Below are 60948 nucleotides of genomic sequence, written 5' to 3'. Positions count from 1 at the left end.
ATTAAATGGTTTGATGTTGAAATGACGCAGCCAATGGAACTGATTAGACTTGTTGAGAGCACAAATAACGAAGAGGTCCCTTCATATCATATTTAGCCATCATATCTTCACCACAAACAAAGTATTTTTCTTGATCCTTATTTCCCCGGTGTGCAATAAAGCAGCAACGACAAAAATGAAGAGAAAAAAAAAAAAGAAAGAGAGAAGTCGATGCCATGTAACCTCTTGACTCAAACGTAAAAATCTTGATCTTATGCAAAAAACACAAACTGTGAAGGCCATGAGCCTGCAGTCGGGGCCATCATCAGAGAACAGTTTGGCAGTCTGTGAAAAAATAATAATAATAAAAAAAAAAGTTCCACCAGAGTTTTGATGTCATAGTTCTCACTGCTGTAAACGTTCAGGCACTTCATTCCTGTCCCCGGCAGCTGCTACATCCCTCATCTGTCAGAGAGTTATCTATGTCTCCCATACAATCCATGTCATACCAAACTTGGCACGCTTTGCATCCGTTTCACGGGGCGGTGGGGGGGGGGGGGTGATGTGTTAAATGTTGCGGATATGACTATTCTCTTGAGCGACATGTCGTCCGTTGTGATTTGGTCCTCTTTACGCTGCCTATAAACAGGGGTCGGATAGTCTACGTGCCGGAAATTTCTGACGCCTGTCCCATCTTTTCGTGGTCCCTCTTCCGTGTTGAGCCGGCATCTCCGCTGCCTCTCTGGAAGGTTGTAGTGTAGCAGGAATGGAAGTTACAGGAGCGAAGGTGGAAGTAGAAGTCACTACATGAAGGCATGATCGGCTGGGGGTCCGTAAGAGAAGCCCGGGAAGGCACCAGCGGCCTCTCGGATGCTGCTGGTTACATGCAGGTTGTCGGTATTGCACACGGACGAAGACACAGGGAGGTGGGTGAACTCGGGGTCAAAGTGCCGGAGATCAGTGGGTCCCGTCTGGGGGGGAAAAAAAAGAAAGCATATTACAGATATGTTCTTCCCATTCATGATGTATGTAGACATTCTTTTGGATGAGAGGTAGAAGTAAACATATAAAGGAGAGCGAACAGAACTTACCACTGCAGGGACAAAGGGTGGGGTGATCTTCCTGGCCATCAAGTCATCCCAGTTAATGGGTGAGAAGAAGCTGTGGTACTTCAGCTCCAGCTAAAAAAAAAAATAACAGCACCACATTCCATCAATGACCATGTTTTAGGGACAGTCGTTTTGAAAAGTTACAAAAATGAACCTTGCGTTAGGGCCAGCTGTGTGGATATGTACTTACAAAGTCATCCCGTGCTCCAAGCCTTTTGGTACGGTCCTTTTGCAGCAGACCCTCTAAGAGTTCTCGGCCAGCGTTGGACACATTGGGCTTCAGCACAAGAGATTTGTGAAGGATGTTGTTGTACATCTCTGCTGTGTTGCGACTATAGAATGGGGGCTAAAGAGGGGCGAGGAGAGAATGATACGTGAATAAAGGCTGTCAGCATTACTTGTATGACTTACAATGCATAGAAATGGAGTTGCATGATATCTTGGATGATTTGCTAGAATGTTCTTCACTCACCAGTCCATACAACATCTCATAGAGCACAGATCCCAAGCACCACCAGTCCACAGTGCGGTCATAGGCCTGTTTCTGCAGCACCTCAGGTGCCAAGTACTGTGGGAAAGAGAACAGAGAAATCAGATAATTGTTTAGAAAAAAAAAAGTAAAAAGAAGTCGTACTTTACAGAATGGTACTTAGGTGTAGGGAGAGGTTTACCTCAGGAGTTCCACAGAAAGTGGTGGTCGTTCCATTGGGTTCCAGACCCTCTTTGCAGAGGCCAAAGTCAGTCAGGACAATGTGACCCTGAGAGTCAAGTAGAATGTTCTCTGGCTTGAGATCTCTGTGATAAAAGAGCAGACCATGAGTCAGGCCACAGCCATCTAGCATACATGTAATAACAGCTTAATGTCCACTAGGGGGCACTGTGAGTACTATACATACCTGTAAACGATGTGCAGAGAATGGAGGTAGCCAAGTGCACTAGCAATCTCAGCAGCGTAGAACCTGGCCCGGGGCTCCAAAAACACCCTCTCACGTTGGAGGTGGTAGAACAACTAGAAAAAAAAAGAACGCGACTCCAGCGTCAGTTTGTGCACAGGGGTAATGAGTAATATCTATTCTTGCTTAGGATTGTGGTTGCGGATTCAGCCAACCCCTAGTACGGGGTATGGATTTCTCTGGCTTACCTCTCCTCCATTAACGTAGTCCAACACAAAGTACAGCTTGTCTGTGGTCTGGAATGAGTAGTGGAGTCCCACCAGGAAAGGATGTTTGATGTTTTTCATTAGTACACTACGTTCAGCCATGATATGTTTTTGCTGGAAAGAGAAGACATGAAAAGAATCTTAATTCAAATGTTCTAGAACACTCGAATTACCTTTTGATTGAACAGGCACCTCTTACTGTGTTTACAAACAAAACAAACATTAGCAACTGTAATTGCTACAGATCTTTACCGGGACATTTATTGACTTAAGAACCAGAATGAACTATTTTTCTCTTACCTCTTTCTTCTTCAGAATGATTTTCTTTTGCAGGACCTTCACAGCGTAATACTGAGCACTCTCCTTGTGTCTAGCCAACAGAACCTACAACATAAATCATACAAGGTTAAGCTCAAGTGCTTCAAGCGCTCCTGAAAGGGGTTGAATGGTCAAAATACGTGGGTCAAATACATACTACTGAACTCACCTTTCCAAAGCTCCCCTTTCCAATGATTTTCAAGTAATCGAAATCAGACGGCTTGATCCTGTGACAAAGAGAGATCAGCACATCAGTCAGACAGAACGCGTAATTCACTGGACAACATCCAGTGGAAAAAAACCCCCAAAAAACCCAACAGAACAGCAGGTGTGACATATGGTTACTTACTGAGTCTCCTCAGCCAGGGAGCTCCTCTGTGAACTCAGGCAAAACTGCAAGTAATAGAGAAAATTGTGTTATTTTTGTTTGGAAATAGAGAAACACACAAGAACCAAGACACTACCGTGAAGTATCGCTCATCAGTCATATGCTTACCTGTGGTGACCTAAGTCCATCTTCCTCCGTCGCCTCATTCTGGTTCTCATCAATCTTCAGGAAGGCGCCAACCTCTGAGCTAGGGTAGACAAAACAGAGCATATGTTGTTACAGACTGTTCTAGTAATCTTCACCTCAGACTTTTGTGATTCCAAATTTTTATACTAATTGTACCCTGTAATTTCACTTTTAAAACTAACCACATTCTGTTGAGAGCCGTTGTATCATTTCATTCACTGAGTGGTCCTCTGACCACAAGGGGGCACTCTTGTTGAAGTTTGTCGTGCGTTTTTCAAACGGAGATGATTCAAAAGTTGCGGTGACAATGCCAGACCAGACAGATTAACGGTCTGTGGCACACATGGTGCAATTTTATTTTTTTGTTTGAAAAAGTCTGAACACTGAAACTCTTTATTTTATTTTTGTTTAAATTTTCACCATTGTGAAGGGTATTCAAATCTGAACAGAATATTTGAAGACAAAAACTATGGCGTGATATAATCATACTCGGGTTAACATGAAAATTATATTTCAGCAGCTGTTCAACAGTGTGAGTCTGAATTACTGAACAGCTGAATTCTGGGACCTTAAAAAGCTTGAGACATGTCTGGGACGTTCTGACACAATTGTCCTAAAAAGTCTCTCTGACATCTGGAGGTTACAGATGAGCTGGGGTAGAATTTTCCATTGCTGCTGACTGCGACCTAGATGACTGGAAGTCTAGGCCAGTGTAGAGACCAAACCTCTCGGTGCAGTGCAAACTTAATTGTATTAGACCCTTATCCTCGTCTAGGGGACATGAGGGATTTACACAAAGGTGCTTACAGCGCCCAAGAGGCGGCAGCGACTGGACCTTGCCTTGCATGAGAACTATTCTGGTGATGGCTTTGCGTTGCTGTACAGAGATTACTCTATTAGCGGAATGTACATCCAAATTCAGGAACTGTTGCGTGGCCCTGATTGGATTAGTAAACTGCAAGTATACTGACCTCGGTTCAGATGTAAAAATATACTCTTCAGAGCCATTCATCCCGTATTCCTATTTCCGCTGCATATTCCCATGTAAAACGTACGATGTTTCTTACTAATGTGACCCAGACTTTACTTACTTTAAATTCACAACGCCCAAGTAGCCTAAACCTCTGATTTTCGTTACAGTACAATGCTTGCTCAATTTCAGTTTATCTTCCGAGCTCAGAATGACAATAGGTACTTACTGCTGACAAATATGAGGGGTGGACACCAGCTTCTGGATGAAATCGTTCAAGCCCATCTTCCTCTCTTTAATGAAAGCTGCAATAGGAAAAAGAGAAGCATTTACGTCAAGGGAACCCAGATAATACGTCACTGACTGCAACGGTGCTACGCTCCACCGACCAGCGAGCCATATTAAAAAAAAATGAAAAAGAGAAACCCGCACCATGCCAACATAGAACTAACGGTTTGTAAACGAGATATTGAAAACAAAGATGGTTAAAATAAAAGAGCGACGCGGTGAGTATCATCAACTGCGCGTGTTAGCCTATCGCAGACTCTCGCTCCTACTCTGCGCTTTAACGTTCCATTGATGAAACTGGTTACGAAACAAAACACTGTATCCTGTCAACTCATCGCTAAACACACACAGCACCAAGGATTCGTGATATAGTCATCAACTGACAGTGTGTGTATATGTATCATTGTAAGCGGTGCTCAGCAGAACCGTTAGTTCATGTTATATATAAAAAAGAACAGCATCAAAACAAAATAAGGATGTATCACAAGCAATTCAAGCAAAGAATGTTCAGGCACAGTTTGATAAAAACAACAACAACAACAACACAACAACAAAAAGACTGTCGATCGTGAACTCGACAGTTTGCAGGCTATTGGTTTGATCTTGCCTTTAAAAGTAACAATTATTATTAAAAACAACAATGAGCGATGCAGCAGTTGTACTATGAATAACACATTGCTTAAATTATCAAAACGTTGCTCTGTAACTCCTACAAATTTTAAATGGTTTTGAGATATACTACATACCAGCGAGAAGAGAAACAATTCCCCTCATTTTGCAGTAAGTTAAATCGCATCCAGCCTCGGTCACAGCCATAGTTATCAAGTGAGTAAATCCAAAAGCGAAAGGAATGTTTTCCGTAATAATACTGAACCGCGCTAATATTCCTCAGCAAACTGCGTCTCTGTTCGCGCTCTGTACCTTCTTACTCGGTCGGCGGCTCAGTTCCTCTTTAGCGCAATTTGAACCCAGCAGTTATTTTATACGTGGCACGTGGTTTTCGGAGGCGAGGCACTGACATCACTTGTGTAACCAGGGCAACTGACGAACTCTGATGTCAGGGGATTCCGCAGCTCCTCTTTCTGCCTGCAGGAGGCGGGGAACGACGGGCGCGCTTCAGTGTCATTTGGGCAGATAAATGGCTTAAAAAAAAATTCACACTGCCTCACTATCGATGGAAAACTACGGCACAGCTGGCAACAATTGCTCTCGCGCTAGAGAGTTACCCTGTTAATGAATTGTGGTTCAAAATCGCCATATGCCAAATGCATCTCACAGACCACGGGGGGAACAATTAGATAAAAGTAAATGTAAATGTATGTCAGTTCGCAAATCGAACTGGGTGAAAAAGTTTGCTTCATACACATTTAATTCAACCAAACGTTGTGTCTTTCATATAGGCTACTGAACAGATTTTCATGACCAAGGTGAAATATTTATCAATGGATAATATACCATAATACACCAACTGCTTTTAAAGGAGTTGCAAGTCTTCCTCAACAGTCTGAATTATTTTTCAGTGTAGTATTATATGCCATTTATCTTCATGATAGAATTTTGAAAACACAAATGGATATATTGCATGCAAATTATGCATATAGAGCAATTGCCCTATCTCTCTGCAAAATAAAACTACACGTTCCACATCCAACTGTAAATCGGATTTTTTTTTTTTTGGATTATTTTTCGTTCTGATCTCAAAAACTTGGTGTCTCTCCAGGTCAAGGTTGTTTTACGGTTGCACTGTGAACATTTACGTAAGCTGATATCAAGGACCACATCATCATTTTCTCTAAGCTCAGTCAGAAATGATGCAGTCACAGATGTGATCCACTAACCTTGTTGGTTACATAAGTCTGTCATAACGTAAAGCCTCTCCCCCATTGGATTCTCATCTGAGGCTCTGCTAAAGAGGCCATGAAGGACATAGGGGAGCAACCACTGAGATGACATTTGTCCCTTTACTGTTGCTTAGCTGATGGCTACAAGCTTTACACCAATCAACATATCGTCTTAAAATACATGTTTTAAGCTTTGCAATTGAGGTTGTATGTGCTTCAAAGTTGTGATATGATGTATAATACCTGGACATTTATGTTATTGCCAGTGATGAATGACAAAAACAAATAAACGCCTGGCTTTGTGATTCTGTTCCTTTGCCAAAAAAAAAAAAAATATATATATATATATTTCGGGGAGTTTCAACAAACGGGATTTCCTGCTCTTATGCTAGTAACCAAGTCATCTTAATATGCACCATTCGCTCTGATCTATTTAGACAAGAACAGGCCCAGTTTGTTTGGCTTTGACAGCTCCTGAGGGTTATTCATACTTCAGATGCATGCCTAGTCAAACATTTCACCAAGAAACCTGTCACTGAAGACAACCTGCTAGTTTCACATATAAGGGGAATTCTCAGTAACTGACATCCACTTCATTTAGGCTTTGCATAGTACTGAACCAGCTCACAACAGTTCCTGTTGTGGTCATAAGCTAAACATATCTCACATAAGGTTCTCTGTGTGGTGTTTTTTCCCCCGCGTCCCTTGAGTAATGACTTGTTATTCAAAACAACACTCTGAAATTACCCTGAAATTCTGAAAGCTGTTGGAGTGTTGTAAATTCACATGAGTGAAAACAGAGAAATTCTGAGTAAAAACTCCTACCCACAAACATGAGACAACAGGCTGGTGTATATCTCTCAGCCAGCATGCTACTTTCGGTCGGCTGCTTTAAGCAGATCCACCAGCTTGGAACAGTGCCCTTTATGGGCGACCAAATGATTTCGCATGGCCAAGTCTTTGGCTAACTCTGAAATCACCGTAACACATACATCTCATCACGACACCTCTTCTGTCAGATGGCTAGTGTTACACGCCAATGCTGCTACGTAACTGTCATAATGGGTATTTTTAGTGTCCTCAAAAAAACAAAACAAAACCAAAAAAAAACAACAAAAAAAAAAGTCATTTGACTGATGCCAAACAAGCAGGTGGTGTGAGTGGAACTTCCGCTGGTGAAAAGTCTGTGTGAATCTCAAGGGGGGTTTGCGATCGCAGCCACTGTGAGATCTATTATTACTTGTTCGCCGTCCTGTTACTACACATTGTTGCCTTGGTGACGACTGTCTCCACTGCGCTGATGGAGGTGTTGGAGAGAATGCATTAACATAAGAGGCAGAGTGTGTTGCTAGGTCAAGTCCCAATCTACCATGCTCTGATGGCCAAGCAGGGGAGGGTGAGTCATCCAATCCCCCCCCGCCCATACCTCCATGCTGCCGGTGGGCTTCGGCACCGTGCAAATAGAGCTTTTTCGTGCAAAACTCCTCCTCGCCCCCCTCCCCCCCCCCCCCCCCCCCCCCCCCCCCCCCCTCCTCCTCCTCCTCCTACTCCTCCTCCATCTCTGTGAGCCTTCAGCAGGTTGGACTCTGGGGACGAGACCTTTTATCTGGCCTGACTCACCAAAAGAGTGAGAAAGCAAATCTTCTGCCCACACATTTATGCACATCTGATTGATTTCACCCCTCATCCCATGTCTGGGTGGGTTCTGAGTCTTCATAAGAATCAGCGTTGCCTAAATGGTACGTTTCCGCGTGGCCTTTGCCCTTTTCTGCCTCCCTCCTCTGTCCCTCTCTGGTTTCCTCATTCTCTGTGAGCTAGGTCCATAGTTACATCCTGCATTGTCTTTTTTTTGCCATATTAAAATGGCTCAGAGCCCTACTGGGACATGAGATCTGCTGTTGAAGCTCGAGGCCCCTGTGTGTGGGAGTAAGGTGGGTCCACTCAACACAGTCAAATGCTCTCATACTCTGACAAACTGCTGCTATAATTAGCACTTAAGTGATCTGAACGTCGATTTCGGGAGCGGAGAGAGTGTATGTGATTGCTTATGGATTGCGTGATAATTGTCACTCAGAGCTTAAAAAACAAACTCCATGAAAATGCAGTCTGCGTCACACCGGAGGTCAGATTACGTGCTCAAAGCCCCATTGGACCAATGCTGTGCTCACCTAGGGGAAAGTCTGTCCTGTCTGGACCTCTTTTTGACTGCAAGAATCACATAAAAGGGGAAAAACACAGTGGAAAAGATTGTGATATCAACAATAAGTCTACCTGTGTGTGAGGTAGTAAATGTTAATCTTATATTAGTTTGTTTTTCAGTCAAACGGGCAGAGCTCAGCTGCAGCAGGCAGCTCTGTAAACAGATGTCACGCACTTCTCCGAAGAGCTTTGTTTTTCTCAGTTTGTCTCAGAGAATAGAGTGAGTGAAAAAGTAAGGCTGGGCGCTGAGCCACACATTAGTCTCAACGATGAAAGTGAAAGCATTTTAAGATACAGTCAAACCTGTAACAGAAAACAGCATTGTTCTATGCGTATTGTGGTGTGATGACAAAACCAAATAGATTAATGCATAATGACACGAGAGATGAAGAGCATGTTATGAATGTAACATTGCCGGAGCGAGGTTTTGTTTGTGTGTGTTTTTAAGCTAAGGTGTCACTTGGTATGTGCTGTCTGTGAGTGAGTCAACGCAGGAACATTCATCATAAGCTATTTCACTGAATAAAAAAGAAAATGAAACAGAGAGGAGACAGATCAAGGCTCTAACAGGGGGATGAATCCAGCCAAAGTGGATTATGTGCCTAATGATGGATAGAAGAGATAGACAGGACCACAAGGACTAGGCTAAATTACTGATGGTGTTATGGCCTGAGTTATTGGTCTGATCCTGAGAGTTAAATTACATTGGTTACAAAATCAAAGACCGCAGACACCAAGAGGAGAGGCAACCCCCCCCATAAAAACCCCCCAAAAACCCAGAGAGAGTAAATGGTTTTGATCAAGACGAGAAGCGTGTTCTAAAATCAAAGTCGAAACGAGACGTCGATCTTAGATTGAGCTTTTGTCACTTGTAAAGAAAATGGAAGGACATGCAAATGGTATGAAAAGCTGCAAAAGCTCCAAATGAATTAGAAAATAAAGCAAAAGGAGACATCTCCACAAACGCATCCATATTTTAAAAAGGACCAGCACCGTCATGACCCGGAGAGAGGAAATGTTATGCAAGACTAGTCTATCGGAATTAAAATTTAAAAACGAGCCTTTTCCCCGCTCAGAGTCAAACACATCTCCAAACTTAGACGTGTGGAAAAAGTTCTTACCTATGAATGATTTCTTGCCGCTCTTCATGTCCTTTGAAGTGTGTGCGCGTCTGCGTGCGGGTACAAAGCCAAGGATCCTTAAACGGACGCAGGACGGGGTGTAAATCCTCAGAGATGGAGACGGTGTTTTGCGTCCGTATCTTCAGGACTGTGTCATTCTGTGTGTCTGTGACAGTGTGTGTATGTGTGTGTCTCTGTGCTTCTGTGTGTGTGTGTGTATGTATGTGTGCACGTCTAGTGTGAGCCCCTCTGTCTCTTTTGCTGCAGCACCAATTGAGCCAGACTCATCCTTTTACGGAGCAAAACACCAGCAAATTATTTCCTTCAGTGCACCTCTTTCTGTGATCTTATGCTTGCCCACTCTCTCTCTCTCTCTCTCTCTCTCTTTTCCCCTCCCTCTCTCTCTCTGTTTCTTTCTCTTCTGCGATAACTGATACAGGGCAATTGTGACGCACCCCCACCCCACCCCTCCCCTTACCTGTTCCTAAAACTAAGAGCCACAAGCGAAACAAAGGTAAGGTGTCAGGTAACAGGTTGTCTCCTGAGTGTCACAGCCACGCCCAGGGGAAACCGGTCTCTAGGATACGGCGACCGCAGGAACACTACCTGCGCAGCCCTTAAACGTCTCTTTAATTAGACGACCGGCTTTTAACGATTTCCCAGCGGCGTGTTTCGCTCCCTGCGTGGCGTCTCCTGTACAGCATTTGATGAAAAACAATAACAACGTGGGGGATTGTTTATTTATAGTACACCCCTGCTGTTGTGGGCCAGAGACAAAGAGAGAATGTCAGTCATGCAAATAAGGACACACCTGTAGTGAGGAATGGGAACGCACTGGGTCAGGAATGATGTCACTCAGACAAGGACTGTGGAGATCCTTCTCTCCCTCTTGGCAGCCACATATTTACATGTGGACGCACTTGTCACATTTTATATTCGCTGACGCGTGAAATATTTTTGTCGTCTAATTTCTGTGGACATCAAGTTTTGCTGGTTTTTGTAGCTTCCAGCCATGGTATCTTTGATTGGTTTGGAAGTAGGCCTGCTGACACCTGTTGCTCTGGTTAGAAGAGGATTTAAAAAAAACAAACAAAACAGTATGATTCTTTGCTATGAGGACAAGATCAAAACACTCCTACTCTAGATTATGTCTCCACAAAAGATTAATTCCTACAAGATGTATTCCTTAATGTAACGTTTCCGTATCTGAATCCTGTTCCTGGAGGTCTACAGTGCTGAACATCACAGATCTCTCCCTGTTCTAAAACACTTGATTCAACACATCAGCTAATAGTCAAGCTCTTCATTACCTGATGCAAGTTTGTTAGAGAACTGAGAGTCTCCATTAGCAGGAGTGGAAAACACTGCCTTCATGCAAGAGGCTTAAAATGGTTTTCATAAGTGCTAAAATTAGTTTAAACCTGTGTTTCCATGAAATACACAGGGGTTAAACGCTTATTCTTCAATCAGCAGAAAGATTCACCTTGTTCAAAATCAAACCAATCTCCACTCACCGTTCATCTGAATGATGAACCCATCAACCGCATGGATTTCTCATTCACTTTGATGGGAGACTATGAAAATTTCTTATTGCCATTACCTCCGGCAAGTGAGCATGCATGAGCCTGTGGAACTGTTTTATTTTAATGGTTTTCCTGTAATGAAGATTCTGCTTGCTTGGCAGGATTGGAAAATGACATCTGCTGGGTCTGAACACACACACACACACACACACACAAATAAAAGACCTCCACACAGAGGTGATAAAAGGGCTGTGGTTTAATGAGAGGGAACGTAATGAGGCAGCCATTTCATTATATCCATATTATCAGAGCCATTATTATTGCTCTGCCCAAGGATGCCCCAGTATTTATGCTCCACGCAGGCAGTTCTGTTTGACTACATAAAACCACTGCAGCTTCCTAAAACTGATTACAGTAATACAGGAGCAATGCCTTGGCTATGGATGTGACCCTGAGTCAATAAGCATCAAAATCCAATTCATACGCCAAAAATGTATCTGCACCAGCACGGAACCCACAAAAAATCTGTGCCTTTAAGGTTTATGTCGGTCATCAAGATGTAGTCCTCAGTGTGTTTTCCTTGTGTCAGACGTTCTTTGCGGGAAAGACAGGACGTTTTATTACCTTCCTTAACCTGAACATCTGAGAAGGAAAGTTTACAGAGCAATCGTATACTGGCTGCCGTCCAAAGGTCATACGTTCACGCTGAGTTGCGTCATCCCTTGACCATTCGCTATGAAAGTATGTTTGTTCCTCATTTACAAAACAGCGCACAATAAACAGAGAGGTCAGTGGACCGTCCATGGGCACGAGGAAAAGTGAGTGATTGTACTTTTCCACAAATCGTTGTCCTGTTGTCATTTCAGTCAGTTTCCATTTGAGCTTGTGTTATCAATCAGACAAGAACACAATGTTTTCAACTTCCTCTTTCAATTTCAAACTTTCAATGAAACTTTCAACGCCTTTCATGGATAGAATATCACTCATGATTTCTTTGAAGTCTGGATTTTTGTCTCTTTTTTTCATGACATTACAGTTTTGTTAAATGTGTCTAGTGACTTCATAACCCTGATCATCATCCTAAGGTGTAATAAACAGGATTATAGTTTCGCCTTATGTACTGCTTGCAGCTCACTTCATGAGATACTATGTGCCACATCAGAAGGGAACAGAATGTTCAGAATGATCATAATGTTGTGAACTCCAAATGAAATCATTGTAACCTGGCTCAATTTGCATGCTGCTTTGAGTGTGACAGAATATCAATGTGTTGAGGTGGCATAGCAAAATAATGCCTCACTCTCCTTCAAATCGAAACAAATGCAGCCGAGTTCTCTGGGTTTGAGAGGTCATGACCTGGCCTTCACATGACAGTGATGCAATAGTGCTCCTCCCAGGAGTTCTCAATTTAACCAATTTCAAAGCACAAAAAAAAGGCTTAGGCAAACAGTTGGCGGGAAGTGTGTTTTGGACATTTGGCAATGTGGATGAACTGTTGGTGAAAGGAAAACCTGCCAATGCCTTTCATCTTCACGTCACCGTTTCTTACTGGAAACGGATCACATCTCCAGGAACATACTAGAACAATCATTTTTTTTTACCTACTTCCAAAACAGAGTAGACAAATGGACTTTCCCTGAGAGAAATTTATGACATCACATGCTCGTTGTCCACTCCATTCATTTTGTGTGGGAGATCTTAAACAGCACGCTACCATCTCTTTCTGCATGTCTTACGCATACTGTGAGAGACGTGAAAAGCTCTAGCGTGTCCACAATGCAGCAATCAAAAACGAACTCAACATTCGCAGTCAAAGCCTTGACAACTTTAAAAACATGCAGCATTAGCCATTTCAAATATTGCAAAGCCAAAGTGAAACCATTCAGAGGCCAGATGACAAAGACACATTGGTATGTCGCCCCACATAATACTCTAATGGTTCTCAGAGACAGGATTACAACAGTGAGAACTGCTCAGTCATCTGCTCCTCCTGGGCCTGGGCATGAAAGGGGAGCCGCTTTAAGAAGGTTCAGTAAAGGTCATAGATTGAACACACTCTGTCTAGGACAATCTCTAAATAGCCCGGTGGCCGACGCTGTCTTTAGACTGATTAGCCGGTGGTGTCGAGGAGGTTCTTAAGTCAAGGCCTCGCTGCCTAGCAGCACAATTCCCTTGGCCTACTCGTTGTCGGCTAATTCCTTGCCTTCCCATGATCCTCTCGCTTCTAGGTCTCCTCTGTGAACTGGCGATGGAGATCACGCCCAACTTACAAAACCGCGTTCAGCTAATTATAGCCTGACACGCTTAAACATAGCGCTCTTATATGACATTCTCAGAGAGCTTATGTCCAGCACAGGGAAGAATAATGTTTCCAAGTCGTGGTCTTGGACCTGACCTCTGCACGTTTCTGATCTTTCCCTGTTCCAACCCACCCGACGCAAATGATCAGTCCCTTTACTGCCCCACTGTCTTTAGTCACAAGTCATGGTCTAATCATTGTGTACAGGAAAAAAAAAGAAAGAAAATTGTGTTAAAGGAGCTGTATTAAAAGAGATCCCTGAGCCGTACAGTATCAAAGTGTGTCGGGAACATAAACAACTTACAGTCTAAACACACTCCACATGTTACTGATCAGCTGATGGAAGCATTTGAAACTATGAGACATTTCGGATTTTTTTTTTCCCATTTGGCAGGACAGCTCCCAGTAACACAAACACATGTGAGACCAGGGAGAGACCTGAAAGATGCAGAACTGCAGGGCCACAAGGAGCAGGAAAGGCAAAATGCCGAGGTCGCTGATACTTGCAGAGGTATGGAGATTTCGTGTGAGAATTAAAGCTGAAATGAGGACGCTTGAGAATTTGAGGGCTAGGTAAGGACATCATCATGATTAAGACACTCGCAGTGGTTAGAATATATTCAGTGGTGAAGTTGTTATTCATTCATTCGTTCGTTCGTTCGATCGTTCGTTCACTCATTCATTTGTTCACTCATTCATTTGTTCATTCATTCACCTGTTCATTCATTCATTCATTCACTCATCCGTTCATTCATTCATACATTAACTAAAGTTTGGTCCTCTGTGAGTTAACTACTGTGGTAACTATTGTGAGGCATAGCTGTGGGTGGGTATTACTATAGATGTAATGAGATGTTTCAGATGGTGCTGTGTGAGAACACATTCCCCTGCATGCATTCCAGACTATAAATCAAACCGTAGAGTACATGTGAGTGGCTTGTGCGACTCCTACAGTTGTGCGATTCATATATCATCACATGGTGAGATGCCAAGTGTTCAGAAAAAGAAGAAAGACAATCACTGATTGTCTGTTTCTCAGCAGATTCACACACACACAAACGCACACACGTGTACACATATACATGTGCGTATGCGTGCGCACACACACACACATACACACACACACACACACACACACACACACACACACAGAGAGGCCATCACATGTGCACATGAATACTCACACAGCAACACATAGACACAGACAGAGGGACAGACACAGACACAGGCACAGACGCAGACACACACTTGCAGAAATAAAGAATTTTGAATCCATAGGGGCCAGACTCAGAAACCAGCTTTCCACACTTTTCACCTTGAACATCCACTACTGCCTTTGTTCTATTAGCACTCTCTTTTTTTCTGAGCCGAGCCTGTTTGAAAAGACAACAAAGCCAGGGGATTATCAGACCTGGGAATGATTTTGACCATCGAAAAGCTTGAAATTTAGGAAACTGTAAATACACACACACACACACACACAAAATATAAATGCATATATATATACACACATACATACACACACAATATAGATCTTTCTATCTATACATGGATAGATAGCCAGACTGACATACATATACATATACATATACATATACATATACATATACATTTACATATACAAATACATATACATATACATATACATATACATATACATATACATACACATATACATACGTGTGCCTGTGTGTGTGATTTAATATCAGAAACCCCTGTGTTTGATGTGAACACTTCGGAGTGTTTTTAGGGCCTTCAGACTCAAGGCTTACTTTCTCGTTTTCAAGGTGATTTGCTGCTCAATGTGAACGAGGGCACCGGGCTTAGCGCTTCGCACGGGGTAACTCGTCAGAGGAAAAGGACAGACAGAGGCATGGAAAATATCGAATTATAAATAGCACCCTCACATTTTATTACCACGTCAGCCGTCCGAAGTCCAATAAGTTCTCCGAGCAGATTGGTGGATGCGTGCAATAACCCGTTTAGATTACATCACTCCCCATGTACCTAAACGGGCCGGGTCTGCAGGTACCGCTCTACAGACACGGCCCGGATCTCTGACGATACGGCCAGTATAAATCGAACATAATCTGGGCTGTGTGTGATTCCTAGAAGTCACAGATGTACACTGGGCTAGATGAGGTAATGATGAACGAGAGAGAGAGAGAGAGAGAGAGAGAGAGAGAGAGAGAAAATGAATACGCAATGCCTATGGCACAGGGTCTGTGACACAGAGAGAGAGGTTACACAACAGGTCTGAGGCTGACACCCAACCCCTCTGTGGATGGGATTAGTGCTCTGTGCAGAGCCATAGATGCAACAGAAGGAAGGGGGGGGGGGGGGTGGGGGGCGGGGGTGTCACCAGGGAATTTGCATTGCAGTTATTTGTATGGAGTGGGTTTGACACCGATGATTTTTGGTCATAGCTAGGTGTTGTGTGATATGAAACATGCAAAACATGAAACTGATTTTTTTTCTCTTTGGACATTTTTGCTTACAAAATGTAGCATCCGTGTCAACTAACCAAAAAAAAAAAAAACCCCCCAAAAACGCCCAATATGTCATAAAAACCCCATTTTGTTGTATATAAAAAAAAGGGTTCTGTCCTATATCCTTGTTGCGAAATATAACCAGAGTGGCTTATTTATGTTCACGCATTGGTATAACTTTATTAGTAAGATTTCATACAATAAATTCAATGGTGTTGTGTTGTGTCCTGTGACTATGGAAAATCATGTGACAGGTATGTCTGGGTCTATTCAACACATGGAACGTTCTGGATTTTGGCTCTGTGGGGAGCCATCATTTGCCATCACGGTCATATGCTAAATCACACAGTTTGTGTGTGTGTGTGTGTGTTGTGTCTCTGTGTGTGTGTGTGTGAATGTGTATCTATTTGTGTGTGTGTTTGTATAAGAGAGAGAGAGAGAGAGACAGAGGACGCTGTGTACCCTCATTCATCTAGACTTTAATTGCTTTAAGATGTTGATGAAGACCAACAGTCTTTTCCTTTCCATGGTGGATGCCTTTCTTGGAGCTGTCAACTCAGAGAGAGAGTACTGTATATTTTATTCTGCTCCAGAAAGCATTTAGTTCTTGTAATGTATGTTTATGTCACCGGGAGCTGTTTTTGCTGTTGGGAAAAAATCCTAAATGCCTTATAATTTCTAATGCATGCATCAGCTGATCAGTATCTCGTGGCATGTGTTTAGACTGTAAGTTGTTTATGTCCTAGACACAGTTTGACATTGCACAGCTCAGGAATCTCTTTTAACACTGCTCTGTTAACACAGTTTTCAACCCCCCCCCCCCTCCCTGATGGTTTGTCCAACCATCGTGATTAGAGAAATTGGGGTCAGTGGTTAACAGAGTGACAGTTATCCAATTTTGATGACTCATATGCGAGTGCGACAGATTTGGGGGATTTTGGAAGGCCTGTGTGTGTGTGTGTCTGTGTGTGAGTGTGTGTGTGATCTGTGAAAATGGCAGGTGCTGGGCTAAACCTCCCCATGTGCGCTGTCTATGAAGCTCCAGTGAGTCAGACTAAAGTGGCGACTGGCCATGATGTACCCTGCTGGAGAAATTTGGAGACTAGATATACTCTCTGCAATCTGTCTCTTTGGAAGACTTTCCTCAAAGAGTTCAGGCACAAGTTTATTAGATTCACGGGGGCGAACACATGAACCTCTGGAGGACCAGGAAGAGGCTCTTAGATTTTTCAGGACTATCAAGTGCAAATGAAATCCCTATTTGATTCAGCGACAGTGGATGAAAGGGGCAACATTTACTGTAGTAAGCAAGGACACTGAAACTCTTTTCCTGTATCTGCAGGCACCAATAGAGAGGCAATTGCACTGGTTATTAGTCTGCAGGATGACATTAATCTTTGGCAATTGAAATGTCATGGGTCTTGCTCAGGTACAGGCCAAATGTACCAGGGCCTGGTCATATTTCAAATTATGGCTGAAATGCTTATGTAATACAAGCTCAGTGAAGTCTGAAAAGGGAGAGAGAGAGAGAGAGAGACAGGGAGCGTGAGAGAGAGAGAGAGAGAGAGAGAGAGAGTGAGGAGGAGTAGAAAAAGAGAAAGAGATAAGGGAAGACAACTCCAGATCCCTGTCAAAATCAGCTCACTGGCTTCAAACGCCTTGGCTTCTGAGGGACATATTCCTCATCTTTTTGACACACAACCTCCTCGCTCTTAATCTTGATCAAGCCAATAAAAAGCTGAGAGGAAACACTGACTTCCTTTTAATGCGTTCCTCACAACTTTGCCAGAGTTTCATCCCCTGAAAAAAGCAAGTCCTTGATCAAAGTTGTCACTGAAAAGATAGAAATTTATCAAAAGCTTCCACTCTCGTTGAAGCGGGGATCTCTAAAGCAAGGCTCTTACATAACACAGCTCTGCAGCATTGGACATACGTAAGAACTTGTACCAATGGAGCAGCACAGACTGAGCACAAGTGGCTAAAAAGCTTTTTTAAATCTTGAACCACTCACGGAAGGGCCAAAAGTTAGTCATTATTATGTCTTGCTCAGGCTTTTTTGAAGCATCATGTCAAAAAGAAACATCACTGTCACCCATTCCAACTCTTTCATGTAAACTAAACCCAGAGCGTGAGCAGAGTGCATGATCCGTCCATTAGAAAACGTTTTAAACGTGTCATAAAAGGATGTGAGGGTGGGGGTGTGGAGGGTGAAGCAGCTCCAACTGCCTCGGTCCACTCCAGGCAAGCGTGTTGTCGCTGAGACGTTTGGCAGGTCAGTGAATCACGCTAAGTCCATGGGATATTTTAAGCCTTTATGTTTGAATTATGTTTATCCTCTCTACTCCTTACGCAAGTTTTCTCACACAGAGATGTTCCAAAGTAAGAACGTTTATGGAAAGAGGGTCTTGACCCTCCCAGGTGCTGTGCCCCCCCGTAGTGCGTGCTCTGTTTTGAACATCGCTGTTGATCTTTCTCACGCTCCACCCCTCAGAACGTAGGAACAACAACACACCAGACAGAAGGAACCGACTAAAACCGACCCGATCCGGTCTACTCAACCCCCCGACGTCCGAGGAAACAACACCGCCACGACCCTAAGGAAACAACACCGCCACGACCCTAAGAGGCAGATCCAGTCAAGCTCCGTCCACCCAAAGCCAGTCTGATGAGTCCCCAGGATCACATGCTTTTGTCTCCTCCAACCCTTCGGCAAACAAGAATTGGACAGAGCAGTATTAGATACCTTAGAATGATTTCTATTACTTATTTTACCTGGTAGTCTACATATATCACCATAAAGCAGCCAGTGAAGTTTAAATTTGAACCTATGAATAGATATCCCATGTACCTAAAAACATCAAATGAAGTGAAGTAATTCTGTGTTCAATTGAAGCTCTGTACAAGGTGAGTAGTACAGTATCACCATGCACATTTAAATGAGTACTATCATTTCTTTAGTCCTTACAGAGAGATAGGTAGAGAGAGAGAGAGAGAGAGAGAGAGATGGAGAGAAAACAAGAGGAGTTAGATTGCACTAGAACTCTCTGATGATGACCTCAGCCAAAGTAGAACATCTCTTTATTATTTATCAGGGGAAGCCATGCACTGACATAGGAGCCAATGTAGAACGATTTCCAAAGGTATCACTGTTTCATCTGCCCCTCCTCCATCTCTCTCTGCCCCTCTTCACAAACAAAAACTCCTGTTGTCCATCTAGTTCTTCTGTAAGCCACGAGAGGCCTCCAGGAATCCTGTCCTATGCAAAAAATGGGTCTGCCTGATGCCGCCACAGATGTGTAGAGCATGCAGTCATAACCTGAAGCAAAGGAAAAGATATATATAAAATACACGTGAAGTAAGTCACGAACGTCCTGCACCCAAGAAATGCATCTTCCTTTACATGTGGGCACTGAATGGGCCCTTTGTAAGCTACAGAAAACTAACAGAGTGTGAAGTCACCTTGCCCAAGGCCCCACGAGAGATGAATAGTTGGTTTTATAAACAGGCAGTAACCTTTCAGCCAAGCAACACATCAGAGTCTCTGACCTGACAACCTCTCAAACCATACGTCTTAAAACAATGGCAAGAAACAACTACACGTAACTTCACGAACTGGTTAAGTTGGATAAAGAACACAAATGTCCATGAACCTTTCTCAGAGAGACTGTGCTTCACTGCTTCACGAGCAACCTCAGGTGAACGTTTGTTCGCTGATAGATTGAGACATTGATTCACTCAAAATATTCCTTAAAATGCTCACCTGAATCTTCGGTGTAAATTGTTTTACAGCATCCTCTGAGGCCTGTATTTCATTAAAAAAAAGCACTCTGGGACCATAGAACCAATATAATAATTAATTAAATAGCCGGAATGAAATAGCTATTTCAAGACATTCAAGAAAAAAAGCTACCGTCTCCCTTTTTGACATTGACATCTCAGAGAATCATCAGAAAGACCAATAAACCGTAATTTGGCCCAGATTCCCTGATACCTCCTCAGTTATCCCTGGTTTCAGGTAGTTGTGTAACCTGCTAATATGGTGACAGCTCAGCAGAAGCTCAGCACCGGCCAGCTGTGTCGATTTATAAGAGATCAGCAGGACAATTCATTTAATGGTGCTGTAATACAGGAAGTACTGGACGACAACATCTGGTTAACTGGATCCAATCATACACACACACACACACACAATGATGTAATGTTTAGCGGTGTTGGTCTTTTTCCTAGAAGAACGCAAAGCAAGTGTGACCATACTCCCTTGCATTCGGTCACCTCTGTCTAATCTCCCCTAACCTTTTTCATCCCCCTCACACCCCACGTCTCTCGTTACATGTATAGGCACTGCTGTGAAACCCGAAGGAGTGTGATATATTCAGCAAGCGTATCTGCCCCACTGTATACAGTTACCGCTAATCGTAGCCCAGCTGACACGGAAAAAGCTTACGTCAATTCCTGGACCTGATTATCTTTTCCATTTTAAAGGAAAATGCATGCGAGGAGCGACGGTCCCCACTAACGGAGAAAGTGTCATTGTTTTGTTCACATGACCCACTATATCCGTGTCACTGTATGACATAATATGGCACAATGTCCTTTTAGCATGACTTTACATGCATGCAGCCAATTGAACCAAAATGAGTTGAACCGAACTGGATTGAATTGAATCGGACTGAATGAAACCAGACTGAATTTTTATAGCACTTTACACAGTAGACATTGTCACAGAGCTGCTTTATAGATTACTAGGCCAGAGTGCCACGGTGAGAAACCCTAACTAGACAATATTTGCAAGGAAAACCTCCCTTTGGTGAGAGAAGGGATAAGCACCAGAACTTCTCAGCCCATCCCCCTCTGACAAACTCTGAGCTAGCTATGATATAATGATAGAGCAGTTCCGTGATCAAAAGGGGGGTAGCAGGAGCTGGGAGAAAGGAGATCCGTCGCAGGACGATCATTATGTAAGAGCAGAGATAATGAGGGTGAGGAGACATTGTGGAGGCGTTTAAGACAGGCAGAAGTGCAAGCTGGCATAGATGGACAAAGACACATTTTCAAGAGCTTAACAAGGGAAGATTATGGTGGATGGTTGGACGTGTCGAGTCCGAGAGGCCAGTCGTCCTCCGCGACTGTCTGTGGCTTTGATTCAGATGGATCTAGTTTAGATGCCATGGGGCAGACAAATGAGTGAAGAATAGACAAGGTCTATTGCAGCCTCGTTTGAATGACAGAAGCACTGCTGCTGCTGCTGCAGACAGGTATAGACGCGTAGACATACATACACATGAGTGCAAGTTAGCAATTTCTGGTCAGGAGAACAAGAGGTCATACAAGGCAGTAAGGAATCAGGAGCTCAGATGAGATTAACTGTAAATGTCAGGAGGTCTGACAGGAAGTTGTTATCTGGACTATGACCAGGAAGGAGCTGGATCACATGCATCTTGGCCTTTGGGCAGTCCACCTGAAAAACGGATGAGAAAAGGAGAAAGAAGACCATCAAGCAGCAATTGTGAAGAGAAGGAAAAGTGTATTTATTACATGATGGGCTATGATAAGTACAGTTAAGAAACTCTGACAATCCTGGCTGTGGCAGTATAACTAAGAGGAAAATTAGGAGGGAAATATAGGCACGAGATCTCAGTGAGATGTCAGCACACCACCAACACACTGGCAGCTAACGGGAATGATTGCATGCAAATGTAGGGAACCACCACTTCCAGATCAGTTTGGCAGAAGATTGCATGTCAGTGGCTGCCATCCAGCTTCCCTACTTTAACTGTAGGATTAAGTGTGGAAGAACGCTTGTCTTACGTATACTGAATTAATCTCTATGCCTTTAGTTTAGAATTGGAGATTGAAAGGGCATCTTGATCTAGAACACTGGAGGGCTATTCCAAAGCTATAGTGTGCTTTAAGAAAGTGTGGTACTGCCTGGCATTTCACAGGAACCTAGTATGGAGAAGACACAGGGCTAATGTGTTCATTGTGTTTTCAGTTTCTAGTGAGAAATCTGGCTGCTGGATATTGAAGCAGCCAAAGCCTGTTTAGGAACACTGAAGAGCATCCACAGAGCAAACACTGTAATAATCAAGTCCTTAACTAAAAAAGGCATTGGCTAGCTCTTCATTGTTGATTCTGATATATCAAATCTAAGCAGGGGTTGAAAGCCAAATCAGTCCAATTTCTGATGTCCTTTTAATAGCCTCAGAAAATCAAAAAACTTTATCTGACTTAATTTATAGGTATAACAGTTACTCATTGTCAGTGTAACAGAAGCAGAAACTGGCACAGTATTTGTAAAAAAAAAATCACTATAGGGTATCACATACAAAGAGCAGTGTCCCAAGGACGGAACTTTGAGGCACACCATACTTTACTCAGGCGTATTTTGAAGTCTGGTCATTAGTGGCTACAAACTTTTAATTGTTGGTTAAACTGTGAACTTTTATGTACAGACTTTCATAGCCTCACACAAAAAAGAAACTCATTCTTTTCACAGCTTAAATGTACAAAGCTCAAACAACAATTGTTGCACAGAAATGAAAATTAGAATGGAATCTTTTGATACCATATTAAAGGTTAAGAGCACTGACGTCACTGAGTCCCTCTGGGAGGACAACCTCATTTCCAGTGGTCATTGCAGTTTTATATGGTTATGTCTTCCAGCTGCTCCATCTGGCAGAGTGGAGTTTAAGCCCCTCTAACCTGGCTGTAATTCTGGCTTTTCTCGGGATCCTGCTGATTAATAGTCACTCCTTAATTTGCCTGTCTTAATTCACTGTTAATCCCCCTACACCACTGACGTCACTTTGCTTGACTCTGACTCTCACTCTTATATAAACCTTGGCCCAGAACAAAGTACAGCGCACGTAAAAAGTGAAAAAAAACAAAACCTTTTGAAGTCTCTTTCAACTGTACTCGTGTACGGACGCTTGAACAATCCAGAGGCATTTGCGGACCCTTAACGTAACAACCACTGGTTTTTCTCTTGTCCGCTTGGAGCAATGTCCTTCACTGCTCTGTGACATAGCCTCGCTCTCTCCCTATCCCTTTATTGCGTGTTTGACTTTTTTTGTTTTCTGGCCCCTGGTGCCCACAGCCCTTCAGGCTGTCTGAGGCTGATGCTGTCCTTGTCGGAGAGGGTTGCGTAAGGGCCGTTCAACTCCGATATTTCCGCCAAATTTCCCTCAGCCTGTATCTGGGTTAATGCAGCAGCTTGGTGGATGCATTAAAACAGGAGAGTGGAAGCAGCTGAGCCGTGAGAGAGGAGGAGCTCAGCCTTAAGTCTGCACTCTGTTTTACTCCAAACTGAATCTCTCCTCTTTATATAATATGTATATTCACACACACACACATGTACATATGTACACACACACACACACACACAAAATAGAACATAGTGTTACTGTATATATAATATATGTGCGCGCACACACACACACACACATACATTATTGTGTTACATATTATTCAATGTGCAATATGAATCTTGACATCAGATGATACTGTTTTACGTCAATACGTTTGAGTTTTTGCAAGTAGGATATCTGAATTCTGTCATTTAATTTGTGACCTGAACCAAACTTGACGCATGACCAAATAAGAGAATAAGAGATACTGAACTGATTTTATTTAATTAAATGTGAGTAACATTTTGTTTTATTTTCCAGAAAAAATATTGCATTAGTGAGGTCAGGACATTAAGGACATTCAAGTACAACGCTCGAAGACAACAGGATCGTTGGAATCTTAGTTGTGAAATCTTTTATAACAAGTTCATCTTGTCCATCTCTGTCTCCTTAGCACATATTATCTAACGACTACGTCAGTGCTCCACGTCACGTGTTTGCTTGAGAGAGGCGGCACACGGCATGCATTTTGTCATACAGAGAAAGATGGGACCATCCTGCAGGCATTGAAACACTCAGGATTTGAAAGCTGAAAGTTTGAGCACACAATGAGGCGTGAAGAATAACGTGAATGGATGAAGTCCAGCATTAAGAGTCTAATTTCAACCAGGAGAGAACTTTGGCCCCAAGCAAAAAAAGAGAGAAGAAAAAAAAAGAATTTTTTACTGTACGACGATATGAACGAAGGCATTGATGTTATTAGCGAGGGCACAGTTCTGACGCACCTGAATGTATTTTCCATCCTGGAAAAACCCCATAGACATATGTATTGATTGGTTTTCGTCTCATTCAAATGTGCATGGGAGGTGATTGTCACATGACTACCACTGGTGAGAACTGTGTTCAATGGTGAACACAGCCTGTGCCAAATCAATCCTCACCCCCATTTAGCCAAGCCGGAGTGAGTGGTTATTTATAGAAAACCACACAAGGCATTGATATCTGTGGGCATGGAGGCGCCATGGCTTTGCCACAGCTGCACTGGCACACAGCTCATGAGTGATGCAAAGGTGAGGATCTCAACTCCTGCTAGCGTGAAAAGAAGCCATCTTTTAACACCTTGATAAAGTTTGTCACAGAAAATCAGTTTATGAGCTTACACTTACTTGTAAATACGACTTGTATACCACACTATAAACAGAATTCGGTTGGCCTTTGATTGCTAAAGAACTAGGACCGCCTCCTGCGGAGTCAAGTGGGCTCCAGGCTTCATTCATTGCAGGGAGTTTGTTCTTGTCCTTTATGCTGTTCTGAGAACACCCACCACTTCAGGCACTAACCTGTCTGTCAAGCTGCCTCTGTGACAGTCAGCATTGTAACTGGAGATATAATGAATCAGAACAGATTAGGACACGGTTTAGGATTGTGTAAATGCATGTGCACGTGGGTGTGAGAGTGAGTGAGTGATAGAGAGTGTCTGATTGATTGTGAGTGAGTAAGTGAGTGAGTGAGTGAGTGAATGAATAAATGAGTGAGTGAGTGAGTGAGTTAGTGAGTAAATGAGTGAGTGAGTGAGTGAGTGAGTGTGTGAGTGAGTGGGTGAGTGAGTGAGTGAGTGAGTGAGTGAGTGTGAGAGTGAGTGAGTGAGTGAGTGTATGAGTGAGTGAGTGAGTGAGTGAGTGAGTGAATGAGTAAATGAGTGAGTGAGTGAGTGAGTGAGTAAATGAGTGAGTGAGTGAGTGAGTGAGTGGGTGAGTGAGTGGGTGAGTGAGTGTATGAGTGAGTGGGTGAGTGAGTGTATGAGTGAGTGAGTGAGTAAATGAGTGAGTGAATAAATGAGTGAGTGTGAGAGTGAGTGAGTGAGTGAGTGAGTGTGTGAGTGAGTGTGTGAGTGAGTGAGTGAGTGAGTGAGTGTGAGAGGGAGAAAGAGGAGCTGGTGAGAGTTTCAATGACAGATGTGCTCTTGGGAAGGGATTGTGAAGAAACCCCACTGGTTTACTCCTGGCTAATCAGAAAGATGGGAACTACATAAATATCACAGAACAGCCCTGCAGACTGTTCGTAATATGGAGCATTATAGTGAATGAGGATTAGTGTTTTTGATATGCGGTATATGCTGAACACTGAAATAAAGCAACAACACAAGCTTACAGTTTAAGGATAACATTTAATCAGTTCCTATAAAATGACATAGAAACATATCTTATTTGGTAGCCTGAAGTAATGACTGAATACTCTTGCCCACATAGCAGTGATAACACCTCCACTTGCTGCCTGAGCTCCCCAACCAGAGCCGGATTGTGAGTGTGAGTAATTGCACTTACTGTCTATTACAAATGTCTTTAACAGCAAAAATGCCTTTTAATATACTAAACGAATACAGTGCTAGCATATTTAACACACCTCTTTGAGATGATGCCCTGAGATAACCATTTCCTTAAAGGTATAATAATGTGTCTGTATGTGTGTGTGTGTCTGTGTGTTTGTGCGTGTGTTATTTTGCAAATCCTCGGAAAAAAAGCATTCACAACCTTTCCACTGAAAGGCCAAAACTCAGAAGAGACAGATATTCATGCATTTTATCGTGTCATAAGACAGAGGTTTATCTTTGGTCTGTAAGGCCATACGTTTATAAGAATCTTTGTCTTGTGAGCGTTGCCCTTTTTTTTTTTTTTTTTTTGGAAAAATGCATCCATTTCTTAGGATGCATGCGTCAGCTGGTTATCATGTATGCATGTGCAATGTATTTTCTCTCGCCTCCCAAGGCGGGATCTAATTATTTAACCAAACAGTTAAAGTTAAGCAATCTTTAATAACTGTGTATTTGTGTTAGAAATCTACTTGTGGCTAGTGGGTAGTTTTAACTGCTACAACGTGGCTAGTTTGGGCTGAAACGGGCTACCGTCCCAGAACTGAGGACAAAGCAGCAGGCCTGTCTTGGTGGGTACAGAGCGGTGGGCCTGCCTTGGTGGGGACCGAGCGGCGGGCCTGCCTTGGTGGGGACAGAGCGGCGGGCCTGCCTTGGTGAGGACAGAGCGGCGGGCCTGTCTTGGTGGGGACAGAGCGGCGGGCCTGCCTTGGTGGGGACAGAGCGGCGGGCCTGCCTTGGTGTGGACAGAGCGGCGGGCCTGCCTTGGTGGGGACAGAGCGGCGGGCCTGCCTTGGTGAGGACAGAGTGGCGGGCCTGTCTTGGTGGGGACAGAGCGGCGGGCCTGCCTTGGTGGGGACAGAGCGGCGGGCCTGCCTTGGTGGGGACAGAGCGGCGGGCCTGCCTTGGTGGGGACAGAGCGGCGGGCCTGCCTTGGTGGGGACAGAGCGGCGGGCCTGCCTTGGTGTGGACAGAGCGGCGGGCCTGCCTTGGTGGGGACAGAGCGGCGGGCCTGCCTTGGTGAGGACAGAGCGGCGGGCCTGCCTTGGTGGGGACAGAGCGGCGGGCCTGCCTTGGTGGGGACAGAGCGGCGGGCCTGCCTTGGTGGGGACAGAGTGGTGGGCCTGCCTTATCGAGGTGCTGCTTCAGTGAGGTGCTCCTTCAATGACATTTGTAACAAGCTTAACACCCAGTGCTCCCTGACCATTAAAACTTAAATATAAAGTAAGTCCCTCCCCTCAGAGGCTTAAAAGTCACTAACTGCTCCTCTGCTGAGTCACATCCGATCCTGATCCCTGCGCGTATTCTTTTAAATTCCCATTTCAACCTTTCATTTTATTTATTTATTTATTTATTTATTTATTTTCCGCTAATGTATTTAGTATTTTAATATACTTTGACCAGGGCTTTGCTACTCAAATCCAGTTATGAGTGATGAAAGCATGGGAGTAATGTTTTTTTTTTTTTCTGAAAACCAGACTTTTGCTTTATTTTTTCCGGTTTTGCATGCATTTTTCATATTGCACTACCAGCACAAGCCAGGATTACAGTAAGCCCTCAAACAGAACTGATGTCATTGTTTTTCTGCTCATGTGAATTATGAGTTTTAAAAACCAAGGGGGGGGTTAGGGGGCAGAATATGACATCACTCTGTCACATAACCAAGCTTTCATTATTCATCAACTGTGACTTTTTCAGTTGATCTAGAAACAAAAATAAAAAATGACACCAGTCATCAGTCACTGATTCAAATCGCAGAAAAAAAAGAAATATGCAAACAAAATACCTCACTTATTGCAAAAAAAAAAAAAAAAAAGTTTTCCATCATTCTACTCAATGCAGCTTTCTTTTTTTTTTTTTTTAGGGAAAAAAAAATCATCAGAACAGTTTGCAGACTTTGTGTTAGTTTGCATGTCCCGAGTTTGTTTGTTCGACAGGACTTGACTGCCCATAGGCAGGCAGTGAGTCACAGCAGAGTAGTGGAAGACTGCTTGACAGATATATGGCCTAGAACACTTTGTCCCCTGTGCGAGAGAGCTCCTGGGCCAGCCAGTCTACCAGCAAGGTGCCAAACGTACCTCTTTGGTCGCTGACATACATACTGATGTGGGTGTCAGTTTACTGAGATGCATCCTATTGGGCAAAGTTACAGCACAGGCTGTCTACTGACCTCGTCTTCCCTGACTCTTGTTTCTGCCCCGGGATAACTCATTCTCACGGGAATGGAGAGATGGGTTTGTGGCTCCAGAATGGTTTGAGCGAGGGGAAAACTCATATTCTCGCTCTAAATGCCCTCTCTTTGTAAATACAGCTGAGAGCAAATAAACAGAGTGCTTTAATTCTAACATCAGAAGCATCTTCACCGACTGACTGTTTAACTCTGTTTGGTGTGTGTGTGCGTGTGTGTGTGTGTGTGTGTGTGTTCCAGAATGGAAGTTGATACTTTGTAATGTGTTGTGCTGTGATGTTGCGGTCTTACTTGACGTGAATTGTAGATTTTACTGATGGGAACACGTTTTTCTCTCATGCATTACATCACATCGTGTAGGCTGTGTAACATGGGCTGGGCAGACTATCAAAGATTTTGCTGGCTTCTGTCAGAAAGACACAGAGAGAGAGAGAGAGAGAGAGTGAGTGAGATAAAGTCATGTGAGATGTCAGGATTACGTGAGGACATTGTGTAACAACAGAGATGGACAGTGAAGACATATGTCCTGTCAGAAGACCAGGGTACTGCTGGCACACGCTTATGGCACTGGTTCCCCCTCTGCTCACTCTCTTTGACCTGCTCTACTCTGTCATGTCGTCTGGATCAGATTACCCCACACAAACCCCCTTGGTCAAGAATAGGACACTTACTGACTTGATATTTACTATGTAAAACGAAACACGTTTGAGGAAAGTGGACATTTCTCTGTGTGAAGGTGGTCTTAGCTCCTTGGTTAATCTCAAGCTTAACTGTGCTTTGAAAAGTCAGGGAATGTCGACTTATCACATTTACTGCCTATGTCTCCCTCAGTCTCAAACTGCCCGCAAGACAAGTGCTTCCCCAGAGAGGCAAATAGAGCACACTGCCAGAACGAGCTGTCTGAGATTTTTCCGGAATCCTTCCAGGCCACATTATATAAGATCGGAACTTCACTCAGCGATTAAATTATTATCTTGTAATGGGCAGCAGGAGCATCATGGCCTTTCATGTGATAGCTCTTTGGAGTCACGTCTACCCACGGCTTCCGACGCAGGCTTCATTCAGCTGCCGTGTTTGAGTCATTGTCATGGAAACACAACGTCTGGAGATTCCGGGATCCTCTTGTTGTTCGTGCATTGTTTGAGCAGGTGGGGGGTGAGGGGAGGGGGTGTGGGGTTGAGCTGGTTTTGTTCTGAGCCAAAACAGAACCTGTCACGTTCACAAAAGCACCACTGACCAAACACCATGTGGCTTGTGTTTGTTTCTCTTGGTCTCTAGGATATGGACGATAAGATATGGACCTGTCTTCATTGATTGTATTGTCTGTGGCTTTGCACTTCAACATAACTTTTAATACTCGCAAACCATGGTCAAGACCATAGTCACTCTGTGCCAAGTGCAACACATCTGACAAGGCATTCAATATGCTCTTTACTCTCTCTCTCTCTCTCTCTCTCTCTCTCTCTCCCTCTCCCTCTCTCTCTCCCCCTCTCTCTCTCTCTCTCTCTCTCCCTCTCTCTCTCCCTGCTTCTCTGTCTCGCTGTCTCTCTGTGGAATGCCAATGTTTTTATGCAGAGGTGGGCATTTTCTGAACTCCTCCAGTTTAGTCATAATGCTGAGATTCCACAGATAAGAGTACAATGTGGAGTTTGTCCAGGTTGTTTGTTGAGGAGGTTCAGGAATTTTCCCCTGTCGTGGTCGGCATGCCTCTTATCTGTGTTTATTGATTTCAAAAGTACTACAGGAAATGGGTCACGTATGTGACTTTCTCATTGTTGTAAAAGGTAAAAACACTTGAGAAATACCATATATTTCCTTAACACGGTCAGTGGATTTCTAACCTGTTCTGAATAAGTCATTAGCCATTATCTGCTAATATTGTATGTATAGTTAAAGGTCTGTTTGTGCGTAATACTCGCGCAGTGAATTCATGCTCTTTAAAGAGACAAGACAGACTGGTTCCCAAACAATAGCAGATGACTTTCTGCATCATCAGCACGAAAAAGAAACGAGGGGTAAGTTTAAAATACCAGTCTTCATTCTGACAGTTCAGATACCCCTCAGTTGTAATTCACAGTCAAAATCACTCAGCGTGGTTCAAAAATAGCACTGTGTCGACCGTCTGACGTAACACACAACTTTCACTCTATTCGCCCAGCTGTTTGACAGGTCAAGACTGAACATGAGAGCGAGTAATTGCTGAAAGATGGTTTTGTTATACACAGACACCATGGCCATGTTACATAAATGGTGCAGTGGTGAGAAGCATACCTCCTCTTAATGTGATCAGCATCTAATACCCCTTCCTCTAATGCCAAGGTACTACAGTGTTGTGTGTGTGTGTGTGTGTGTGTATGTGTGTGTGTGTGTGTGTGTGTGTGTGTGTCTGTCAGCATACTTACGTGTATTGGTATGAGTGTATGGGTATTTTGTCAGCATGAGTGTGTACGTTTGAGTTTGTCAGCATGTGTGTGTGTGTGTGTGTGTGTGTGTGTGTGTGTGTGTGTGCATGTGCGCGTGTATGTGAGTTTGTCTTCGTGCTATGGGAGTTCAACACTGGAGGGACTACAGTGTTGTGGCTTTATAGTTGAAAGTCAAGTTGTACTTATTGCTAGTTGAATTCCTTCCCATTGCACAGCAGAACAACGCATGTTTCCCTCTGAAAACCTGACCACATTAAGACTGTATAAATACTGTACTTGGATAAATCCAAACTCAACCACAAGTCAGTCACACTCTCTGTCCCGTTCACATCAAAAGGCCACAACCTCTCTCTCTCTCTCTCTCTCTCTCTCTCTCTTTATCCAACAGATTTGCATATCAGAAAAATTTGAGGAGGTGCTGCAATTAGAGCCTGTCCATATCTATGTCAAACCAATTGACAAAGTGTATTCCTACAGGAACGTGATGTTCAGATAACATAGTCCACCAAACTTGTCTGGAGAACATTGACATATAGGCAAATAGTTCATTCGGTTGTTCACTCAGGTTGCCAGGTTGCCAGAAGAAGCAGTCTCTCTGGGTGGTAAAATGCCACGTTCAGCAAAATATTTGCCGCAAGACACACTCTGTGTCTCTGATGTACTGAGATATATATATAGTAACTCAGAGATAACCTCCAAATCATAGCCTGCTTCCGATAAGGGCAGAAAGTCTGTCCTGGCCTAAATGGAAATTACCTTCCTGTGTTGTTACGGGTGATTTAACAGGGTCAAAAGAGTCCACAGAGATCAAGAGATGATACCTTCTTTTTTTTTTTTTTTTTCTTTTATGATTTTACTGTCAGACTGAAAATAGCACACCTGTTTTATGTGTGCCTATTCATAGCCCTTTTTTTTTTTTTTAAGAGCAGTGTTTTCCAGCTCTGCTTCTGAAGGCCAGCAGCACTGGAACATTCTGGGTTTACAGGATCACTCCCAGCACCATTACTGGTAAATCACATACGAGAGATTACAATAAAGTGATGACAATGCTCTACACGTTCACGTCACAGCTAATGCCCTTTAATTTGAATTCTTTCATTATTTCATCTAATCTTTCATGTCAGTGTCCTCTTGTGTGATATACACCTGAGACAGATACAAATAAACCTCACTCTTTTTTTCCCCTCCTATCGCTGATTTACAAATATGTACTTGACATAAGAGAGACTGCATCTCCCCCTTCTTAAAAATAGCGCCTGGTGGGAGACCCTGTTCTCTTGATTTACTCTTGGCTCAAACATGAAACCTTGCGCGACTTGACTCCTCTGGGAGTGAAGAAATGAAAAAGAGGAGGTGTTGATAGATACACTGCCCTATATTCAGAGCTGTACCTCATGCTGACAAGATCAGCTTTCAGTTTACAACATTTTAAGGAGCATCGTATTAAACAACCATCAAACAGTCAACCCTGTATCAGAAGCATTAAGCACTGCAGTCAGCAGAGAGTGGATGCCGAAGCAGCCTGCCGGACACTCGATATTGAAATCAAAGGAGCAGGTTCTGTATCTGAAACTGCATAATGCAACGTGTGTACTTTGATGCGCTGTGTTTTGTTCCCGTTCACATGCAGGCGGGGTGGGGCTGGGTGTTTGGGCTGGTGGACAGGGAGGCGGCTGGGAGCATCTGGTTAAAATCAGCTGCTATCCAGTTGGATACGAAAAACATGTATGTTTATCTGGACATAACTCTATATAGTGACGCTGCAGTTTGTCCCATGACTTGTCTGTCGCAAATAAACATGTACTCAAAAGTTTGTAAAATAATTGATATTGCCATTTTGGTTCTGTAGCAATAAAACTCCACCGTATTACATAATGTTGGTGTTGTTGTCAGGGGAGTCTCTTTAAACCCTCTCTGTCTCTTTCATGTTTGCATAGCTGCCATTTGCAGCATGAAGCTTTGGCATACCTTTACAGCACATTAGGTAATGTTGGTCAGAAGACCAGCAAAAACTCAGCTAGTTCAGCATGGGAATTAGAATTCCTGATCACTGGTGCAGACCAGAGCCCAGACTTTTACATAACACACACACACACACACACACACACACACACATACATACATACACAGACATACATACATACGCACATGCACACACACACGCACACATGCACACACGCGCGCGTGCACACACACACACACACACACACACACACACACACACACACACACACACATACATACATACACATACATACATACATGCACACACACGCACACATGCACACACACACACGAACACACACAATCATGTGAAAGTATGAGTGCACACACACACCCTCTCTCTCTCTCTCTCTCTCTCTCTCTCACACACACACACACGCACACTGCTGTCTTTCAAGTGCATTCATACTTAGCTTACTTTAAAGAATATGAAAGAATCACATGAGTTCTACTATGCTATTATCCACCAAACGAGCTCTTACGTAACTAAACACTACTCAGAGAATGGCCCTTAACCCACAGATGCAGCTTAGGGGGGCCTTTTGAACATGTGACTCCCCTGACCTTGTGCCACGTGGCCTGTGAAAGTTACAAACACAGAAACAGAACTTTATAAACAGACTGTGTGAAGCCTGTGAGCTCACTGACAATCCATAAAGTCAAATTTACATCTAATCCTTGTATGAAACCAATGTTGATGGAGTGTGTGTGTGTGTGTTTTTTTTCAACAGTAACATGATCTTTAGTGAATTATATACTAAGGACCTTTTTGGTATATATTTTACAGGAACACTCTGGTGATTTAATAAACTGATACAGTGTTTAGCGCCCGCTTGCATCATTTTGTGCACAACCTTTTAATGCATAGAGGCATATGGCTGTTACGCACAAGTGCAAAGTTCAGATCGACATAATGGGCTTAAAACATTGTGTCTGTTAAGCAGATGCATGTGAAGTTCCCGTATATTGGTTTACAGAAGGGAACACACTGTACTGTACAATATGTACTGTGTTGTAACAAATAAAAGATAAAGGCCTTGTACTGTTTCTTTTTTTTTGTTTGTTTGTTTGTTTGTTTAGCTTTGTAATTTTTCTCTTGATAATATCCTTTTTCCACTCTGGGATTTGTTGTGGTCTCGGAAAACAACAGGTGGATATTTTTCACTCTTATAGCTGCACAATACATGTGGTTTTGAATTACAGCATGCTGTGAATGGGTTTTGTGTGTGTGTGTGTGTGTGAACACGCAAAGCGTACGGCTGTAGGATCCAGTTCTGATTGCGCTGTGTGTAAGATATGAAAATCTGTGTTTACAGCAAGCAGAGGCTGCATTCCTCTACGGCAGCGGGAGACTTTCCACTGGACCTGGGGAGGAATTGCTCACATGTGCACGCTCAGGCTTGCATGCGCTCGCACACACACATTCACACACACGCACACACACACACACACACACACACACTCACAGAGTACGTCATTAATGCATTAATCCACTCCGAGGTCTTCCGGATACCACACACCACTGCTCGAACCCTTAACAGCTGTAGGGCCGAAAAGGGTTTCGCACAGATTATAAACTCTACGTAAATGAGATTACACAAGTTTATATCCCTTTGTCATGCGAGTCCCAGCAGTTTAATCACAAGACAAAGCTTTCATTGACAAAAAAAACAAAACAAAACCCCACAATCCGAGAAAACACGGCTTTAATTTTTCAAAGTCGGGGGGAGGGGGGGGGGGGGGTGTTGTGGGGTGGGTTGAAGAGGTTGAGGATGAAGATTGAGTTTAAGCTCTGCCTGTGCACATCTGGGACCGCAGCCTGAGAACAAATGAACGCACGTATTAATAGATGAGTGACGCAGATGAGCAGGCGGGTTTTATTCATAACCCGGAGAGTGTGTCATCAGTAAAAGCCTGGGTGTTTCACACGATAAAACGATGAGAAACTTTCAGTTTCCTGTCAACTACATATCCCTCCTTTCAACAGCTGCCTAACAGATGTCCAGCGGTCATTGTCATGAACTGACAGGTACATTTCAAGTTTGATAAAAAAAAAAAACCTCTTGAGACTCAGGGTTTGAACCACGAAACCGTGCGAGCGTTTCACATTCAAATACCGTGGAAAATATTTGAGCGTGTATCATGAGGTTTGTTTCAGAGCTCCGGTCATGTGCATGACAAGATTAACTCCAAAGCTTGTTTTGAACTTGGTTTAGACGCTCACAATGGAAGATACCTGAGCCAATGCGACATATTTTAACAACTGCTCCCAAAGTTTACTCAGCCAAAGCGACAGTGCTGGATGGCGGCTAATTTTTGCAAAACTCCACTGGAGAGCCTAATGTAGAGCTATGCAGCATGTGATCAGAGCCATGACCTTGACCACCTGTAGTTCTGCTTTTATTTCCTCAGCTCAGTCTTGAGAGTTTCCTGCTAAAAATAGCCCCGTTCCCCATGGTGGGGGGACTTTAGACAGCTGGTATTTTGATCGTTCTTTGCTTCCCTGTTTCCGCTGACAGACGTTGTTTGAGAAGTTTGACACGACGGGTCGTTTTTTTCCCCCCGGCGCTCTTGACATGTGTTTGCCCCGTCCAGGCCGTCCGCCGGGTCTGTCATTCACGGACTTAGCTCAATCCTTTTAAATCTGAGTACATCGCCGGCCATTGATATTGAAGACGGCTCTGGGATGGAGATAATGGTCTTAGAGGAGGATCTAACCCCGTTCATTGAGAACTCCTCTTTTCTCAATGAGAGCATTAATCTCTCGAATGATTCATTCCCGTCACCATCAGAGACATTCATAAACCTCAGAGCCAATGAACCGCGACGCAACGGAATAAGCTGTTAATGCACGTGATTGAACAAGTCATACTCGCAAGCTGATCGGGTCTGAAACTCTAGTTAAAAAATCACCTCATCCAGTTGGTATCTGTTTTTGTTTTGTTTTTTTTCTCAAATTTCCTTATTGATAATTGTGAAATTGCAGATTACCATTGTGAATAGTGAATAGATAGTCATTGCTTCAACAAGGAAATGTAATAAAAGTTTTTGTTTTTTTCCGTATGGAAAGTTGCCATATGCACCCGAGGTAGAAACTTTAAGCCAGATTTGGTCATTTTTCCTACCCACCTCCTGCTCAGCGGTTGGTAAATTTCAGTAATCTGCTCAGTCTAGACTGCAACCTTGCTGGAGCCATGTATTTGCGGGATGGGTGGGAGTGGCATGCAGCTGAATGGAAAGTTACTGTAGCTGGTTACCATAGATACCTCCCGATTCACCTGCCTTCCACGGTGGCCGATTCCAGCAAATGGACTTAATCGCACGATCCCCACTTAACCTGAATCCCGTTTGTACCCTGGCAAGTGACTGATAGGTCGAAAGTCAGATCTATCCTGGGATCAAGCCCTCGGTTACCACACATGCAGCGCTAATTGGTGGGAGACATTGGCTCATCTACAAAGGTGATTGGGTCAAGCTGAAAGGAACCTCTGACCAATAGAAAGCATTCAATATTAATAGCATAATTTCATTAATTCTTACATACAGTTTGGACCAGTGTAGGTCTCACATGCAGTCTGGACAGTGAACCCCGTGTAGGTCGCTGGTGGAGCTTTGAATCAAAAGTATACCTGAAAACAGCAGTGCATGGCAAAAAAAATTTTTGTTTGGTGGAAAATATTGTCTATATTTTCTCAGCCCGATGCAAAAGATATGGGAAACTTCAAGTTTTAAGAAAGTCATCAAAATTGTCTGGACATTAACATTCAGCTGCATTTTGGGCCACTTCTTCTCAAAATTGCATAGGATAGAAAGATTTGGCCTAGTTTTGTCGTAATCCGTTTAACCTACATTGTTTTCCTCATCGCCATCTCTGCCATTCATATGACTATAGGTCCAAAAACAAGTCTCTACACAAACCATGTACAACTCTCTGGTGAAGAGTGAGGGTCATTGTGTCCTACACCAGTTTCTTCTCACTCAGATACTCAGGGTGGGAGGGTACTTTTATATTAAGAGAAAATCTGATAACATGGTCCACACTCATCCGAAAATATCTTGACCTTTTTATGAACACCATGACGTTTGGCCCACTTTTCCCTTTCACGAGAGTTGCAATCCAGTTCATGTTGATTAATGAATTTTTTTTTATATGACATACAGTGCTGCAAACTCTCAATAAAAAAGACTGACTAAGGTAAAAAATAAAGGTAAAAGACTTCTATAACACACCACAAAAATTGAAAACAAACAGAAATGCAGCTTGACTCATAAAAAAAAAACCCCTGTAAGTTCTTGTTTTTCAGTTGAACTCATGTTCCCTCCTCCACAGGTAGCTGACGAAGCAGAAATCTTTTACCCAGTCTGCCAGACTCGGCTCGGTACAGTCCGTACTAGACCCCCAGCCCCTGCTTACGCCATCCTGTCTCACCACATCCGCGTCACAATTAGCGTTTGCCTGACGAAGGCCTAATCACCTTGATGATCGGAACTGTTTCCCAGCACTCTGCAGCCTCCCTGTCTGTGGTCTCCCTGCCAGTGAAGGCCCATGAAAGGGACACGTGAGGACCAGAGATGTCTGAGACCCAGACTGGACGTTAGGAGAGGGGCGGGGGGAGGTGGGGGCTGAGTGGGTGGAGGGGTTGCTATGTACCTGGCACCATTCTGGCGAACTGTGTCTCCCACACATCTCTGGCTTCTGGTGTCTGGGTGTGTGCGGTTCAGCCGGCCATCAAAAAGAGGCGGAAAATTTCCAGAGTGATTGCTGTCATAAAACGACAGATGCAAACAGCATTATAAACAATAACGATCTCTCAGCAGCAGGTTGTAATTAATTCGTCTCCGTGAAATAAATTTATAATGTAAGACCTTTGTGACTCCAGAGGGCCGATGGAAAAAAACCCCAAAAGGCTTATTGGCTGTGGTATTTATCTCTGGATTTGTTATTTGTTTGCTCTGTGTTGGTATTTCTCCCCCCCGACCCCTCTCTCTCCCTTTCCCTCTCCTTACGTCCCCCCCCCCCCCCCCCCCCCCCCCCCCCCCCACCTTCTCTCTCCAAAATGTTGGAGATTACTGAGATTAAGTACAGCTGAAGAGATAAAAGCTCTCATCGTCTAGAAAAAAGACATCACATCTGCTCTTCTGTACTAAATTCAAACTTTCATATAAGACTTCTCCAAAAGTGACGTCATCTGCGTGTCTGTGGCCCACACAAAAACATCTCTGTCCACACGTGTTTCTACTGTATGTTTCACGGTGATTTAAAAAAAAAAAAGCTTAGAAATGAAAGGATGTGTTGTTTAACATCCATATGTTAAAGGACAAATTTCCTCAAGCGTTCTCTTCCCTTAAAGCCCTCTTGTTTATGAGGAAGTTCATGAGTAGGTCTAACTCATGGAAACGTGATCATTACATTAACACAGGGTTTACACACTATGTAAACTGTACATGTCATGAGAAATATTAAACAGAAACTTAAATCTTCTGCATTCCTAAGATACCATGGTGTGATGTCTGTTTGAACTACATAATGGACCATAAAATTACCATGCAGCATATCTGTGGTAATAAAACTCTGTTATCTCAGGGAAACACTGGGGTTTTTTTCCATTTCAATGCAATACCACAGTCTTTACAAACAAGCTGACTCAATAAATATGTTCCCACTATATTAACTGTCGCTAAAACCAAAGACAGTCCGTTCCTATGGGAAGTGGAGCAATACATGAACTTCTCAAAATGCACATTGCAGCAACCGGACCTTTCAGAGAACTCCAGAACAGAACATTCTCCCATCGCACAACCTCACATTCTTACACAATACCGATTGTAATGATTAGCTAACGATACAAAAATACAGATGTTATCTTTGTCATCTCTAATAAAAGCTGGCATTGCTGACCCTGAGGTCAAAGGGTCAAGTAGCACATTATACCATCATACAAAGAAATATTACGCGCTTATTTGATAAAACACTAGGAAATTTTTTTTTTTAAAACGAAACTCAAAATGAAGACAGCCTTTTTCAAAGATGAGCCCAACTGCGTCCACTGTGATATGCTGAAGATCGTTCAGAACGGAACAGTTCCTTCTCGCCTCTCTCGGTGGCGTGTCGGAACGAAACCCGGACAGGTCGGGTTCACCTGTGCAGTGGGAAGGCCCAGGCCATGCTGTGTCATGCTTCAGTGTTCTGAATGATAAGACTATTAGACTGCGATCCGCTCTCCATAAATAACCTCCATTTAAGCCTATGATTCATTAGGAAGGAGAAGCGGGGGGGTGGGGGGGGGCAGAGCCTTAGACTGCCGTCGAAGAAAGGGAGGAGGGAGGGAGGGAGGGAGGGAGGGATGGAGGTGGGAGGAGTGGAAATATGCGGGCTGGAAAAAGAGATGTGTGAGAAGAGGGATTAAGAGGTGACATACTGAGACTTTGCATCGGAGGAGACGCGGAGAACATCCAGGATTGCGAGGCGCGACGCGGTGGCCGGGGGGGGGTTGATTCACCCTGATCAGAGCAGCCGTGGAAACAGTACAGATCAGTGTGACTAAGTGTCTGTGGAGATGACACTGCAAATGCTTGACCTCTCATAATGCCACCTCATCTACCTGCATTTAAAGCATGATTGTACTGACATTACATTTCATGTACACGCGTAATAAAACATACAGGCAAGGCCAAAGACACACTTTTTTCCTGTTTAGTATGAGCCTGTATAATCTGTGAGTTATATAAAAAAAAGTTTTCTGTCAAATTATACTTATGTTTTACAATTAGATTCATTTAACAGACATTTTTATCCAAAGCTACTTCCAGGAGAGGCAGGAAGCATGTGTTCGAAAAAGGTCACATTAACGTTATTGAGAGGTGTAAGATTCCTATCAAAATACATTCAAAAATGAGATTTTAAGTGGCTCTGAGATCCATCATATTTTCTTGAGGTGCAGGCCATACCTCTTGTCAATATTATGAGATGAATATTGTTTGCACAGTGAGAAATGTTTGTTTCTTTAAGAACCAACGTGTATTGTGTTTGCATCTCAGTTTGCGAAAAGTGATCCATCCACGTGTTGCAATCGAGGGCTAGAATTAACCAATAACCAGTGGGAGTTCCCTCCTCTGCTTAGGTGCGGTGTCAGTTCGTGGGAATTCAGGAAAGCGAAAGGGGTGACCCTTGGCTGATATCGGTTAAAATCACTAAACAACAAAAACAAGTAGTCTGGCAGTTAAACCAGGCATTTGACTGTAATCCACTAAAGCAGAGAAGAACCAGCAGTACAGGGAGTTACGCAGGCCACAAAGAAATAAAAAATGAAGAGACTGTTGATACCTTTCTCTCTTTTCTGGGTTTTTTTTTTCATGTTGTTTTGATAATTTGGGATGAAATTCAAGACCTGAAACATGAGCTGGGTGCATTTATCGGACAGAGCAGAGGTCAGTTGAAAGAGATTACGTATCCTTTTCAAGCACACAAGCTGACGCTCGAATGCAGTCTTCATTCTTCACTGATTTACGTGATTATAAAGTCCTTCAATCATGGAGAGTTTAGTTTGTAACTTTCGTCCTGTTTTGAATGACGCAGATGTGGGTAGAAAAGCCCTTTCACTAGCTCACCAGTAATGGGTACAAGTCATGCGAACACAGACCCATGCACCCAAACACACACACACACATGCACACACACACAGACACACACACACACACACGTTAACACGCACATACACACACAGGCACATACAGAAACACAGTAAAGCAGGAACGGGTTGTATTTTACAACTTGTTCTATTTCACGTGTTTTGGGGACAAAAATACCTTCATGGCCAAGTTGAAACATTGCTCATTCACTTGGCTCTCTGTCCTTAGTTGACCAGAGCTAACAAAATCACCCACGAGAGACACCGTAGCAAACAGGCATTTATTTCGCCCAATTGGAGTCACACCTATGCCAGGGCTGAATTAAAGGGAGTGTGTGTTTGGCCCTGAATGCAACAGTGTGTGTGTGTGTGTGTGTGTGTGTGCCTACACGGAGATCAGCTGACCGAGTGTGTACCATCTACGCACACAAAAGCCCCATTCAACTCCCCCACCAGCCCTTGTTTATGGAATCCTCAGAAATCAAGCAGCTTCGTTCACTTTGGAGAGAACAAAACACACATGTGTACAGGCCCTCAGGAATGGGATTGCTTTATCTTCCACAGAGGAGTCAGGGATTTGCTTTATCTTGCAGAGAGCAATATTTACCTCTTACTCATGAACCTCTGGCCCCGTTAGTACGAACGCACGTCATTGGACCGGGAAGGGTTGTAACTGTGCGGTTAAACTCGAAGCAGTTATCCCGAGCAGCCTTAGGTAGATTACTGCTCTTAATCACAGAGTAGGGTGGTTAGCATCCTCAGGCAAACACCACTTCTCATGCCAGGATAATGAGTTTGGCAGAACTTTGCTTGTTTATCAAATTTTGTTTGGTACAGAAAACAAGCTCAGGTCTCAGCTCTGAAAAAGGGTCGCGATCACAAACTGGCGTGAGAGCTGTAAATCACACTGGAGACCAGAATCTGTTTTCTTTTCCCCCAAAATTTGTTGAAAGAATGTTTTCCTCCAATTTTCCCAATGCTAAATGATTTGAATCCCATGACATCAGTCCTCCATTACTGCTGATTCAGTTGCGTGAAGATTCATTAAATGACATCATGTCTCCTGGGCACCTCTGCAAGAGGGATTTTCGTTGCACAGCTGTTTGCAGCTGTTCAGAGATTTTTCTCAATACATCTCCCCTGGTAACAAGAACTAAATTTGTTCATGTGTTCTATGTGTCTGAACAAATTCATCTAAACGTTTTTAAGTGAGGCGGCACAGTGGTGCAGTGGGTAGCGCTGTCGCCTCACAGCAAGACGGCCCCGGGTTCGAGTTCCAGCCGGGGCGGCCAGGAGCCTTTCTGCGTGGCGTTTGCGTGTTCTCCCCGCGTCTGCGTGGGTCCCCCTCCTGGAGCTCTGGTTTCTTTCCACAGTCCAAAGACATGTAAGCCAGGCGAACTGGAGATACTAAATTGTCCCTAGGTGTGAATGTGTTTGACTGTGTGTCTGCCTTGCGATAGACTTGTGACCTGTTCAGGGTGTTTCCCTGCCTTTCGCCCAATGAGCGCTGGGATAGGCTCCAGCACCCCCCATGACCCTAGTTAGGATAAGCGGATTTGAAAATGAATGAATGATATTAAGTGAAGTTTATTGATAATAGCCACAATTTTACTACAGAACCTTCTGTTTGCCTGTGGCTCTGTATTGTTTTTAAACTGTGTCATAATAATATGATTCTAGATTGTATTGCATTAAGGTCACTGATAATTTTCATGAGACAAAAACCCCACAAAATATGGTTCTTGGTTTGTGAGGCTTTGGTTGTTCAACTGTGACCTTATAAACATCCTTTATCTCAGACAAACCATGTCACATAAAAATGATTGTGTATATCTTCAGTCTCCCTTACTGATCTGCTCTCCACCTAATGACCAGCATGTCAGCGATTCTTGTTCCAGCTAAAATGAATTAAAGTCAGTAAACCATTCACAGGCTAAATGTGAAATTGTAATGGACATGCATCCAGTTTCATCAGGCCCACAAGGCAGAAAATCACAGCCTGTATTGTGGCACGATGATAGAGCCGATTGTGTTTGCTCTCTCTCTCTCTTTCTCTCTCTCCCTCTCTTTCTCTCTCTCTCTCTCTATTTCTCTCTCTCTCTCTGTCTCTGTCTCTCTCTCTCTCTTTCTCTCTCTCTCTCTCCCTCTCTCTCTCTCTCTCTCTCTCTCTGTCTGTGGGCCTTTTGTTGCTGGATGATGCATTCTGAGTCATCCTCCACATGGTTTGTATACGTAAGTTTTACACCATCTACCACCATGCAAAGGGGCACAGCAGCTTAGTCCTGGGTAACTGCTAATGGACTGCAATTAATCTGTCTCTGATACAGTTTATTTACAGACAAGTTCACTGATACAATGTTACAAACAGTGATGATTTGTTTTTTATTTTTGCTGTACTAATATTCATTTAAAGAGTTATTTACACAAGAGGTACTTTAAACAAGCTATGTAACAATTAAAACCGAATGTAACTAAGAAAACCTTGGGTTGGCATTTAGGTTAAAAATAAACTGTGTTATGTGTAGGTACACTAATTCTGCGGTTATAGCCTGTAATGTATATGTGAAGATGGCTTCAGTTTACAAAGAATTAAATGTGAATTAGGTGAATTGTGAATGTGAAAGGTAAAATAAGAATTAAATCAGGTGTCTTGTTTTTGAGTGGGACATGTAGATCCAATACAAAATCTGATATAAATTAACATCTGACAGTGTATGTATATGAGTTTGCACCCTTGTGTACAATAATTAACTAATACTAATACAGTACTAAATACTAATATTAAACATTTCTCAATACAATACTAATATTGAAAGTTTTAATATTGAAATCACTCATGCAGGAGACAGTTCACTCATACAGCGTAGACCTAGTTCAGTTTGGAACTAGGCTTACACTGAGAGCTTTAGCCTGCAGCTGTGATGATGAATGGGAGGAGAAACAGGTGACTGTGTTGTACTGCCATCCGCTGGTTCCTACATTACCTACATGAGAGGCCTGGGAGGAAAGGAGGACAGTTTTCTGAGACGGGAAAATTCTGAAATTGGACTATAAAGCTTGGACAGAGCAGAGGTTTTTACTTACATCAATGCTACTGCTGTGTTTAGAGTCTATGGCCACCCAAAAATATCTGGCTGACAGTGGGTCTGTGATAGGAAAGTGACCACTAATGAAGAGCTAGGGGACGGCTAACATAGATTGTGCATGGCAAGAGGGTCATAATGTGTAACTGGACACTGACAAGGTGTACCTACAACATAGGTGTTTCTAATAAATAAAGTGACCAGTGAGGTGTTGGGCCATTTGTTCCTAGCAACTGTTTGAACCATAGGAGTGAGCGATACACATCTGATGTTACCTGTGGACAGTCACTGCATATTCTAATGTACCTCTGTCTCCTAATGTTTGTCTACCATTTTCTTGCTATTCCCCATCTCTCCCTCCAGGACTCAAGACATCGTGCTGTCACAGTGGTAGATGTCAGCATATTTGAGTTTAGGGGTAGAACGTATTTAATGAAAGGAAAATGTCAGCACATTGGGGTTTGATATCATTTTAATGGTCTCAGTGCAAGGAGTACAAGGGTGTCAGTTGTACAACAATAGGATAGGTTTTCATAAGGTTTTCAGAAACGTGAGAGAGCAGTATCTCTACTTCAGTCTGGGAGCACAAAAGGCGGCTCCAGGGTCCTCAGATGTGTAAACTCACTATACAGGAATATTTCCATTTCGCTGGTAACTTCATTGTTCTGGATTGAGGGTCTGGTGTGAACTGAGGCCTGAGACAAAAGCCATCAGAATATAGTTATAGTTTCAAAACCTAGCAGAGATAAACAGAGGTAAATGCATATATTTAGATGTAAATTAGTTTTTTTTTTTTTAATGTTTTTTCGCTTTGTTTGTTTAAGCCATGTTTGGTTATTTTGGTGTTGGCTTTATGTAGTTCTTAGTTCAGGAAAAGGCTTTGTCAGGCCTTGTGTCATATAAATATATCATAAACATATCTCTGACGCTGCACGAAGAAGCAGGCTTTTGTAAAAACAAATGAATGATGAAATGATAGTTTAAAATATTCCACCTCTTGTGAAAACTAAAAAGTGATCTGTCTCTGAATATTATGTTGGAGTTGGAAAAATAATGATGAAGTAATGTTTCTTTATTTTGAGTCTAGTTGTTGTCTGTAAAGATTCATGATGAATCATTTCATTTGTCTCAGTGTAACCCTTCAGGTGAGGCCTAAGGCTTCACAAAAAGCCACCTACAGTATTTGTATTTCCTTTTGGACATAGTCATTGTGTCATATCTTACCGCTGAATGTGACTAATTCACCACTTTGGGTGACAGCAGTCAAAGGGCTGACAAAGACTGGCAGGAAAGCTGACGATTACACATCTGCAAAGTTTGCAGATACACTGCCATGCTGATCATTTATAAGTTTGTTGTAGTCAATTTTTCTCATAAAAATCCTGAATAAATACTTACATTCCTGACATGTGCCATATGTCAGGGAAGACAAAAAGACATTTTTTTGTATGTGTGTATGTAGGCCGATACATGTATGTACGTATGTATGTATTTGTTTATTTCTATTTATTTATTCATTTATGTATACCCATGTATGCTTGTGGCTGAATAGATAAACTACAGCTCCAAGTTTAGCGCTTTACCAATAATCTGTTATAATATAGCCTATTTCCATGCGATCTCTATTATCAGCATTTTAAAAGCAGGGTTTGAGAACACGAGGTGGAATTCCCTACCTTTGTGACGACATCAAGCATGATGACGACGTACGTGAGAGACACAATAAATTCAGCGATCGCCGCGAAAAGGGTACCATTCTGGTATAGCACTAAGGACAGAGCTAATCAGCGAATCATTACAGCGACTACTATTCAACAGGACGTTTCTGAAGGTAAGTTTGATTTTCTTGCAATTGTACAGCACCACATTAGGATAAGAAAATGATCTGGACCTGTATGTTACTTAGATGTAATATTATAGTCTACGTTTTAACTGTAAGCCGGCCGTCACCTCGGGGAGACAGTCCGATGGCACGGATCCTAAGACCAATTGACAGCTGACAGTCAGTCATTAGGACGTCTTTCCACGGGGACAAGCCCAACCGTGCCACTGCAAACTTGTGCTTGGATATGCTTTACGTAATCTGACATTATACCGCATAATATTAATAAATCTGATAACAGTCTATAAGAAAGTCGGTCACTTTTGTACCGGGGGATTTGAGAACATGGCGCCCTATTCCATCGCAAATGCTCGGAAAGGATTGCACCGACCAGGCGAATTCCTGTTTGAATATTTGCGATAATGTGAAGTATGTAAGTAAGTCAAAGATCTGTGTGCATGGTGTTTCGGTATGAATGAGTAAACTGACTTTAAACTAATTTAAAATGCAGGATGAAAGGTAGTAACAGTGATAAGCGTTGACTAAGTTCATGAGTTCGATGTCTAATAAGCCTACGTTCAGGGAGAGAAGTCAATACCTGTAAAAACTGACGTTTAGCAAACGTGTACTAAGGTGTACTAAGTAAGTAACGCTACTCAATTCTAAATTCATCTCTGGGTATTTTTAGTTCTTCATCTTTGAATAGGTAGATATGGATAAGGATAAGGAGAATATAGAAGGCAGTGAGATTGCCAGGAAGGAGTTGGACAGAGTGGCTGCTGCAATGCAGAACGGCGACAGACGAATGTTTGAGCTGGAGGAAAAAATCGAAATGATTGTGGCGCTGAAAAAGGCCCTTCAGGTCATGGACAAAGAGAGAACGGAAGCAGAGAAAGGCTACAAGCTTACGATTGAAATGCTTCGTTCGAAGATTGAAGAGCAACAGGCAGCTCTTCTGGCATTTCAGCGCTGGTCCGATGAGTTGAATGAGGAAATCAAGAAAGACCAGGCAAACTTGCGGACCGGTCAAGGAACTCCAGGGTGAAGACTCGGACGAGTCGAGTGAGGAGGACGAGGAGTCGGAGGCGGAGTGGACAGAGGAGGAAGAGACTCTGGAGATGCTGCTGGAGTACAGAGACGGCATCGAAGAAGAGCGTAAGAAAGAGAGGGAGGCAATGGCTAAAGAACTCCTGGACAAAGAGAAGGAGATCCAACAGCTGCAGAAAGCTCAGCTGAAGGACCGAGAGGAGCAGAGCATGATGGAGGCAGGCTCTGCTCGACGAGTTCACCAAAGAGTTTGAGTCTCTGGAGATAAAGGTACAGGAGATCAGTAGAGAGAAGGAGCAGGCTTTGGCCAAGCTGGCAAATGAAAAGGAGGACAAGGTCAGAGTCCAGGAGCTCCTGAGACAGACTGTGGAGGAGTTGGAGAGAGTGAAGATGCAGCGAGCCACAGAGGAAGAACAGTGTGGTGAACTGCTGAGAGAGCTCAAAGAAAGAGAGGTCCGCGCATTGACGGCCATGCCAGTGACAGCCGTCGCCAAACTCAAACTGATGCAGGAGCTGAAAGAAAAGCACCCTGCTGCAGCAGAAGAGACCTTGACCAAGAAGGAGGTTAAAGAAAGACAGAAGTTGGAGAAAAAGAAGGAGAAAGAGCTGAAAAAGCTCAAGAAGGCAGAGGAGAAAAACAAGAAAAGCGCTCAAAAGGCGGAGAAGAAGGAGAAAATGAAAAAGGAGAAGGAGGGAGAGCAAGCTGAAAAAGCAGAAAAGGAAAAGAAAAGAGAGGGAAAAGAGAAAAAGAGAACTCTGCTCCAACGCATCATGAATGCAGTGAGGAGGATTTTTTAAAAAGACAGACATAGAGAAAAACCTCCTAAACGAAAACGGACAGAGAGAGGATGAGTGTTGTAAAACAAATCAAAAAGAAAAAAAATGAAGAAAACAGACAAAGGACAGAGGAATACTTACCAGGCGACAACAAACACATAAAGAATAAAGAATCAAACAAACAAACAAAAGCAAAAAAAGAAAAGCTTGCTCATTACATGAATTCATTTAACAAATGAAAGAAATGAATTTTGACAAATGAATTGGAGCCGACCTCAGTTCCAGTACATGCTCGTGCCGCTTTGAGACTCTTTCAGTAAAGCGTCTGCTCACAGCTTGCTTTTCTTCTTATGGAGCCGTAGAAGAAGGAAAGTGTGCATGGCTGGTGAGAGAAGTTAAGGAAAGAGAAGGCCGCGCATTGACAGCTATGCCAGTGATGGCTGTCATCAAACATAGGCCACTGCAGGAAGTCCAGGAAAAGCACCCCTCTCAAACAAAAGAGAATTTAAAGAAGAAGGAGATTTAAGAAAGACAGAGGCTCCGACACACATCCTCAACAAGGAGGATTTTTTAAAAGGAAAATCCTCCACATGAAACAGACGGAGATTCATGTTGTCAAAATGCCTGGAAAAACTGAAGAGAACGGAGAAAGGACAGAGACATACTGTCCAGATGACAACCAGCACAGAATTCCAAAATCAGAAAATCTTGCTGATGACATTAATGTTAACCATCCTCCAAATATAACAACTGCAGCATACGCCTATGCTATTTCAATAAAACTTTTGCTCATAACTTGCATTTGTCATTTATTGTGTCTCTTAGTGAGAAAATAGTGTGTCAGTTCACCCTGAAGGGGGGGGGGGGGGGAGTTCTGGCTGTGGTGTGTCTTGTTTATTTACAAAATGTATGATATACTGTATGTAACAGGGAGAAGAAGAAGAAAAAGTGAGAGGATGAAAAAAATATATATTTACAGATGTAGATCATCTCATTTTTACCCTCAAAGGGTAGAAATAGGTTACTTAACACTTAGTGTTGAATCAAGTGTCAAGTTTTTGAAGCGTTAATGTGTCAGTACACTGCTATGTAAACTGGTTTAAGTTGTCACGTGAGCGCTGTGCAAATGAAGTTTTATTACGACACACAACCATCAAATATGTTTCTTTTTCTGTACAGAATACTGTACCTGTGTATTCAATGTATTTCAAAAGATTCTTCACGTATTGGTCACTGTAGCTATTTATTAAGCATCGCGTATCTCAGTTTTAAAGAACTATCTACTTCACAGACAATGGGATATATGTATATATATATATATATATATATATATATATATATATATATATATATATCTTTTTTTAAATGTACCAGGTATTGTATGACGTAACAAAGCTTCATTCTCAATCAGTAAAGTTAGAAAAAGTTTTCTTCTTCCTTCTCCGACAACAATGCATATTTATCTGATTTCAGACAAAGACGGGTTTATCTTAGACCTTGTTTAAATAATATCAATGCTAAAAAAAGTGGTACTTCAACATAACGCAATAGTGAGTCTCAATTGTTTTTGTCTTCGCATCAAAATACTTTCTTTGGCCTGTTTTATTTTATAACACCTGTAATGAGATCTTGTTGCTGTGAAAACATGATTGGCAAAGTTAAACTTGATTAAGAATTTGATTTATCTCAGGGGTGGCTTAAACATAAGAGCTGCATTAAGTGACTCTGGTTGTATTGACTACCAAAATGAATTAGTCGCACACACTGAATCATCCACTAGGTGAAGCCCACAGCCAATGTAAGGCAAAGGGAAAAGTAAGCGATGAACACAGACAGACAATGGACTGATAAGAACTACATTTCAACTTTGCAGAATCAGTCACCGAGTGATAAGGATATGAAAGGTATGAAATTACATGAGGCCATTACATTTTGTGTCACAGTGACTCCACACACCTAATCCGTGCCAGATTTAGTCAAATTGACAGAGTTACTTGTAGAGGACATTTTAACTTGTCTCTGTCTCTGTCCCTGTCTGTCTGTGTCTCTCTCTCTCTCTCTCTCTCACACTCTCTCTCGCGCGCACACACACACACACACACACACACACACACACACACACACAGTTAAGTTAAGTTCATCAGTAGTGATGTACCTTTGGGGTGTGTGTGTGTGTGAGTGTGAGTGTGAGCACGTGTGGTGTACGTTTGTTTGTGTGTTGCTGGTTGTAATAGATGAGGTATTTGTGAGTGCGTATGTGATTGTGCATGTTTGTGTAAGTGACTTGTTATTGCATAGACCTGCTGTATCCTGGTCTTTGTTTCAGTGATGAGACTTGGGAACTCTTCCTTTTTCCCTTACGAACAGTTCACCCACTGTCTGACTTCTGACTTCACCCACTGTCTGACTCATTTTCCCTCTGAAAGGAAGTTGCTTCCGGAAATTACAATGACTCTGGGTCATAATGACTTTAAAACAGTGCCTTCAATTTGCTGTTTGACATAAGTACCCCTAGATTGCACATTACTTTACATTTTATCTACCAATCTATCTATCTACCAATCTATCTATCTATCTATCTATCTATCTATCTATCTATCTATCTACTTGTCTAACTTTCTGTCTGTCTGTCTACATATATATTGTTCCGTCCTTGGACGTATTTTTGTTTTCTGTTTGGGAGTCTCTCTCTCTCTCTCTCTCTCTCTCTCTCTCTCTCTCTCACTCCCTGCCCCATTCTTCCTTTCAGATTGCTGGTGGGTCATGATTGGCTGGAGAAGGTGTGAGGGAATTTTAAAAGACGATGGCTGCACAGCGCACATCTGGCTGAACCTTCTGTGAAACTCCTGCTGCCGTGTCAATAGAGGATTTTCCGGCATAGAAACTACTGAGTCCACATCGAATGTAATTTGTAAATAGTTGGAAGTAATCAAGTTATCGTGTTTTTTCATTTCTGTGGTTTTCTTAGTCAGCAGTAGTAGGGGTTGGGTGCTGTTTCAGTTGAGCATATTTTCTCCTGTTTATGTTAGTTAGGGAGGGAAATTTTGTCCTCTTTTGGCTAGGTCATTCCCTTCCCTTTAGTTAGATGTTATTTTGGCCTGGCTCACCCCTGAAGTCTTTTTTGTTTTGTAAATAGTTATATTTAGTAAGAAAAGCTGACCAGTGTTATATCGGTGTTGAGTGTTGGTGTTTTGGGTTACTGTGGTGGCAGGAGAAGGAGGTTCTCCCTCGCATTTTATGTTTCACCTTCCCACCCTAGACGGGGTCGTAACATAAATTTTGGGGGCTCGTAGTCCGGTGGCTCGTCCTGCCATTTGGGTAAGCAGGTTGTTTGTTTTGGCAGTTTTCGTTTGGTGGTGGGGATGTAATTTATAAACAGATGTGATAAGATCAAACTTTATTCATCCTGAAGGAAGTTTGTGTGACAGATGTGGTTAAAAAAATGACAACATAAGAACACTTCACAATAGAGTAATAAATGTAACCAGTGCCAATAAAATATACCAATAAAAAGCAAGATGATCTAGTAACAATAAGTAAACAAGTAGAAATGGAGTTCCGTTTAGAAGAATTTGTAATTGGTCCAATGGTGGGACAGTTCAATTGCTGTCGCAAGTCAGATCTAGTGGTAGTAGCTGATTTTTATAATATATCTGCAAAATCTGGCTACTAAGAAGGAGATAAGGGTGGTGGTGCAGGCTGAGTCGGTGAAGCAGGGAGTTTTGCCGGGTGGTGACGTAGCTGACGTTGCTGGTGTTGGTCTGGTGGAGGCAGGTGCCCCAGGCGAGGTGGAGGCTCTGACGTTGGGGCGGAGCCGCTGCAGATCACAGATCCTTTAACGGCAGCTGTGAATCCTCAGTTGGCAGTGGAATTAAAGAGGCTTGAGTTCGAGCTCGAGAGACAAGAGAACCAAACTCAGCTTTGACATATTCGGGCTCTGGAGACTGAGGCGGACAGAGAGAGAAAATTACGCCAACTGGAGCTACAACACGGCGTGGGTGTTGAGCCAACGCGTCCTGTTCCTCGGCCCCGTGCGGCGAGGCCAGCGACCAGCTCCCTTGCTACCCCTGTTCCCCCTGTGGGGTTGGCTGCGGATGCCTCTAGCCACAATTTTACTACAGGAGCTCCTGTTTGCCCATGCCTTTTAACTGTATTGTTTTAAAATGTATCATATAAATACGATAACAAATTGTATTGCATAAGGTCATTGATAGTATTGCGTAGGGTCATTCATGAGATGAAAAAAATCCCCCAAAAATATGGTTCTTGGTTGGTGAGGATTTGGTTGTTCCTTTGTGACTTTATAAACATCCTTTATCTCAGACAAACCATGTCACATAAAAATGATTGTGTGTCTCTTCAGTCTCCCTTACTGATCTGCTCTCCACCTAATAACCAGCGTGTCAGCGATTCTTGTTCCAGCTAAAATGAATTAAAGTCAGTAAACCATTCACAGGCTAAATGTGAAATTGTAATGGACATGCATCCAGTTTCATCAGGCCCACAAGGCAGAAAATCACAGCCTGTATTGTGGCACGATGATAGAGCCGATTGTGTGTGCTCTCTCTCCCTCTCTTTCTCTCTCTTTCTCTCTCTGTCTCTCTCTCTCTCTCTCTGTCTGTGTGTGGGCCTTTTGTTGTTGGATGATGCATTCTGAGTCATCCTCCACATGGTTTGTATACGTAAGTTTTACACACCATCTACCACCATGCAAAGGGGCACAGCAGCTTAGTCCTGGGCAACTGCTAATGGACTGCAATTAATCTGTCTCTGATACAGTTTATTTACAGACAAGTTCACTGATACAATGATACAAATAATGATGATTTGTTTTTTATTATTTATGCTGTACTAATATTCATTTAAAGAGTTATTTACACAAGAGGTACTTTAAACAAGCTATGTAACAATTAAAACAGAATGTAACTAAGAAAACCTTGGTTTGGCATTTAGGTTAAAAATAAACTGTGTTATGTGTAGGTACACTAATTCTGCGGTTATAGTCCGTAGTGTATATGTGAAGATGGCTTTAGTTTACAAAGAATTAAATGTGAAGTAGGTGAATTGTGAATGTGAACAGTAAAATATGAATTAAATCAGGTGTCTTGTTTTTGAGTGGGACATATAGATCCAATTCAAAATCTGATATAAATTAACATCTGACAGTGTATGTATATGAGTTTGCACCCTTGTGTACAATAATTAACTAATACTAATACAGTACTAAATACTAATATTAAACATTTCTCAATACAATACTAATATTGAAAGTTTTTCAGATCACTCATGCAGGAGACAGTTCACTCATACAGCGTAGACCTAGTTCAGTTTGGAACTAGGCTTACACTGAGAGCTTTAGCCTGCAGCTGTGATGATTAATGGGTAGAGAAGCAGGTGACTGTGTTGTACTGCCATCTGCTGGTTACTACTTCAAACTGCAGTGACAAACAATGTTCAACCCCGAGTTCCTACATTACCTACATTGGACTATAAAGCTTGGACAGAGCTGGGGTTTTTACTTACATCAATGCTACTGCTGTGTTTAGAGTGGATGACCACCCCAAAATTATCTGGCTGACAGTGGGTCTGTGATAGGAAAGTGACCACTAATGAAGGGCTAGGGGACGGCTAACATAGATTGCTCATGGCAAGAGGGTCATAATGTGTAACTGGACACTGACAAGGTGCACCTACATTGTAGTTGTTTCTAATTAATAACGTGACCAGTGAGGTGTGGGGCCATTTGTTCCTGACAACTGTTTGAACCATAAGAGTGAGCGATACACATCTGATGTTACCTGTGGACAGTCACTGCATATTCTAATGTACCTCAGTCTCCTAGTGCTTGTCTACCATTTTCTTGCTATTCCCCATCTCTCCCTCCAGGACACAAGACATCGTGCTGTCACAGTGGTAGATGTCAGCATATTGGAGTTTAGGGGTAAAATGTATTTAATGAAATGGAAAATGTCAGCACATTGGGGTTGGGTATCATTTTAATAGTCTCAGTGCAAGGAGTACAAGGGTGTCAGTTGTATAACAATAGGATAGGTTTTCATAAGGGTTTCAGAAACCTGAGAGAGCAGTATCTCTACTTCAGTCTGGGAGCACAAAAGGCGGCTCCAGGGTCCTCAGATGTGTAAATTCACAGGAATATTTCCATTTCACTGGTAACTTCATTGTTCTGGATTGAGGGTCTGGTGTGAACTGAGGCCTGAGACAAAAGCCGTCAGAATATAGCTATAGTATCAAAACCTAGCAGAGATAAACAGAGGTAAATACATATATTTAGATGTAAATTAGTTTTTTTTTTTTAATGTATTTTCGTTTTGTTTGTTTGTTTTAGCCATGGTTGGTTATTTTGGTGTTGGCTTTATGTAGTTCTTAGTTCACGAAAAGGCTTTGTCAGGCCTTGTGTCATATATCTATATCATAAACATATCTCTGACGCTGCACGTAGAAGCAGGCTTTTGTAAAAACAAATGAACGATTAAATGATCTTTTGAATATTTTGTTTAAAATATTCCACCTCTTGTGAAAACTAAAAAGTGATCTGTCTCTGAATATTATGTTGGAGTTGGAAAAATAATGAATGGTGAAGTAATGCTTCTATATTTTGAGTCTAGTGGAATGTTGCACTATGCATAGCAGCCTCAGAGGGGAGATGATGGAGCTGTGAAGATGGATTTCTGAAATAAAAGATGCCTTGACTTCTATCCAGTGTGTTGCCTGTGTGACTGCACATACATACGAAATGGAAACCATTGCGTGTCATTCAAAATACACATCCCGGGCTGACGTGAGATCAAAGCAATGACCTGAGAAGACTTTTCCAGATGAAAATATAATTAGTCAGTCCACTACATTCTGTGTAATACAGGTTAGTCTTCTGTTTGAACTCTTGAGTTTTCTCAGCTGAAGATTTTGTCTTTGATTTTGCACCTGACTTTTCAGTGAAAGCTCTGGGTAGTACCAAGGTCATGTTATCGTATGTGTGTGTGTGCGTGCTTCGCACTGATGGGCGAAATGAAACCTTTAAAAGACTCAGACCTGAAGCCAAAGTGCTGGAAAAAGGTTTGGTGTTTCAAAGTATTTCACACCCAGCTGCTTCCTGACCTTCCCTCATGGTTTTTAAAAGTTGTCTGTGAAGATTCATGATGAATCATTTCATTTGTCTCAATGTGACCCTTCAGGTGAGGCCTAAGGTTTCACAAAAAAGCCACCTACAGTATTTGTATTTCCTTTTGGACATAGTCATTGTGTCATATCTTACCGCTGAATGTGACTAATTCACCACTTTGGGTGACAGCAGTCAAAGGGCTGACAAAGACTGGCAGGAAAGCTGACAATTACACATCTGCAAAGTTTGCAGATACATCGCCATGCTGATCATTTATAAGTTTGTTGTAGTCAATTTTTCTCATAAAAATCCTGAATAAATACTTACATTCCTGATATGTGCCATATGTCAGGGAAGACAAAAAGACATTTTTTTGTATCTATGTATGTAGGCCGATACATGTATGTACGTATGTATGTATTTGTTTATTTCTATTTATTTATTCATTTATTTATACACATGTATGCTTGTGGCTGAATAGATAAACTACAGCTCCAAGTTTAGCGCTTTACCACTAATCTGTTATAATATAGCCTATTTCCATGCGATCTCTATTATCAGCATTTAAAAGCAGGGTTTGAGAACACGAGGTGGAATTCCCTGCCTTTGTGACGACATCAAGCATGATGACGACGTACGTGAGAGACACAATAAATCCAGCGATCGCAGCGAAAAGGGCACCATTCTGGTATAGCACTAAGGACAGAGCTAATCAGCGAATCATTACAGCGACTACTATTCAACAGGACGTTTCTGAAGGTAAGTTTGATTTTCTTGCAATTGTACAGCACCACATTAGGATAAGAAAATGATTTGGACCTATATGTTACTTAGATGTAATACTGTAGCCTTCTTTTTAACTGTAAGCCGGCCGTCACCTCGGGGAGACAGTCCGATGGCACGGATCCTAAGACCAATTGACAGCTGACAGTCAGTCATTAGGACGTCTTTCCACGGGGACAAGCCCAACCGGGCCACTGCAAACTTGTGCTTGGATATGCTTTACGTAACCTGATATTATACCGCATAATATTAATAAATCTGATAACAGTCTATAAGAAAGTCGGTCACTTTTGTACCGGAGGATTTGTGAACATGGCGCCTTATTCCATCGCAAATGCTTGGAAAGGATCGCACCGGCCAGGCGAATTCCTGTTTGAATATTTGCGATAATGTGAAGTATGTAAGTAAGTCAAAGATCTGTGTGCATGGTGTTTCGGTATGAATGAGTAAACTGACTTTAAACTAATTTAAAATGCAGGATGAAAGGCAGTAATAGTGATAAGCGTTGACTAAGTTCATGAGTTCGATGTCTAATAAGCCTACGTTCAGAGAGAGAAGTCAATGCCTGTAAAAACTGACGTTTAGCAAACGTTCAAAACGTTCAGTGTTTTTACTGTGGAGTAGGCGTACTAAGTAAGTAAGGCTACTCAATTCTAAATGAATCTCTGGGTATTTTTAGTTCATCATTGAACAGGTAGAGATGGATAAAGAGAATATAAAAGGCAGTGAGGTTGCCAGGGAGGAGTGTGACAGAGTGGCAGCTGCAATGCAGGACGGGGACAGACGAATGTTTCAGCTGGAGGAAAAAATCGAAGATGATTGTGGCGCTGAAAAAGGCCCTTCAGGTCATGGACAAAGAGAGAACGCAAGCAGAGAAAGGCTACAAGCTTACGAATTCGAAATGCTTCGTTCGAAGATCGAAGAGCAACAGACAGCTCTTCTGGCATTTCAGCGCTGGTCCGATGAGCTGAATGAGGAAATCAAGAAAGACCAGGTAAACTTGCGGACCGGTCAAGGAACTCCGGGTGAAGACTCAGACGAGTCGAGTGAGGAGGACGAGGAGTTGGAGGCGGAGCGGACAGAGGAGGAAGAGACTCTGGAGATGCTGCTGGAGTACAGAGACAGCATCGAAGAAGAGCGTAAGAGAGAGAGGGAGGCGATGGCTAAAAGAACTCCTGGACAGAGAGAAGGAGATTGAACAGCTGCAAAAAGCTCAGGTGAAGGACCGAGAGGAGCAGAGCATGATGGAGGCAGCTCTGCTCGAAGAGTTCACCAAAGAGTTTGAATCTCTGGAGAAAAAGGTTCAGGAGATTGGTAGAGAGAAGGAGCAGGCTTTGGCCGAGCTGGCAAATGAAAAGGAGGAGAAGGTCAGAGTCCAGGAGCTCCTGAGACAGACTGTGGAGGAGTTGGAGAGAGAGAAGATGCAGCGAGCCACAGAGGAAGAACAGTGTGGTGAACTGCTGAGAGAGATCAAAGAAAGAGAGGTCCGCGCGTTGACGGCCATGCCAATGACGGCCGTCGTCAAACTCAAGGTTCTGCTTGAGAAACCAGGTGGAGCAGCAACCCTGAAGGAGTATGAGGACACTGGGAGAATATGTGACAGTTCCAGGCGACATATGGGTTAACATTTTAGTGGCACACAAGACAGAAACCGAAGGGTATGCTATTCTTGAAAATGTTACTTTCCACAATGACTGAATAAGTAAAAATATGCTGTCTGTATCATCACCTTGTTCCCTACCCTGAAAAAACCATTCTCTAAGAAAGGCTATGTAAGTTGTATGAAACTTTTTGGGATAACTAAATGATGGCCATTATGTATTGTAATAAGTGTGTCCATATATACTTTGTAGGAATGCCTAGTTAGTTCTTCATTGAAGGGGCATTTACAGAGTATATCATGTTTAGATGTTCTTCTCAGTCCCTCGCTATACCACCACATTAGATTAGGGCACAAATGTTGGCTGTGGGTGGAGGTCGTGGTATGATCGAGATTTATAGATGTTTGCACATGGAAAAAATATGGCAGTATGTGGGGGTGGCGATGTAACAGAGGGTGCCATTGATGAGGGAGCACTCTAGTCTTTTTTTGAAGGACATTTGAATAACCTCAATGTGAATAACCTCAGACCTGTCGACCTGCCCAGAGTTAACCTCATAGTTAAACCTGAAGTGAGAGAGCCAATAGTCTTCAGAGGGGATGGCACAGAGGGGATATCCATACATGAGTGGGAGGAGTCTGTCAGAGGCTACCTGAGAAAGAGAGAGGTAGTTTGACAAGATCAAGCTGATGAAGTATTGAGCAGATTACAGGGGAGAGCCCGTGATGTTGTTAGAATTGGTCTGAGAAGCAACCCCTTAGTTGTCGTTAGTGAAGGCCCCAGACCAATATTTGACATTCTCAACAGCATTTTGGTGAGACAGTGTCCTCCTGCATGCCCCAGGCAGACCTCTACAGTTCCCTTCCCTTTCACAATGAGCTCCCTTTTGACTACTGGATCCGGCTTAACAAAACCATTGATACGGCAGAGGAAGCTTTGAAGAGGCTGGGTAAAATCCTCGACAACCCAGCTCGAGAGGTAACGGTGATGTTCATTCGCCATTGTCCCGACCCTGAGCTCGCCCTGGTGTTCAAGTGTAAGCCATTAGAAGAGTGGGCTCCGCCGCAAATAGCACTATGGTGCAAGTTGTTTATGTACAGTGCAAAAATCCACAGTCCCAACCAAAGTGCAAAAAGAGAAAAAGTGTCCAAAATTGAAATATGTATATATACAGTGAAAAAAATATTTACAAGTAAAACAAACAAACATATATATAACAACAAAGAATTAACCAAACAAACTGCTTCTTTCAATTCAACTCTCAGCTTAACACACACAGCTACTCTGATAATTCGTCTCCTAACTCCCTCATTGCACATCTATGTAAATATTGTCCTGAATTTCCCTGTTATGTCAGCCGATCATTACATTTTAACGTGAAAGCAATTTGCCGGTGGTGGGATCCACTTTCCTGCTGCACCACGCATGTGCAACTTGGGTTCGGGACAGATAAACTTGCCAGAGTTGCTACACCCCTGTTTGGTCCTCCCCTGCCCCGGAGGTCCTACGCTGCTACAACACAGACAACCAACCAAACAGACGAACCAAGGAAACAGAGGCAGGCACGACAACCAACAAAATACTATAACACAAAAAGAGCATTTAAACCAAGGGCTAAGTACAATAGAGACGGGAATGAACATGTAAATATGTAATTGTGTGCATGTGTAATGCGGTAAAGGACGGTAACAGTAAAGGCAACAACAGTAGGGACTATAACAAACATTTAGGTGTAGTTGGGTGTGTTTGTAGTGTGTTTTAAACTGTAAGATTGTGGATGTGAATTGGAACCGTTTGGAACCTTCTGCTTCCTTCGAGTGTGCACCCTTGAAGCTAGCGCAATGTTGTGTTTTCACTCTGCATTTTACTCATTTGTATATTTAACTACACTGTAGTGTGATGCCGCACGATAATAATCACATATTCAGAAAAGCTGCATAAATCAATGTAGCATACAAGATGAATACTGTTAATAAAATACTAACTGTTCCGTTTAAAATCAGAACAACCATCCTCTGGCTACACACCGCACCAAAATGGTGACGTCCCAAATTACTATCTATAACATAAAAACGTAAAACATAGTAGCATATATTGAAATTTCAATGGTGATTTATAAGTATTTTGTTAACATTTCTATAACGATTAGCCTTAAATGTTGTTTCAATGTTGAAACAACAACTGACATTATTGCAACCACACTTCAACGTTGAAGGTTGGTCACGTGCCGGCTGGGATGTGCTCCAGTAAAATTAAAACATGATTACTCATTCAGAAAAGTTTATTGCTGGGTAATAAAAGAACTGGTTTTGTTTGCTACACCGATAATGATCATAGGTTAGTAGTACTGTTCAGGTTTACAGTGTGTCGTAACATATGAAAAAAATCCCATGCAATTCTGGTGTAAGAAAAACACACCAACTCATAGTTAATAGGAAACAAACATAACTGAAGGACCAAAGTATGTGAAATAATGGAGTGAAACGATGAATCTAACAAATGAGAAAAATGCTGAGGTCACAAAAAATCCTTGTTAGGTAGCATACCTATGAGAACAAAATACCCCACATGGGCAGATCCAGGGGCGGGGCCAGAGGGGCACTCGCCCTAGCTAAAATTTGATTGGCCCCTGAAGTGCCCCTGTCCTGTGATTAGTGGCTTGACATGAACACAGCATGTTTGAGCAGGAAAATGGCAATCTCAATCAGCGTTACAAGATGAGTCGGCAAAGCAAACATTTAAGAAGCGAAAGTAGGAGTAGGTGACTCTCCTTATTCTGATCTGCTCTGTGTGTGTGTGTGCGTGTGTGCGTGTGTGTGTGTGTTTTTCTCTCTGATTCTGATGATGTAAGTGTTAATGAATCTCAGAGAATGAGGGCCTGCTGTGAACTGAAGCCTGAGACAAAAGCCATCAGAATTGAACTATAGTTTCAAAACCTTGCACATATAAACAGAGGTAAATACATATACATGTAATTTTTTTTTTAATGTATTTTTGTTTTGTTTGTTTGTTTTAGCCATGGTTGGTTATTTTGGTGTTGGCTTTACGTAGTTCTTAGTTCAGGAAAAGGCTTTGTCAGGCCTTGTGTCATATAGCTATATCATAAACATATCTCTGACGCTGCACGAAGAAGCAGGCTTTTGTAAAAACGAATGAACGATGAAATGATCTTTTGAATATTTTGTTTAAAATATTCCACCTCTTGTGAAAGATCACTTTTTAGTTATCTCTGAATATTATGATTGAATAAGTAATGCTTCTATATTTTGAGTCTAGTGGAATGTTGCACTATGCATAGCAGCCTCAGAGGGGAGATGATGGAGCTGTGAAGATGGATTTCTGAAATAAAAGATGCCTTGACTTCTACCCAGTGTGTTGCCTGTGTGACTGCACACACACGTGAAATTGAAACTATTGCATGTCATTCAAAACACACACCCCAGGCTGACGTGAGATCAAAGCAATGACTTTTCTAGATGAAAATATCATTAGTCAGTCTGCTATATTCTGTGTAACACATGTTAATGTTCTGATTGACTTCATGGCCTCTAGAGTTAGTGTTTTCAGCTGAAGTTTTATTTTTTAATTTTGCACCTGGCTTCTCAATGGAGCTCTGGGTAGTACCAAGGTCATGTTATCGTGTGTGTGTGTGTGTGTGTACACGCTTCACACTGATGGGTGAAATGAAACCTTTAAAAGACTCAGACTTGAAGTGAAAGTGCTGGAAAAAGGTTTGGTGTTTCAAAGTCTTTCACACCCAGCTCCTTCCTGACCTTCACTCATGGTTTTTAAAAGTTGTCTGTAAAGACTGATGATGAATCATTTCATTTGTCTCAATGTGACCCTTCACGTGAGGCCTAAGGCTTCACAAAAAGCCACCTACAGTATTTGTATTTCCTTTTGGACATAGTCATCGTGTCATATCTTACCGCTGAATGTGACTAATTCACCACTTTGGGTGACAGCAGTTAAAGGGCTGACAAAGACTGGCAGGAAAGCTGACAATTACACATCTGCAAAGTTTGCAGATACATCACCATGCTGTGTCACGCTGGTGGAGTGGTGCAGGATCCAAGCGCAAGACACGAAGGTTGTAATGACAAAAAGGAGGACTTTACTTGCAAAATGAAGATCAAAAATACAGGTGCAAACTGGAACGAAACCGATAACAAAACGGTGCAACCTAACAGTGTGCATATAAACACAAACAACGATAGACAAAGGACAAGGCAAACACAAGGGCTTAAATACAAGAGGAAAACTAAACAGGGCAAACATGATTGGATAAACTTAACAAGGGGGGAACAAGGTTAATAAATGCAACAAACAGGATCAGGTGCGGGGTGAAAACACACACGGAAGAGGAGCGCAAGACATTTCAAACTAAAAGTCCAAAATGAGGTGCAGACTGTGACATGCTGATGATTTATAGTAGTCAATTTTTCTCATAAAAATCCTGAATAAATACTCACATTCCTGGCATGTGGCATATGTCAGGGAAGGCAAAAAGACATTTTTTTGTATCTATGTGTGTAGACCTATATATGTACGTATGTATGTATTTGTTTATTTCTATTTATTTATTCATTTATTTATACCCATGTATGCTTGTGACTGAATAGATAAACTCCAGCTCCAAGTTTAGCGCTTTACCACTAATCTGTTATAATATAGCCTATTTCCATGCGATCTCTATTATCAGCATTTAAAAAGCAGGGTTTGAAATCACGAGCTGGAATTCCCTGCCTTTGTGATGACATCAAGCATGACGACGTACGTGAGAGACACAATAAATATAGCGATCGCAGCGGAAAGGGCACCATTCTGGTATAGCATTAGCGACGGAGCGAATCAACGAATCGGAGCTATTGAATCATTTCAGCGACAATTGTTCAACAGGACGTATCTGAGGGTAAGTTTGATTTTCCTCTAATTGTACAGCACCACAT

The 60948-nt window shown here is 42.6% G+C and overlaps 2 protein-coding genes across 2 annotated transcripts; both read right to left on the bottom strand.

The window, feature by feature from the left end:
- Positions 1-782: 782 nt before the first annotated feature.
- On the bottom strand, positions 783-5153 carry LOC115825125 (serine/threonine-protein kinase Sgk1). Its single transcript, XM_030788901.1, has 13 exons — positions 5084-5153; positions 4279-4354; positions 3062-3140; positions 2915-2958; positions 2735-2792; positions 2548-2631; positions 2230-2361; positions 1985-2097; positions 1760-1883; positions 1561-1656; positions 1279-1434; positions 1071-1160; positions 783-950 (listed from the first exon to the last, which is right to left on the bottom strand). The coding sequence occupies exons 1-13, from the start codon at positions 5151-5153 to the stop codon at positions 783-785; spliced, it is 1290 nt and encodes a 429-aa protein (XP_030644761.1).
- A 20880-nt stretch (positions 5154-26033) lies between these two features.
- Positions 26034-41150, bottom strand: LOC115824684 (proline-rich protein 2-like). Its single transcript, XM_030788441.1, has 2 exons — positions 40987-41150; positions 26034-26682 (listed from the first exon to the last, which is right to left on the bottom strand). The coding sequence occupies exons 1-2, from the start codon at positions 41148-41150 to the stop codon at positions 26034-26036; spliced, it is 813 nt and encodes a 270-aa protein (XP_030644301.1).
- Between the last annotated feature and the right edge of the window lie 19798 nt (positions 41151-60948).

The sequence above is a fragment of the Chanos chanos genome, chromosome 12 (assembly GCF_902362185.1).
Source record: "Chanos chanos chromosome 12, fChaCha1.1, whole genome shotgun sequence".
Classification (NCBI taxonomy): Eukaryota; Metazoa; Chordata; class Actinopteri; order Gonorynchiformes; family Chanidae; genus Chanos; species Chanos chanos.
The sequence above is the reverse complement of the archived record's forward strand: the minus strand, read 5'-3'. Positions and strand labels throughout refer to the sequence as shown.

Bases quoted from the DNA above. Each gene is read 5' to 3' on its own strand.
- LOC115825125 (XM_030788901.1), bottom strand. From the start codon at position 5,153: ATGGCTGTGACCGAGGCTGGATGCGATTTAACTTACTGCAAAATGAGG. The intron at 1,435-1,560 runs GTGAGTGAAGAA...GCCCCTCTTTAG, and splicing joins ATGAGATGTTGTATGGACTG to CCCCCATTCTATAGTCGCAA. The intron at 951-1,070 runs GTAAGTTCTGTT...TTTCCCCCCCAG, and splicing joins CACCCTTTGTCCCTGCAGTG to ACGGGACCCACTGATCTCCG.
- LOC115824684 (XM_030788441.1), bottom strand. From the start codon at position 41,150: ATGTCTTTGGACTGTGGAAAGAAACCAGAGCTCCAGGAGGGGGACCCA. The intron at 26,683-40,986 runs GTGCCGCCTCAC...ATGTCATTGAAG, and splicing joins GCGCTACCCACTGCACCACT to GAGCACCTCACTGAAGCAGC.